Below are 72,089 nucleotides of genomic sequence, written 5' to 3' on the forward strand. Positions count from 1 at the left end.
AAATGAGCCTTTCTTATGGACAACTGGGCGTTTTTAATCTTATTTCCAACTGGGCGTGTATTGTGTTCGTTACATCTGGGCGTGTTTACTTGTTTTACTAGCTGGGCGTTGTGAATGGAAGTGTATGATGCTGACGAATCAGCATCATCCACTTCTCATCGTTACCACCCAGCTTCTGGCAGTTCACAGACACACAGCGAACACAATACACGCCCAGTTGGAAATAAGATTAAAAACGCCCAGTTGTCCATAAGAAAGGCTCATTTGCATAAATATAAAAATGCTCATAACTTGGCCAAAAATGCTCGTTTTTGAAAAAGAAAAACGTTACTGTTATCTACATTGCAGCGCCGATCACCTGCAATAGGAGATAGGGGTTTGAAAATCTGGTGACAGAGCCTCTTTAAGAGGAATAATGTAGTAGTGGACAAAAATCCTGCAGATTTTAGCAGACAGTTATAACACTACAGGAGCAAGTTTGATTTGTTTAGAACTTATATAAAATCACTAGAAAACAAACAAAATATTTCAACTTTTTTATTTTTACAGCTCTGACTTATAAATTATTATTCCATTGTAATATGAACGCAATAGAGAGATCTTTCCATAGTGTCAAAAGTGAGGATGCCACAAATTGCACCAAATTTATCCAAACGGTGTCAAGGGGCCCGTAGAAGAGGATGGTGTGAACCCACTGTGTTGCCAACGAATTTGGCGTAGGACCATAACTAGGTTTTCAACCTTTAACCTCCATAGGGAGATGTGGACTTGGCTGCTAGCATCCCTAGGTCGCTACCCCCAAAGTAACAGCCAACATGGACAAGCGTGGTACAAAGACAGCAGACTAAATGCAAGGGCAGATCTGAAACATAAGTGACAGATGTTCATTTACGGTTATCAGAGCCAGAGATCAAGGCAGGTGTCAAACTGTGTTCCCTATAAGGTGCGCGGCTTGCGCACCTTTCACGATCCGCCCGCTCACTAAACTTTAAAGAGGCTCTGTCACCACATTATAAGTGCCCTATCTCCTACATAAGGAGATCGGCGCTATAATGTAGGTGACAGTAATGCTTTTTATTTAGAAAAATGATCTATTTTAAACCACTTTATTAGCGATTTTTAGCTTTATGCTGATGAGTTTCTTAATGCCCAAGTGGGCGTGTTTTTACTTTCGACCAAGTGGGCGTTGTACAGAGGAGTGTATGACGCTGACCAATCAGCGTCATGCACTCCTCTCCATTCATTTACACAGCAGCATCGCGTTCTTACTAGAATGCGATGTGCAGCCACATACACAGACATTAACGTTAATCAAGTGTCCTGATAATGAATATACATGACTTCCAGCCTGTACGTCATGTGTATTCAGAATCCTGACACTTCTGAATCTTTTCTGTGAGATTTCCAGCAAGGGAAACAAAATCTCGTTTACATCGTAATCTCATGAGATTACGTGTGGCTTGCTGGAATCTCACAGAAAAGATTCAGAAGTGTCAGGATTCTGAATACACATCACGTCCAGGCTGGAGGTAATGTATATTCATTATCAGGACACTTGATTAACGTTAATGTCTGTGTATGTGGCTGCACATCGTGTTCTAGTAAGAACGCGATGCTGCTGTTTAAATGAATTGAGAGGAGTGCATGATGCTGATTGGTCAGCGTCATACACTCCTCTGTACAACTCCCACTTGGCCGAAAGTAAAAACACGCCCACTTGGGCATTAAGAAACTCATTAGCATAAAGCTAAAAATCGCTAATAAAGTGGTTTAAAATAGATAGTTTTTCTAAGTAAAAAGCATTACTGTCACCTACATTATAGCGCCGACCTCCTTATATAGGAGATAGGGCACTTATAATGTGGTGACAGAGCCTCTTTAAAGCCCGCGCACGGTCACGGGCGGTGGGCAGATGCAGTGGCATCGCTAGCATCGGAGGGGGCTCCGGTGCTAGAGACAGCCACATTCACTTGTATGTGTGTCCTCAGGACGCACATACAAATGAATACTGTAGGTTGCAGGTCACGTTAGGTCTGCAGCCTATAAGGCGCTGGGAGCCGCACAGTCTGCGCATGCGTCCTGCCGGAGAGGCAGTGTAGCGCTCCGTCTGTCGTGCGAACGGGGTAAGGTAAGTACAATCTTACTTTATTTTTCAAGGAACTGTGTGGCAGTATATACAGCGGGAGGGGGGCTGTGTAGCGCTATATACAAGGGTAGGAGGGGGCTGTGTAGCGATATATAGAAGGGGAGGAGGGGTCTGTGTAGCGCTATATACACGGGGAATGGCGCTGTGTAGCACTATAAACAAAGGGAGGAGGGGGGCTGCGTTGCACTATATACAAGGGGCGAGGGGGCTGTGTAGCACTATATACAAGGGGAGGAGGGGGGCTTTGCAGCGCTATATACAAGGGGAGAGGGGGCTGAGTAGGACTATATACAAGGGGAGGAGGGGGCTCTGTAGCGCTATATACAAGGGGAGAGGGGGGCTGTGTAGCGCTATATAAAAGGGGAGATGGGGGGCTGTGTAGCGCTATATAAAAGGGGAGACGGGTGCTGTGTAGCGCTATATACAAGGTGAGGAAGGGGGCTGTGTATCACTATATGCAGGGCGAGGGGGGCTGTGTAGTGCTATATACAGGGGATGGGCGCTGTGTAGCACTATATACAAGGGGAGGAGGGGCTGTGTAGCGCTATATACAAGGGGAGAGGGGGGCTGTGTAGCGCTATATTCTAGGGGAGGAGGATGGCTGTGTAGCGCTATATACAAGGGGAGAGGTGGGCTGTGTAGCACTATATACAAGGGGAGGAGGAGGGCTGTGTAGCGCTATAAACAAGGGGAGAGGGGGGGCTTTATAGCGATATGTACAAGGGGAGGAGGGGGCCTGTGTAGCGCTATATACAGGGGGAGGGGGCTGTGTAGCGCTATATACAAGGGGAGGAGGGGGCTGTGTAGCGCTATATACAAGGGGAGGGGGGCTGTGTAGTGCTATATACAAGGGGAGATGGGAGGCTATGTAGCGCTATATACAAGGGGAGAGGGGGCTGTGTAGCGCTATATACAGGGCGGGAATTGCTGTGCAGTGCTATATATAAGGGGCAGGGGGCTGTGTAGCACTATACTGTATACACAAGGGGAAGAGGGGGCTGTATAGACTATATACAAGGGGAGGGGGCTGTGTAGCACTATATACACAAGGGAAAGAGGGGGCTGTGTAGTGCTATATACAAGGGGAGAGGGGGCTGTGTAGCACTATATACAGGTGGGAATTGCTGTAGCATTATATACAGGGGGGCTGTGTGGCAGTATCTACAGGGGTCTGTGTGGCACTATCTACAGGGGGGACTGTGTGGCACTATCTACAGGGGTCTGTGTGGCACTTTCTATAGGGTGGCTGTGTGGCAGTATCTACAGGGGGGTCTGCGTGTGGCGCTATCTGCAGGGGCTGCATGTGGCGCTATCTGCAGGGGGCTGTGTGTGATGCTATCTACAGGGGGTGACGCTATCTACAGGGGGATGTGTGTGACGCTATCTATAGGGGGGGGTTGTGTGTGTCGCTATCTACAGGAGCTGTCTACAGGGGGATGTGTGTGGCGCTATCTACAGCGGCTGTGTGGCACTATCTACAGGGAGGGGGTGTGGTGCTCTCTACATGGGTCTGTGGCACTATCTACAGGGTGTGTGTGCGTCGCTATCCACAGGGGGTCTGTGTGGCGCTATCTATAAGGACAGTGGTGTAATGAGGGATTCTCTCATTGATGCCTATAATTGGTGTTTATAACTGTCTATTCTACTGCTGGACTTGTAATATTATAGTATTTAAAAAAGTAATTTAAAACTAATTTAAAATAAGTTTTCTTATTTTCTTATTAGCATATGGTCAGGGGTGGGGCAGACGGGGATGGTCAAGTACAGGCAGAGTCAATTACAGAGTGTCCAAATAGATAATACAAGAATGACTGCTAGTAAGCTCGATTAAGAACCGAATTGCTCAGACATGTATGAGGTGCCTTCCATTTTTATACAAGGAAAGCTGGGTGGAATAGGAGCAGCAGCAGGAGAACCAGGTAATCGCCACAAGTGTCTGAGATCAGCCACATTTACTGGAGGAGCGATGCTGGTAAGTATATGGCGGTGGGAGTTTGCGTCAGCCATTACAAATGGTAAATGTTGTTCAACTCATGAGGCATGTTAAACACATTTCTCTACCTTATACCACCTTATGGATAGCGTACATGTACACCAATAATTGTGTAAAAAACATGGCACAAATCTTTAATAAATCTGGCGCATTTTATTTTTCCTCAACAATTTTATTTAAACTTTGCATTTCCAAATTAGATTCATTTCTTCCTCAGGTCCATACAATCATTGACATTGCACAAACAATATATGCATAATGCTAAGCATCTTTTTACGATCTGCCATTTCTCTGTTGGTTCTAGATGCTTGTTTATTTTTGACCTGGTCTGCCTAAGAGGACGCCACTTCTCTGGCAATAAAAGAGTTTTTATTTTAATTGTTCTTTTTGTGATATTTATTATTAATATATCTGTACATATATCTGCATCTTCAATCCCGGTTTGCCGGTTAACGCCGAGATATCTGCAGCCGTTGTGTACATACCTTGGAAGCCCTTATTAGAGTCATGCCTAAACTAGCAGAACCTAAATGGGGGAGTTTATTTCATATATTCCCCACCCCTCCATTTTTGGGGAATTTCACCCTATAGTGCACTCTGTGGACCTTCTTTTTTTCCGAGAACTAAGTAAGATTTTATAGAATATTTGATGTTTTGATTTTGTAATTTAAGCTTACTTGGATTTTGTCATAGTTCTCTACGAAATTGGATTCTACCTAAAGTGCAAAAACTAATACTCAGGAAACCCAGCTTGATGAAAGTTCCCCTTCTGTGAGCACAACCTGCTCTGTGTTTCATCTCATTTATCACCATTGATATTTTGTAAACCTGGCCAGTATCCAGTGTGTTCCATCCCAATGCACATTTTCTCCTTGGTGAAGCTGCCAAGACCATCGTGTAGAAGTATCTAGTAAATGAAGGCCAAACCAAACTCTTTACGGCTGTCACCCTATAGACGAGCAAAGATTAGACCAAAGACAAGTGACCCATGCATTGTCAAACTTTATTTCGTTCATGCCAAAAATACAAAATGGAATGCATTCAATCCCTCACCTCCTCCCCTACATTTCTGTATATATATTCCTAATAACATGCCCTTGTCTTTTGGCAAGAGGGAGTCAGTGTGGGATTCCTGCATGCTACTGTTTGTCGATTGAGTGATATAAGACTCTAGAAAGGACCTCATAATCCAGGGAAGGTCAGCTGTGTATGCTAGAGGAGAATTGTGGGGGTGTTATGCAAATGCTTAATGGCCATGCCACTTCTTAGCGAGGGTTGGAGCACAGCCACGCAGCTTCTAGTCTCATGGCATTATGCCCTACCTGCATTGCACCTCATTTCATCATAAATACTTTCCTGCTTTGTCTACATTAAATGTCTCATCTAATCAGCAAGAAAAAGTTGCTGATCACAGAGATCATAGGAGTTACTGAAGGCGGAATTGCATCTACAGTCCACTAACAACAGGAGTGACTGACATGTATGTTGTATTCCGTTTGTCTGAGATCCTGCTTATTCACTATAGAACTGTTCATTGGATAATCTGATACACATTACTTGTAGAGCTGTTGAAACAAAAATATCATACAAGTTTTTTGGCAAAATATTGCGTCACCATCGACATCACAAAATACTTATGAAACACCATCAGAGCAGGCAGCCTTCAGCAGTACAGCAATGTAACTGTGGTTACATGAACACTGATCTATCAGATATCTAATGTAGATCTTTTGTGATATGAAAGTCCCAAATTAATTTGTACTATGGTTATTTTTATAATAAACACCAATACTTTTCCATATAAATCATGCATTTTATCCAGGCTCATCTCTTCTCTGAATAATAATAGTACCACTGAGTGTGATAGAGCCGAGCTTCAAAGAGGAAAATAGTCATCCAGCGCTGAATGATAACCTCCAAATCCGACCACCAGGGGCAGGATGAGGGATAGGCAAAAGAAGGCATCGCCTAGGGCGCCATTAAGGGGGAGGGGCGCAATTTATGGATTTAAAAAAAAGAGAAGCAATGTTCTGCCTTTGCATTTTTTACCAATCACTGTTTCATTTTATTACTGAGAACACTAGGAATTGATAGGGAAAGCTACAACAAGGGACAATTAAATGAGTGACTATTTTTCCAACTGTCATGACGAACTTCAGGGACCACCTTGAGCATCAACAGAGCTTATACCGCCCCTGCTGACCACCCAACATGGTTGTGAATTATTATCACATTTTTGCACTTTTGCTGAAGATTGCCTACTTAGTCTTGACATTTCTGAATTCTGCATAGTTAACACACACATAACTAAATCATACAATAAAATACTGGAAAACATTAATGGCGACAGTGATGAAGTTATTTGGCAATCGTTAGCACCATGGCTTATCGAAAAAAGTTAACACATGATAACATAATCCTGACCTGAGTTCCAAATAGATGTCACTAATGTCACGTGTCAATCACCATTGTTGTACCTGTTCACCGAGTACAGAACAGAATCCAGCAATGTACATGTTTGACATCATTTTTTTTAATACATATTATTAAAAATAATTTTTACTTTTTGAGATACAGCCGCTTTGTATACTGTATACAGAGCAGCTGTATCTTGCACTGAATCTTGGATCTGTCAGTTACGTGGGACTGACGGGTTCAGTGTCAGCAGGTCCTGTGTGTCTCTGACAAGCAGGATCGAGCCGTTAACAATCACATCTAAGTTTATAACTTAGATGTGATAGATTACAGGTGGATCCTGCGTGTCGGTCCCAACGGATTCAGGTCTCGGCGCACAATACAGCTGCTCTGCATACAGAATACAAAGCAGCTGTATCTCAAAAAGTTTAAATAATTTTTAATAAAATGTATTTAGAAAGTTGCACCAACCACACTGATGCACAATTTTTATATATATATATATATATATATATATATATATATATAACGATGCCAAAGGTGTACACAGCCTTTAAAAAAGTCATGTAAAAAGAATATCAGAGTGACTCAGCTCTAATTACTTTGTGGGTTAGCTAGCAAATTGGATTATAGTATTAGGCGTACATTATTTTTTTAGGACTTACAGTGTTTAGCGTTGTCTGGGCTGTGTGAGCTTTTAAGTGTTTTTTTCTGCACAGAGTATGTTACTATGAATTATGCATCCTGTAGATTTTACACCGAGAGAATGACTAAAATACGAGTAAAACCGAGTGGAGAGGACAAAAATGGTGATTAACTGAAGACTCGTTCATGACTATTGCTCATGTTGATTTGACTGAATATGGTACCTCATACAAAAATTCTTAATATTTAAACATGGAAGAGTTTTGGTTCCTAAAAGACAATTTTTTAATTCTTCATATATAATATAAAGACCACTTAATTGATTATTGAATTACGTCCATACTAAAGTGGGTGAAGTGGCTTCACAACTTCAGAATTATACGTTCTACCCAATATATCAACACTGACACTTTTATGTGTCATTATCTGCAAAACCACTGCAAGATACATTAGAAATCTAAATGATAGTTTATTAAAATATTTAGAACTTTTAAAGGTTATTGTTTAGTGCTAAATGTATTTTGAATGACTGTTTTGCTCATTAAAAAGTAATAAAAGAGAACTTAAAGCTTACACTTGGCAATGATGATATTCAGATGTAATTGTTAGTCCAACATAAGAGTAGCAACACAATACAAAGTGTATTACAAACATTTCCATCTCCAAATTATGAAAAGAGCCTTGTGTGTAAATATGTAGGTGACATGATATATAATAGATCAGTATATTGCACTTTTTTGAGCAGTAATATTTAGCAACTAACATTACTTTCCCAAGTTGGACAAACCAGGCTACTAAGATAATAGGTAAGGACACTGGCCAATGAACAGAAGGCTCTTGGGATGTCTCTTAGTTGCTTAGAGGATCTAATGTCAACTCACCTATACATTATTGCCTATGGACTATCAGATGTTGAATTGTACATGATTAGCATTGATTAACCATGACGGATACTACACTTGGTTTCAAGATCTTTGGACACTATTATTTGCAATTGACAGGTTAAAATAAATGGTGGACTGGTCAGCTTCCTCTTTCTTATATCAAATCTTGGGGTCCTTTCTCACATGATTGACTTGAGTATTGTAATAAAATGAACAGGCTTGAAAGCTGTAAAACTTGTGGACTTTTAAATTCTGTATCTTGTATTCTGTATGATCATATGTGATCATGTTCCTATCTGCTGAGATGTGTCTCTCAGTGCCTGGCATTTGAGTGGCTGTGACCTTAACCAAACTTTTAAAGAAAGAATAAATGGCAGCATTAGCTATATATAGCTAAGCATATATCTAGGTCATTTCCTACAAATGCTAAGTATGCGCTTTGTAGAAACCAAGTCGTGTCAATAACCCCCTGACTTGTATGAATGTCACAGCGCCAGTCTGCTGCAAGCAAAGGAGAAGAGGTGCTTTGATCAAGGAGAACAAGCAACCATGCAAATGGTTAGTCTGAGTTTTTTGTATATGTTGTATTTTTAAACAACCCATGAAAAATGCTAAAAAAGACATTAAAAGTCCTGATCCATTTTGTCAGCGAGGAAGCAGCATCATCCAAAACAGGGGGAGGTCACACAGCACGATGCAGTGTCAAGTTCTTTCCTAATCGCAACCCTATATATGGCAGTTTTCAGCTTTATTATTTAATACAGACAATAGCTTTCATTCCTTTGATACAAAAGCTGGAAATAAAAAAGGAGTTGTGCTATCACCTGTTTGCCAGTCCCCAGATGCTCCTCCATAAATTGTTCATCTGTAGGTTTTTATGATAGGAGGGCAACCTCAAGGCATCTCTCTGTTTCCCGTTTTGCAAGTCCCTCTCATTTTGTGCTGTTCTCCTGCATCTCTCTCTCAATTCCCAAGGGCGTGTAAAGTGCTGCATGCAATCCCTTGGACCTTGGGAAGAGCTGGGCCTACTCTTTCCTCCAGCCAGCCTCCAAAATAGAAGGACCTTTTTGCAATGAGGAGATTAAAAACTGAAGGAAACGATAAGGCCGGCCATTTCTGGATCTCCGTCTGAGCCCCAGGTTATCAGCAAATCTTACTTGAAAACTAGAAGAGAATAAGCAATGGTAATTAGAGCATAGAAATGAATGAACAAAGCAATAAGCTAAATGCATTATTTTCACGTGTAAAGGATTTGAAGACACTATTGACAACTTATTTTGTATTTTTTTTACTTTGGCATTCGCAATGATGTATTCTGAAAAATGGTTTTCATGGACTCGGGAGTAGAGATGAGCGAATTTCCCAAAATTAATTTCGGGTCTAATTCTATCAAACCGGCCATCAGATTCAATTTGTCTTAATGAATTCTTTGCGAATCAAAAGTGCTCTGAAAAGTTGTGTATGACACTCTGAGGTCTTCTAGGACTGTCTCAAACCCCTTTAAAGCTCTTTAATGCCAAGACAGCATTAGTAATGTCAAAGTGACAGCAACATATATGGCTATGTGTAAACGGATATTAGCCGGTGGTAATAAACAGCCTGTTCAAAATCACACTGCACTGTCAGATTTTTTAGGCTTTTTAAACTTTAAAAATGGTCCAAAAAGTAGCCCTTTTTGGTGGTAATAAGATTTATGCAAAACAATGCGTGACATCACGTCTGTGGCGTCTTATCAGCAAGCAGTGGCACGATAGCACCAGGATCTAAATATAAATAAAAATCTTTTTGCTTGAAAAAAATTGTCACTTGGACACAAACGCATAAGTAAATCGGTGCTGTATAAATAATTGATACAGAACAATAAGCCAATTTTTGGTGGCACCATTAGATATATCTAAAACAATGAGTGACGTCTCGTCTGTAATGTCTGTTTCAGAAGGCAACAACACGCAATCAGCACCAGGATTAATATTATTAAAGATTTGTGAATGATGTAATGAAGATTGGTGATTCACAAATTAATAGAAGAATTGTATAGCTGCAGCAGCACTCACTCACAGCAATGACAGCCTGTGCCTGCCTTACTAACACATTGACACTAACTGACTCCTATCACTCTCTAAAATCTATCTCTATCAATTATAGTAAATCTAACTATCTATTCTCTTCTGCTCAATATGAAACGCTCACTGACACTAATCCACTATCTATCTGCAGCAGCATTTCCTGGTTTGCCAGATTATAGTGGCTATAGTGAACCAGAGTTTGAGGTTGCTGTATAAAGCTTCCATTGTCCTCTTAAAGGGAATGGGTCATCAGAAAATGACATATAGTGTAAATCAAGTTTTTATGTTAAACATCTTGTTTTTTAAGATTTTTTTTTTCATTTACCATGTCTTTATATTAAAAAAAGAATCCTAAAATCTTGCCATTTTCACTCTGACCACTCTTCCTGTTTTGTAGGGAACACTTCTTAGCAGTCCTCTCATTATCATCACAGACAGGATTACAATGAAAGGTAACACCTGTATATAGATAACACAGGATCCACCATTGACAATAGGTAATTAATACACCTCCCCTCCTACCTCTTCCTGCACAATGATTTCTGCACAGGGCACAGAGCATGCCCAGAAAACTCTCCCATAGAGGTCAATGGGTCGCCTCCCGTTCGCAGATCTCTAAGTGGTGTTAACAGCAGCTCATGCAAGATGGCTGCCCCCATAAGCATTTATAGAAAATAGAATTCTAAGAGTCAAACAATAAAAACAGATTAGAAAAAAAGATTAAATTTCACTATCTGGTTTAAATAAGGAAAAAATATATTTGATACATTCCCTTTAAGGCTTCGTTCACATCTGCGCTAGGGCTACGTTCCGTCTGAGGTTTCCGTCGGAACGGAGCCCTGACAGACACAAACTGAAACCATAGGTTTCCGTTTCCATCACCATTGATTTCAATGGTGACAGATCCGGTGCAAATGGTTTCTGTTTGTCTCCGTTGTGAAAGTGTCGACTACGCTATTGATTCCGTCAAAACAACGGAACCCTTGCACAACGGAGTCAAACTGAAACCATTGGCACCGGATCCGTCAACATTGAAATCAATGGTGATGGAAATGGAAACCTACAGTTTCTGTTTGTGTCTGTCAGGACTCCGTTCCGACGGAAAGCTCAGACGGAATGTCGGAACGGAGCCCTAGCGCAGATGTGAACGAAGCCTAAATCAGACAGCCGAGGAGCCTGAGGAGAGCCTTTTAGTTGATGATAATTGCAGGAGAGCCGCTGACTGATGGGACTCTCAGGATTTGTTGCCAGTTCAGCATGACGGCGGCAGCTGTTACAGCACCCCCAACTCTCATTCATGGGACTGTACCTCTTATGGCATCCCATAAATGCCCTCGTTTAAAGTGTACAGCCCCCTATTAGATCTAAATGCCCTAAGATGGTATATAACAAAGTGCGGTCTAAAGCTAAAAAAAACTTTTAAAATGCCAATGTCAGGGAGTGAATAGTTATATTCAGCTCTGATATTTTATTTCTGTGCAAATTGTGCAACCGGCTAATAGCTTCATGACTCCATGAGTTTATACTACGCTTTCGTCACATGGGACATAGGTGAAAGTGGTAGTCTAAACCAGAAAAATCACTTGAAGCTCCTGGGCCTAAATGTAAATGTGCCGTTTGCAATAATGGTATCTTGCAATGTTGCAGATGGGCTTTTGGGCACCCTCAGACCTAGACCCTAGGACCAGGGTGTGACTGCTACCTCTACACCCCTGATCTAAACAACCTCCACAACTGTGCTGATATATTAAGTATAGTCTAGAGACTGATGTGAGAGGACAGAGAAATGTGATCCAACCGACTGTGCTTGGAGGAAGAGAAGAACTGGGCAGGTAGATCTGATGCTTTAAAATGTAGGTATGCACATTTATTTTATGTGGGGCCTTGTTTTGCACATTAAATACAGAACAAATGCAAACTCCAATTAAAAAAATTAAAACTCTGCTTTGAGTATAAAAATAACAAACTGATTCAATTCAAAATATAATAACCATATCAAATAATACCTGTTTTATTCATACTGTTATGAATGAAAGAGGTTTTCTAATCCTTAACATTGATGTCATGAATTTTAGACTGTTGGACACCTGGATCAGAAAGAAGGGGTCGCAGTGCTATATCTCTGACAGTACCACCCTCACTTGAAGATGGCTGAGCTGCCTGCACAACCACATACAACGTCTAGGCAACAGTGGCTAGGAAATTGCAAAGAGGCCATGACATCAGTGAGTGCCGCAACCCTTTGTTCTCTTGATCAGTGGGGGTTGAGGTGGTAAAAGTCCTAGCGATCACACATTGATGGCATATCATAGGGATATGTCATAAATGTTGGAAAACCTTTTTAATTATAAAACCATAAAAGAAGTAAATGAGAGATGCATGCACTTGCATCTTTATAGAAACAGATTGATGTATTTTTTTGTGTTTTAACATTAATATTAGACATTAAAATGAACTGATATAAACACATGAAGTTAGAGGCTTGTTACTCTGACTACGATGTGTGTTAATAAAGAACATTAAAGCGGCTCTGTCACCAGATTATAAGTGCTTTATCTCCTACATAATCTGATCGGCGCTGTAAGGCTGGGTTCACACGACCTATTTTCAGGCGTAAACGAGGCGTATTATGCCTCGTTTTACGCCTGAAAATACGGCTACAATACGTCGGCAAACATCTGCCCATTCATTTGAATGGGTTTGCCGACGTACTGTGCCGACGACCTGTCATTTATGCGTCGTCGTTTGACAGCTTGACAGCTGTCAAACGACGACGCGTAATTTGACTGCCTCGGCAAAGAAGTGCAGGGCACTTCTTTGCAACGTAATTTGAGCCGTTCTTCATTGAAGTCAATGAAGAGCAGCTCAAGATTACGGGAGTCAAAGACGCCTCGCATAATGCGAGGAGGAGCTTTTACGTCTGAAACGACGCAGCTGTTTTCTCCTGAAAACAGTCTGTCTTTTCAGACGTAAAAGACAGTTCTCGTGTGCACATACCCTTATGTAGATAAGAGCAGTGGTTTTTATTTTGAAAAACTATCATTTTTTAGCAAGTTATGAGCAATTTTAGATTTATGCTAATTAGTTTCTTAATAGACAACTGGGCGTGTTTTTACTTTTGACCAACTGGGCGTTGTACAGAGGAGTGTATGATGCTGACCAATCAGTGACCAATCAGTGTCATACACTTCTCATTGTTCCAGCCCATTGTTACAGCGTGATTGCAGTGAAAGAAGCTGGGCTGGAACAATGAGAAGTGTATGACGCTGATTGGTCACTGATTGGTCAGCGTCATACACTTCTCTGTACAATGCCCAGTTGGTAAAAAGTAAAACTCACGCCCAGTTGTCTATTAAGAAACGAATTAGCATAAATCTAAAATTGCTCATAACTTGCTCAAAAATTATCGTTTTTCAAAATAAAAACCACTGTTGTTCTCTAAATTACAGCACTGATCAGATTATGTAGGAGATAGGGCGCTTATAATGTGGTGACAGAGCCTCTTTAAATGCTCCATTATATCAACATGATAGCTTCCTTTGTATATATGGAAGAGTCTTATTGTTGTCATTTAATATAATTTCAAAATGATAAAGATATTAGTATTTATTTAGCATGTTAATATTTTTAATTGTCTGTATCAATGTACCGAGCCTATAACACTCAAAACACTCAAAAAGTCCCAAGGGCACACAGATGATCTCAATTTGACTAATTATGTGACTTCTGAAAGTGCTTTCACACGTGTCAGAAAGCAACGCCTTTTCTCTGCACAGCAAATTACTGATGTCTTACCGCGAATTAGAGTCATTTCTTTGACCTGTAGTAGCCTGTGGGGCCAAAAAAATATAATATGGTGTTCCAATGATGAGGTTGGGGCTAAGCACAGACATCTGTGATTTGACAGGTTCAATAGCCGCAGTCATGTAACTTACAAGGAACTTGCATGAGACTTTTTCACCCAATGTCTTTCTTCTTGATACTTTGTTGATTGACAGTTACATGAAAGTTGCATGTACATATGACTGTTACACAACTCAATGAATTCCTATAGGCTGAGGCACTAGGCTGCGGACAAATTGCAGTTGATTGAAACTTGACTGTAACATAACAGCCAAGATCACCTGAATCAATAACACTATGGCAGATCAGGGAGATACCTCCCTGCTCTGCCATTTACTAGGCTACAGGCTGTTCGGCCTGCAACCTATCAGGCGCAGGAACAGGATCCATGCGCAGGCCAGCGTGAGGATGTCACTGGATCATGCTGACCTACGCAAGGATCCTGTCAGTGTTGGGGAGCAGCTCCGTTCGTCGCAGAAACGGGTCCTAGGTGAGTACAATTTTTTTGTTTTATTTGTTTAGGAGGCACTGTCCACATGGCGGAGGTGGGGGCTGTATGGCATTGTCTACAAGTGGGAGGTGGGGGGCTGTATAGCACTGTCTAAAAGTGGGAGGTGGGGGCTGTATGGCACTATCTACAAGGGGAGGTGGGGGCACTGTCTACAAGGAGTCGGTGGGGGGCACTGTCTACAAGGGAGAGGTGGGGGGCTGTATGGCACTATCTCCAATGGGGAGGTGGGGGCGGTATAGCACAATCTACAGGGGGGCTGTATGCCATAATCTATGCACTATCTACAAGGGCGGGGCTGTGTGTGGCACCCAGGGGAAGGAGGGGAGACATTATACTGTGGGGGGGGAGCCACTAAGGGGACATTATACTGTGTGGGGCCCGCTAAGGGGACATTATACTGTGTTGGTGCATTACAGCGGGCAATATACTGTGTGTGGCCCTTAGGGGGCATTATACTGTGTGGGCACACTTAGAGGACAAAATACTGTGTCCTTAAAGGGGTTATAATATATTATTATACAGTATGGGGCAGCTATGGGGGCATTATACTGTATGGGGGTACTAAAGGGGCATTAGACTGCATGGGGGCACTAAAGGGGCATTATACTGTGTGTGGGGCAATATACTGTGTGGGGGAACTTAAGGGACATTATACTGTGTGGGGGCACTAAAGGGGGCATTATACTTTGTGAGGGCACTATAAAGGGCATTATACTGTGTGGGGGCACTAAAACAGGCATTATACCATGGGGGGCATTATACTTATTTATGGGGCAAATATTTATGATGGGTTTGGGCGCCGAAAGAAAATTTTGCACGGGGTGCAGGCCTTGGTCCTGCTGCATGGAAGGGTTACCTGTTGCCGTTTGGGCAAATATCATCCAGACTTCTGTGCTACAGGCAACAACATGTTGCATAAGTCTTGTAAATATTGATGGAGTATGATTTTTCTGATAGGATTAAATGAAAATAAGACGTCTCTGACAAATGCTGAGAAACGTGAAAATACTTTGCTTCTTACCTGTTAAACTGAGGATACAGAGGATGATGATGACAATCCCAAGCAAGATAGATACAACACTCAGTAGTCTGGCCAAGCGTCCCAATCTTCGGGCTCCATCCATATCTCCCTGCTGCAAGCTATTCCGTGACTAGTGACATGTGAAAAAAACACCAGTAAGGAAACTAACATTACTAAATATCAATTGGTATAAGTCATATTAAATAGTTCACTACATACAGACAGTTCCCTCTTCCTATGTCTATTGTGTAGTTATATATATTATAACTTCTAGACATGGTCAGTATTTTGTTCTTCAAATGTTTTTTTGCAACTTTCTCTGTCGTTTTAAAGGACTTTGTATCTCTATTCAATTACATTTTTGTTTTAGAAACAGCAAGGGGCTAAAAAACAACAAAGCAAACCTGAATATAGGAGAATCACACGACTTGACAGAATCGTCAAATTATAGGATATTGACATTGATTCGATCCATCCTGCCTTGTCTACCACTGCTGTTCAACCAATATCATGTAGCTGTGATTATTGAGCCTTCTGTGTCCTTCAGTATATTTAAAAATTACCTTATATTATCTAAGCAGGTTTATGTTTCCTTCTGCACAAAACCAATAGTTACCCATTATAAAATACAGAGTCTAGCTGTGCTCTTTTCAAAAACAACAAAACTGTTTAGCTGAAACATTTGAGGGCCATCTACAACAAAAATGAAAATAAATGTAGGCGTTGTTGGACCATTATAATTGAACTAAAAATTATTATATATATATATATATTATTTTTTTTTTTTTAAAAGGTGAACTGAAATAATCCAGGGGCACCAATTTTTGTAAGAAAGAAATATGGTGTGATCGGGATTACAAGAACAAAGTTCCATGTGGAAGATGTGGTTGACTTTTTGAAGCCATTGAACAGCGGTAAAGGGAATCGGTTGATACCATTTTAGTGGTATCGAAGCTTAGCTGGCACACACTCTTGTCATCAGGGTGTATCCCTACCAGTCTGAAACTGTCAGCAATGATTTGACAGTGTTAGGCTGGGTAGGGACATGCCTTTTTTGACAAGAAGAATGGTAACACCCAGTTGTCAATTTATACATACATTTCCAGTAGGAATAACAGAGAAATGGTACAACACAGAGTTCTAAGAAAAGATTTTTCCGACTTATTTTATATTTTTTAAAACAGACATGCAAGTAAATCTGACCACATGACCAGCAGCACTCATTCTAATACTACATGTCCCAGGCTCTCTTTGTGCTGCTGTGCACACCTCCGAGGCTGTGTATTATTAACATAGTCTACAGCCAGGAAGACGACACAGAGCAGTGGTACATATAAATGGAGCAGTGAGTATTGTTTTTTTTGTTTTTTTTAATAATATATCCTGCCATCAGATTAATTTCTAATATAGTCAGACAACCCCTTTACGTCATAGCTTATGTGACGCTACCCCCGTCCAAAGTCACTGCATTCAACTGCATGTTTAGAACCAACTTATAAAGAAGGCAGTAGAAATGCTCTTTAAGAAATCATAACCTTTCATTTGGTCTCATCCTCAGAAGTAAAGACCTATGAGACAACACAGATAAATAAATTCTAAAGTTTTAATACATTACATGTAGAACCAGAAAATATCAATATTGCTAATGAATATTTCAGGACTTTCTTCATAAGTGAAACAGAAAGCGTGTTCTTTGAAGTACAGTTGATATTACCGTTACAAGTCTTTAGACCATGAAATAATTGATATTGACAACACCGTGTAGTAAAATTACAGTACAAAGTACCATATTCATTGATTCAATGGACTATGTTTAATGGGAAACCTTGTACTCAGAGGCGTAACTACCGCTGTAGCAACCGGAGCAGCTTCCACGGGGCCCACGGCATGAGGGGGCCTATACCGCCCGCTGACATGGCCCCCCATGCCCGGTGGCGCGGCTAGCAGCCGTTATGGCTGCTACAGCGGTGGCAACGCCACTACGGGGGGCCCGCACCGCCCGGCGTCTAACATTTATGGGCCGCGAGGCATGGGCCCTCTCATGCCCGGTGGCATTGCTAGCGACAGCCACCCCCTCTTGCAGTAATTGTACCTGCGTCAATAGCACACAGGTACAAATACATTCATTAGCGCTGAATGCCACCCGACCATTCAGCGCCATACAGTGATGCTGATTGGCGGGGCAAAATGTTTTGCCCCGCCAATCAGCGCCTTTAACGACGCTAACGGCGCGATGATGTCATCGCACTGCTTCAGTTGTTGAAAGGCGCTGATTGACGGGGCAAGTCATTCTGCCCTGCAAATCAGCGCCTTTCAATGACATTAGTGGAATGATGACGTCATCGCGCAACTTGTGTCGTTTAGCCACAGCAGACCTGCTCAGAAGAGAGCAGGTCTGCATTGCCACCAGACGGCGCGGGAACGGGATCATGTGAGTATATAAAGTTTTTGGTTTTTTTTATAATAAATCTGTGAGTGGTATTATCTACAGGGAGGCTCTATCTACAGGGGGGGGGGTCTATATGTGGGGATGTGGAGCAGTATATACAGGGGGAGCTATATCAGGGACACTATATACAGGGGTGGGCTATATGTGGAGCACTATTTATAGGGGGAGCTATTTGTAAGGCACTATCTATAGGGGTGGGCTATATGTGTGACACTATATCCATGGGTGAGTTACCTGTGGGGCACTATCTATAGGGGTGGGCTATATGTGTGACACTATATACATGGGTGAGTTACCTGTGGGGCACTATCTACAGGGAGCTATATGTAGGGCACTGTCTACAAGGGTGGGCTATATGTGGGACACTATATACAGGGGGAGCTATCTGCCAAGGTAGCCTATATGTGGAGTACTATATATAGGGGAAGCTATATGTAGGGCAGCATGATGGCTCAGTGGTTAGCACTATTGCCTTGCAGCTCTAGAGTCCATATGTGGGCACTATCAACAGGGGGCTGCATGTGGGGCACTATCTACTAGGGCTTCAAATGTAGGACTCTCTCTACAGAGGCTCTATGAGGGTCACTATCTACAGGTGGGGGGGCTATGGGGGCACTATCTACAGGGGGCATGGTGTGTGTGTGTGTGTGTGTGTGTGTGTGTGTGTGTGTGACACGCAGTGTATGGTACTATTATAATCAGGGACACAGTGTATGGCGCTATTACAGTTAGAGGTGCAGTGTATAGCCCTATTATATTTAGAGGTGTTGAGAATTTTATCTTCGTTTATAGGTGCAGAAATGTTTTAAAAGTGAGAAGCTGAAGACATCTGAGCGGAAAACTGCAGAAATGGGTCGTGGCCGGGATATGAACAGTGATGTCAGGAGCAGAGCAGTGTCCCAGGCAGAGTGCTAGTAGCGCTCTGAGTGGGACTTTGATTCTGGGGTTGCCCCTGACATCACTATCCATATATGGACAGTGATGTCAGGGGCTTCCCCAGAGACAGAGTACCGGAGCAGAGCCTTTACTAGCTCTGACTGGGACTTCAGCTCTGCTCCGGACATCACTTTCCATATTTGGACAGTGATGTCAGGAGCAGAACAGGAGTCCCAGGCAGAGTGCTAGTAGTGCTCTGCCCGGGACTATGGCTCTGGGGTTGCCCCTGACAAAACTGTCCATATGTGGACCGTGATGTCAGGGGCTTCTCCTGAAGCGGAATCCCCAGCTAGAGCGTCGGCAATGCTCTGGCTGGGGATTCCACTCCTAGAGGGTGCCCCAAATGTGCTACCTACAGGGAGGGGGCTGTGTGGCACTTCCAGGAAGAGGGGCTGTGTGGCACTACCTGGGATGGGGGGCTGTGTGGCACTACCTGGGAGGAGGGGGCTGTGTGGCCCTACCTGGGAGGGGGGCTGTGTGTCACTACCTGGGAGGGGGGCTGTGTGGCACTACCAGGAAGGGGGGCTGTGTGGCACTACCTGGGAGGAGTGGTTGTGTGGCACTACCTGGGAGCGGGGGCTGTGTAGCACTACCTGGGAGGGCGGCTGTGTGGCACTATATACAGAGGGCACAAATTTATGGGGGTATGAACTGGGGCCCTAACTTCTATATGGGGGCACAAAGTGATGTTTTCTGCCATTTTACTGCCGGTGTGAGTTACCCCGCAGAGGGGCCTACTAACTTTGTGTTGCCCAAGGGCCAACATAAACCTGGAGCCTGCCCTGCACCCTAATAGGAGATTATGACCTTGGGAGGAATATCCATTTGTACCATGGTGCCAGAAAAAAAAACATTTCATGTAGATAAGTAAGACAACAATTTCTTAATTGTGTATTTTAATATTTCTTCATTTTAATGATAACTATCGGCAATTTCTGCTTCAGGAGACAAGTCTTTAATATTGCATAGACAATCAATTAGTTTAACTAGAAGTCTATTAGAATAACTTTTTTCAATCTTTTAATGGGGGTTATACCCTCCCCCCTTCTATGAGAGGGGCTTTTATAGTGCTCATCCCCAAGCCCCATAAAGATCCTAAAGATTGTGGCTCATGCCGGCCTATTTCACTTCTCAATTGTGATATTAAAATATTAGCCAAAATACTCGCAATGCGTTTGCAAAAAATCATCTCTCATCTTATTCATCCAGACAAATCTGGTCTCATGGCAGGAAAGGCCACAGATGTTAACCTTCGAAGGCTCTTCACTAACATATCATCTACTATAGGATCGAGTGGCTCCAGATTTGTTGCTTCTTTGGACCTTGAGGAGGCCTTTGATTCGGCAGAGTGGTCTTATCTGTGGTCTGTGCTAGGTAAATTTGTATTTGGACCTAGGTTTATCCAATGGGTGCAGTTATTATACTCCCAACCTATAACAAGTGTTAAAATCAATTGTCAAATCTCCCTCCCTCAATAACACTTGCCCGAGGGACTAGACAGGGTTGCCCACTATCCCCTTCCCTTTTTGCATTGGCTATTGAGCCATTAGCACTAGCTATAAGAGCCTCTCCTGATATAAATGGTTTTGAGATGGGTCAAAAGGAAGAACGTGTCTCTCTCTACGCAGATGATACGCTACTATTCCTGAATGATCCAGATCCATCTCTACAGACGAAGTTATCTCTGTTTGATTTATTTACGTCCTCCTCTGGCCTTCGTGTGAATTGGTCAAAATCTTTGGTGATGGCAAAAGACGATGCAGCTAGAGAAACTGTGCTTCCTTCTCCACTACAATGGGAGGATAAAATTACTTATCTAGGTATAGTGATTACCCCAGATATTTGCACTTTTATAATTGATAATGTCACTCCTTTGGTACGATGTCTTCAAGTGGACTTTGAAAGATGGAAACACCTCCCCCTCACAGTTACAGGCAGAATTAATTTGTTTAAAATGAAGTCACTGTCTAGATTCTTGTACCTCTTTCATAATTCTCCAGTATGGTTGCTGTATCCCTGTACTCTAATATTGATAAAGATCCTTGATCTTTTATTTGGGCAGGGGGTACTCCTAGAATCTCTTTGGGCACACTATAATTACCCACTGGGCTTGCCCTCCAGAATTTATACCTCTACTTCCTTGCTAGTCAACTGGTTTATGTGTGGTGGTGCTTTACCCATAGATACTTTAAAGGGAATGTGTCATGAATTTTTTATTTTTTATCATATTGCTTTTAATATGATATTAACATTAATTTTATTTATTTGTGTTCTTGTGTTCTACTTTTTACTTTGTTCTTACATTTACTTCTCTATGGGGACTGCCATTTTTTTTTCATCTCTGTATGTGTCGATTAACGACACATACAGAGATGGAATACGGCACATACAACCCCATAGAGAATGCAAACGGGAGCCGTTCCATTCTTTGCAGCGTATGCCGTCTGTATGGGAACGGCGCATGTGCCGCTCCCACACAGACCAAAACAAAGCTCGTTCGCAAAGCGAAATCCGGCGCCATTTTCATGTGGACCGGAAGCCGCGGCCGGACAGTAAGATGACGACTTCCGACCGCGGCTTCCGGCCATATGTTCAAGGAAGCGAAGGTGCAAGGAATAGGAGCGGAGGCGGCAGCGGCGGCTGGAGCAGGTAATTTATGTTCGTGTATGTGATGTGTGTATTATATTCGTGTATGTTCGTGTTATACTGTCTGCTGAGCACTGTATCTAATCCTCCTACACTGTGCAGTCGCTCAGAAAATGGCGGCACACAGTGTAGGAGGTTTGAAGATTCAAACCCCTCCTTCTCCTGGCACTAGCCAGAATAAGGGAGGGGGGGGGGGTTGTGTGAGGACACTAGCGAGAGTGTGTCTACCCCAAATTTGCAGCATAAAGCAATGAGGTTGCTTTACCACATTGACCATGCTGCAATTTTGGGAACTGCTCCCTCTAGTGGCCAGCACATGGAAATGTTATAAATTAGAATCTAATTTATAATATTTCCTGACTTGTGAAAAAATGCTCAAAACTAAAACAATGTGTAATCCCATAAATAATAATTGTTTAACTAAAAAAAAATATAAATAAATTCTAGCGACACATTCCCTTTAATCCCTGTACTGAGCTGGAAGCTTCCCTTCTTGGTTCCTATAAAGCCCTGGTGAACTCTATCTATAGAAAGGCCCCCCTCCGGGACACGCACTCACAATCCCAATGAAAACCACTCTGAATGTCTGGCAAAGATCAATGCTGCTTTTTAACTCAGACAAGGTGTAATGGTCACCTAGGACACCACTCTGGTATAACCCGCATTTGCGGCAGTTAAGAGACCTCCCTAACCCTGGTGAGTGGGCAACCCTGGGTATATTGACCTTAGAGGATGTGGTAGTAGAAGACAAAACAGCTATATTTGTACATCTTAGGTCCAAACACCAGATCTCGACCCATCTCATATTCCGTTATTTTCAGCTTAGACATGCCCTCTAGTCGCAATTTGCAGGATATAATGTCAGACTATGTACATCCCCTGTGGAGGATTGGGTAACGTAGGAAACGTTGGTTAAACCATTATACAGGCTTTATAGGCAGTTGTTGACTCTATCATCTAATAAACTTGATAGGGCCTTAGATCATTGGTCTCACACTCTTTCCTCTGTCTCTACAGATGATCATATGGAAATGCTATCCGCTCTAACAGGTCCATTGATATCTACAAGAGACCGACTTATTCAGTTAAAATGTTTCCACCAAATTTACTACACCCCTTCCAAATTATTTAGAATGGGACGTATACCTACTCCTGTCTGTCCACCGTGCCACGGAGCTGAGGTCTCCTACATACACATGTTCTGGGAATGCCCGATTATTAATAATTTCTGGGCGGAGGTAATGGAATTTCATGAGCTTAAAGTAGGACTCGCTCGTATACTTTTTTTTTTTTTGAAATTCTTTATTTTCGTGGCTAACAGCCAAATTTTCACAGTAAAAAAGAATACAGATACATATGGGAGGATGAAATACATGTACAAGGTTAGAGATGCATTCAATTGAATGGCATATCAAAAACTTATCCACATAAAGCAACCTATGTCAACTCTAGAATATACTGATAGATACTCCCCGCCTATGCGAGAGAGAGAGGATACAAGACAGAATGAGGGAGGAAGAGATGGGAGTGGGCAGGGGGGGGGGAGGATAGCGTCTCCCTCCGGGGAGGTCCCCGCTCCCCCAGACTGCGTCCACTATGAACTATTCACCAATGACCGTATGTCCAAGAATGTCTTTATAGGAGTCAGTGTCCTGGAACATGATCCAAGGTGACCATGTGAGGCAGAATCTGGCGTGATTGTCATGAATGCTAGAGGTCAGGTCCTCCATGTGCATGAGATTGTTGACCTTTGAAACCCAGAGGGACTGAGTGGGAGGAGAGGGGTTCTTCCATCGCAAGGGAATACAGTGCCGCGCAGCCATCACTAAAAAGTGAAGCAAGGAGCACTTATAAATGTTTGCTGGGATGTCACAGTGATGGAGGAGGAAGAAAGCCGCATCCATAGTAAAGCTGGTATCAGTTACCTCGCATATCACCTTCTTAACCCCATCCCAAAATTCTGCAAGTAGCAGGCAAGACCAGAAAGTGTGGAGTAGGGTACCATTGTCCAATCCGCATCTTCAACATAGAGGTGACACGGTCGGGAAAATACGATGCAGACGGACCGGGGTCCTATACCATCGTGAGAGCAATTTAAAACTGGCCTCCTGATAATGCGAGCTAATTGAGGTTTTATGGGCAAGAGTAAGAATGCGAGAGCATTTGCTTGTGGTAAGGGTGATCCCTAGTTCCGACTCCCACTCAGAGATATAACCAGGTGCTGGGAGATCCGGCGGGTTCAGAAGGAGGTGGTAGATCGTGGACAATGTATGGCGAGCTGGCTCAGAGCCAACACACAAGTCCTCCAGTGGAGACCTAGGAGCTTTGAATAGCTCCGAAGGTGGTAAAGAGGAGTAGAAATGGCAGAGTTGAAATATGCGCCAGTAACCCAAAGGAGGGAGTTCAGGCATCTGTGTCAACTCCTCAAGGGAGAGCCACTCCGAGTTCTTCAGAAAGTGCTCTGCCCTAAATACACCCGACGCCGCCCAAGACTTGAACACCGAGTCACTCAACCCCGATGGAAAAGATGGGTTCCCCAGGATCGGAGACATGGGGGAGCAAAGAGGCAGGAGATGTGAACGGACCGTAATAAGGGCACAACATCGGAGCGTGGGACAGATCGTGGGGTGGTGGTGTAGAGATGTGAGAAGTCCAAGTTTCAACCATGGAGATACTTCGAGAGGGACCGACGAAAAGCTTTGCTCAATACCCACCCATGCCTTGAAAGGGGCGTGTCTACACCAGTCCACTACGCGCACCAGATGAGCTGCAATGTAATATGAGCGAATGTCAGGAAGTGCCAATCCCCCTGTCTTCCGGGATCGACACAGGAGCGTACGGCTAAGGCGTGGGTGTTTGCCATTCCAGACAAAGGAGATTTGTATGGAGTTGATCGCTTTAAAGAATGATGGTGGAACTGCTATAGGAAGGGCCTGGAATAAGTAGAGTATTCGAGGTAAAATATTCATTTTAAAAATAGTACAGCGTCCCAACCACGTAAATGTGCCTCCCGACCATCGAGCACAATCCGCTTTAATCTCGGTAAGAAACCTTGGAAAATTCAAGTTAAAAATTCCCTTCAGATCCGTCGGAATATACACTCCCAGGTATTTGAGGGCCACCGAGTTCCATTTGAAACTAAAGGATTGTTCCAGCGTAGATAGCAGGGAGGCGGGGAGGGAAACATTCATGGCCTCTGATTTGGCAAAGTTTATTTTAAAATTGGAGAGGCTGGAAAAGCGACGAAACTCCTGCATCAGGTTCGGGAGGGAAGTGGTTGTGTTGGTCAGGAAAAACAACAGGTCATCTGCATACGCCGCCACCTTATTGGCATGAGAGCCCTCCCCTAGGCCCCGAATATCCTGGTTAGCTCGAACATGTCTTAGAAATGGTTCCAATGTCAGGATAAAAATCAGAGGGGAAAGGGGGCAGCCCTGGCGGGTCCCATTATGGATGACAAATTCTTCAGAGAGAATGCCATTCACCCGGACACTTGCAGAGGGGCAAGAGTACAAAGACATGATCCAACTCATCACCTGAGGACCCAGGCCAAGTCGGAGTAGTGTTTCCTCCATGTATGTCCAATTGACTCTGTCAAAAGCCTTTTTCGGCGTCGGTAGACAAGAGCATAAGTGGTACACGGGACAACTTAGCCCTGTGTATAAGATTGATCGCTTTCATGGTGTTGTCTCGGGCCTCCCTGCCCACCATGAACCCCGCCTGGTCAAGATGAATGACCCCACTGAGCAACGGGGCCAAACGCATTGCCAAGATCTTCGCGAAGAGTTTAATATCTGTATTGAGGAGCGAAATCGGCCTGTAACTTGCACACTGGGAGGGGTCTTTCCCTGGCTTGGGGATCACTGCAATGTGAGCCCTGAGTGCGTCTGGTGGAACGCGAGCAGAGGAGGAAAAGGAGTTCAAGGATGTTAGAAAATGCGGGCTTAGGATAGCGGTGAATTTTTTATAATAGGGAAGCGTGAACCCGTCAGGCCCCGGGGCCTTGCCATTGGCGGAGTTCTTGAGCGCATCAGCAAGTTCTGGCGCAGTGATTGGAGCCTCCAATGCGGTGAGGACCTCCTCTGTCAAGGTGGGCAAACCTGAGTCTGCAATGTAGGTTTTGATACGTGTGCGGAAGTTGCTCGCCAGCGTGGCCGGATTGGTGGAGTCTATGTTGTATAGGGAGGCATAAAAGTCGCAGAACTGTGAGGCTATGTCTAATGGCAAATTAGCTCAAGTGGTGGGGAATGTTGCAATAAAGGGTACGTAGGTGCGCGCTTGCTGGAGTCTCAGTGCTCTAGCCAGTGACCTGCTGCATTTGTTCCCATATTCGTAGAAATGGCGCTTGCATTTCGAAAGGGTGGCTTTAGCCTTAGATAATAATAGGCTACAGAGCTCTTCTCGTTTCTGAATTAATGCGATTTTACATGCTAGTTCCTGGGAACGTTTGTGCGTTAACTCTAAAGCCTTAATTTCCGATAGGAGCCGAGCAGTGGTCACCGCACGCTCCCTTTTTAATCGAACCTCGCTCGTATACTTGATCCCAGAACTTGTATTTTATTATTGGTAGAGGAAATTATACCTACTATAGCTGTTAAGATCTCTTGTGACACTCCTATTATTCTTTATGAAATGGAGTGCCATCTGCATATAATTGCCTGTAAAACTGCTCAAAAGTGTGCATTATTTGTGATGGCTCAGTGTGAACTGTGCCATTGCTATTTTTAATTTTGGATATATGGGAGGAGGGTCTATGCCCCCTAGCCAGATTAGCTAGTAACCTGCCAGATTTGTTACCGAATTTAAACAACTCCGCCTCCATCATTTAACGATGAATACGCTCTCTGCGGTCAAGCCATAACTCAAATTTCGTTCTGGTGAGTTTCCATTCCTGCAACGTGGTCGAGGAAGGTTGTAGAATATATTTATTGTAAGCCGCCCTAAGGGCATCACTACTATCTTGATAATGTTTCTGGGTGATTTTTTTGAGTTTAGAAACGTGCGCTATCAATCTACCTCGAAGTACAGCTTTCGCTGTCTCCCAGTATAAGGAGGGATTGTCGCTATGTCCCTTATTAAAAGAGTCATATTCCAACCACCAACCACTCAAAAGCTCTGTGAAGGATTCATCTTTTATCAAAAAAGAAGGAAAACGCCAAATAAAATCATTTCCACGTATGTGCATGTCCGCTACCTCCAAGCAGACTGGTGCATGATCCGAGATTAATAGTTGTTCTATAGTTGGATTAGTCATGCGAGGTAAAAGCGAAGTCCCTGCCAAGATGTAATCAATCCTTGACCAAGACCCATGAGCATTAGAGTAGTGTGTGTATTCCCTCCCATCTGGATTAAAAGATCGCCATACATTCACCAGTTGCAGATCTGAGAGGAAAGATTGTAAGATTTTATCAGATGCTCTCACTGTCACTGGAGATGTTCTCGTGCCCTTCCTATCTTCCATGTGCGACAATACAGTATTCAAATCTCCTGCAACAATTTTGTTGCGGGCATTATCAAGTGAAATTTGGATCTGTAAGTCCGCGTAGAATTGCTTGTTATCCCCGTTCGGTCCATAAATGTTATAAATGCTAAGTTCCCCCGCTGGAGTATCTAAAAGGGTATGGAGAAGCCTGCCTTCCAAGTCTGCATGTTGGGACTTTACCTGAAAAGCTAATGATTTACTCAAAAGCGTAAGAACTCCACCTTTTCTATCAGCAGAGGCTGATCCTAGTACTTCTCCCACCCAGAATTTTTTCATCCGAAAAAAATCCCTTTCACGTAAATGAGTCTCCTGGAGGAGGGCTATGTCAGCTCCCAGACGCTTCAGGTGCCGGAGTACCATAGAGCGTTTATGAGGGGACAATAGTCCCTTGACATTCCATGTCACAATCTTCATGGGGGGAATAGAGTAATACACGATTTAATGTCTCGGAGTTCAGTCCACACCCAGCATAACATAAGATATAGGCAATAATATAAGAATTTACAGTCCTGACCAATTTGTCTATGCACATATATAACCAATTGAACAACGAAATAACAAACATTAACCATAGCAGTAAATCTGCAAATCTCCTGTGGGAGAAAAATCATCATAAATGGACTTCGCTTTTTTCCGACATGCGGAGTGCCCGTGCGGCCATTTGTAAAGAGAAGGAGGTCGTACCAACCATTGGTGAACATAACCCGACATATCGACTCCATCAATTGCCCTTTACACATTGAATATCACAGAACTAAAACATAGCAATATGCATTTTGTATATCAACCATACTCACGTAGCCCCATATCCTGTCATACTACAGAGTAGGAGGATGGTCATCTATTGCAAATATGAGCATAATGCATGAAAGCATGACCTGCCTAGGTAGAGTCGTGTGTTAACCTTAAACCATACTATCCCCCACCCCCATTTAGTAACGACACATGACACCGAGGTTGGATGTGAAATGGCCACAGCAGCCGTTTATTAATTTCACAGTTTTATAAAAACAATTTAAATCCGAAACATTCGGATAACTAGTTAGGAATCCACCAGAGAATTCCTCCTAGTAATTCACATGACCCAACATGGGTCAGAATCATAAATAACAATTAAACGTTAACATTAACCCGAGCAGAGGAAGTCCTTGAAGCCCCTTCAGATGTTCCTTTCAAGAACACACCGAATTAGCCATCTGCAAACCACTAATTACCTCCAGCCGTAAACCAGCTCGGAAGCACCGTTCACCTCTGCAGATGGCTCCAACCACTAGAAGTCCACTTCAAGGGGATAACACCCGATGAAGCCCTCAAGTGATATACCGACCACTAGAAGTCCACTTCAAAGGGATAACACCCGATGAAGCCTTCAAGTGACATACCTTCTACCAGAAGACCACTTCAAAGGGATAACACCCGATGAAGTCTTCAACCATGTACCTTTTTTGGGGGACGCATACCCCCGATGCGACCCCCCCACCATTTTGTACTGACTGGCCTCAAGGACTCCCCCCGCCAGCTGCCATGACAACAGAACCTACTCCGGAAAAAAGAAAAACATGTTAAATAAGCACACAAAATAAAACACAACGCTCATAGACAGACGTACATAAGACCTAAGGAGTAACAAAACAAGGGTGGGAGGGTGGGAGCTTTGCTTACTGTGTGTTACTCCTCCCGCTGCTTCCGGCTCAATGCCGAGAAACAGCGGGAAGCGCAGTAACGGCCCCCCCCGCCCCCCTTAACTCCTCCCCGTCCCTCCTTCAGCTCCTTCAACTTTCCCTCACCTCGTAACATTAACCCTTTCCCTACCAGGACGGTCATGTCGGCTTCCCTTAAGCCTGCAGCTGCGTCCAGCCTCTTCTTGACCTGCCTAGGTAGAGTCGTGTGTTAACCTTAAACCATACTATCCCCCACCCCCATTTAGTAACGACACATGACACCGAGGTTGGATGTGAAATGGCCACAGCAGCCGTTTATTAATTTCACAGTTTTATAAAAACAATTTAAATCCGAAACATTCGGATAACTAGTTAGGAATCCACCAGAGAATTCCTCCTAATAATTCACATGACCCAACATGGGTCAGAATCATAAATAACAATTAAACGTTAACATTAACCCGAGCAGAGGAAGTCCTTGAAGCCCCTTCAGATGTTCCTTTCAAGAACACACCGAATTAGCCATCTGCAAACCACTAATTACCTCCAGCCGTAAACCAGCTCGGAAGCACCGTTCACCTCTGCAGATGGCTCCAACCACTAGAAGTCCACTTCAAGGGGATAACACCCGATGAAGCCCTCAAGTGATATACCGACCACTAGAAGTCCACTTCAAAGGGATAACACCCGATGAAGCCTTCAAGTGACATACCTTCTACCAGAAGACCACTTCAAAGGGATAACACCCGATGAAGTCTTCAACCATGTACCTTTTTTGGGGGACGCATACCCCCGATGCGACCCCCCCACCATTTTGTACTGACTGGCCTCAAGGACTCCCCCCGCCACCGCGAAACAGGCCTTGACCACCTTAAGCCTGTGAGTTCCTCCACACCACCACCGCCCTTTCTATGCCTTCTGCTATAGCCAAGCTCCAAATATCAATGCCAACCTCGGTCAGATGAACCCCGTCACTCCTCCAGAAATTCCCCAATCCTGACTCCAAATCCCTATGCCTCACGCAAATGCCCCCGTTCTTCGCCACAAAACGGGACACCGCCCGGTTAACTTTTATCCGAGCCTTATTGACTCTCTCCACCGATCTAGCTAACCGCCAATGCTTCCTTGGGACTATGTCCGACCACACTACCACCAACTTGGGATAAGATACCCACAAACACAACAAATCATGTTTGATATCCCGCACCAACTCACGAAAAGGGCGGACTCCTAAGTCATTCCCACCCACGTGCAACACTAAAACCTCCGGAACCCTATCAAGCCGCACATATGTCTGGAATTCCGCCAACACCCTGTTCCACGACATACCTCTAAACCCCAGCCAATGCACAACCGCATCCTGTCGCGGAATGCGCAACTGGCGACCATCCGGGCGGACGTCCGCCCTCAAAGCCCCCCAGTGCACGTACGAATGACCCATCAACCACACCAGACAAGGAGGCGAATCTGAAACGGAAAACACAGTTAGGCACCACCATATAACATTTGCAAGCATAAACAACAAAATTACAACATATGGGGGCGGACATAGGACTTAAACCTTTTAGACTCCCAACGACCAATACGCCTCACCCCCTCATCATCCAACCCCCAGCGCCCTGCTTCCGTTGCTGCGCCAATCCGGAAGGAATGAGATGAATATGAGCCTGCCGCAACCCCAACCGCCGTCAAACATTTTTTAAAAACAGCTCCAAACTGAAACCTGGACAAGAACGACCCGTCCACATGACGTAACAAAGGCAAATCTGGAGACCCCCTGTTTTTTGTAAAACCCCGCATGCACTCTACTGGGCACATGACCGACCCCGGGAGAGCGAACAAAACTATCAGTTTTCCCTTCCCTAATTGGTCAGTTTTTGATCTACGCAACCATACCTCCAACCGATCTGCAAAAAGGCTCACCTCCCCAGATCTCAGCCCCCCTGCCTGTTTAGTACTTGGCGACACCAACTCACCTATTCTAAATGCTCCGAAGAACGCCAACGAGAAAGCCAACCGAAACAAATCCATTTCATCTGAAGAACGACATACCGATGCCAATGAACCGCCCAACAAGCCCAGCAAAGCAAACGACACCGGCCTTCTACTATCCGCCTCCACCCTACCTCTGCGCAACCCCTTCAAAGCCTGCGATACCAGAAATTCCTTCGATACATCCCGCAAGCCCCGCAACTTAAGCCCAAACGCCACCGCGGATATAAACCGGTTCACCTTCGCTACTGAAAACCCCCCCTCCCAGGCATCCCCTAACCAATACAAAAGTGCCACCAACCTGTCTCTATCCGTATTGACATCACCCAACTCTCTTACCCACTCCTCCCACTGCCTCCAACAAGCAGCATAAGCCCTCCACGTCGTGCGCGCCAAAGACCTTTGTAACAGCTGCTCTACGGGACCGATACCAGATCCCATAGATGATCCGGACAAGCCAAACCGAGACGTTCCGCTCCCGGGGCCAATTGCCGAAACCGGTCCCACTGCGAGCGAGAAAGAGCATCAGCAACACAATTCCGTACACCCGGGACATGCACCGCCACCACCCACGCGTTCAACGACAAACACACCAACACTAAATGTCGCAACAATTGAACTACCGGAGGAGAGGACGCCGTGATGTTATTAATGGCAAGCACCACCCCCATGTTGTCGCAGTAAAAACGGACCTTCTTATCCCTGAGCCTGTCCCCCCAAATGGTAGCCGCCACCACGATGGGAAACAGCTCGAGCAGGGCCAGATTCCGCGTCAATCCACTGGACACCCAGCCATTGACCTGCGCACCACGGACCTCCCCCGTAAGCTCCAAAGCCACCCGCCCCAGCCGCATCCGTGAAAATATTCAGATCACTCGTATCCTGCGCTGGGGCCATCCATAGCGAGCGACCATTGTACTGGCCCAAGAAGTCATCCCAAACCTGAAGATCAGCTCGGTGCTCCTCCTTGAGCCTCACAAAATGATGCGGCGCCCGCACTCCCGCCGTTGCCGCCGCCAACCTTCTACCAAACACCCTCCCCATCGGCATAATCCGGCAGGCGAAATTCAACTTCCCCAGCAGCGACTGAAGCTCCCTCAGCGACATTTTCTTCCTTCTACAAGCCCGTCGCACCTCCAGCCTCAAAGCACCCAACTTATCCGCCGGGAGCCGACACTCCATTGCCACCGAGTCAATTTCGATTCCCAAGAAACAAATCGTCGCTACCGGGCCCTCCGTTTTTTCCGGCGCCAAAGGGATCCCAAAATCCCTCGCCACCTTCTGCAGGGCATGAAGCAAGTTACCGCAAACCGGCGAACCCCCCGGGCCAACGCACAAAAAATCATCTAAGTAATGGATCAACGAATCGACCCCGGATACTCCCCTCGTTACCCCCTCCACGAAGCTACTAAACGCCTCGAAGTATGCACAAGAAAGAGAACACCCCATCGGAAGGCACCGATCCACGTAAAAGGCCCCATTCCAAAAACAACCCAACAGCCGTTGGCTTTCTGGATGCACCGGCAACAACCTGAACGCCGCCTCGATGTCGGTTTTTGCTAGCAGCGCCCCCGGACCCGCAGCCCGCACTAACCCCACCGCCTTATCGAATGAGGTATAAACTACGGAACACAACTCGTGATCAATCCCGTCATTTACCGACGAACCTTTGGGATACGATAAATGTTGAATCAAACGAAACTTTCCGGGCTCGCGTTTAGGGACAATACCCAAAGGGGACACAACTAAATCTTTCACCGGCGACTCCACAAATGGCCCCGACATGCGCCCCAACGAAACTTCTTTTAACAACTTTTCCGACACGACTTCCGCATGCAAGTAAGCCGATTTTAAATTTCTCCGCGTAACCGGAACCTCATAAGGAGGTGGAGGAATAACAAAACCAACACTAAACCCTTCATAAAGCAACTTAGCTGCCGCCCTATCCGGATACTCATTTAGATAAGGGGCCATCCTTTCCACCCTCACCGGCGACACCCCCTTGACCAGCCCCCTGCTGGTTCCCGGACCTCTTTTTTCGCAGACATTTTGCCGCCCCGTGTGATGCACCATTACACTCGGAGCACACGTGCTTGAACTTGCACGTGGCCCCAAACTTGCACTGGCCTTCATTGAATTGCCAGCAAAACCCCGCCTTTCCCCCGCCGCTTGGTCCACTCTGACTAGACTGGCCTCCCTGGCCACCGCTCCCGGGAAAGGGCTGCCTAACCGGAGCCGTAACCCGTAACCAGAGAGCAATATCCTTCTGGTCCCACCGAATCGCCGGCCGAACCGCCTTCCGCTGACGGAATTGCTCATCATATCGCAGCCACGCCTGACCCCCATACGCCCTATGAGCCTCCCCAATAGCATCAAAATAACAAAATAACGCCGAACAATTTTCCGGCGCCTTTTCCCCTATCACACTAGCCAATATGGCGAACGCCTGCGACCAATTAACGAACGTCTGCGGGATAAGCCTATACCGCCGCCGTTCCTCCTCGTCCTTTTTACTCTCATCCCGCTTGCTCTTATCCAAATTGAATTTAGCCAGCGGCAAGAGAGAAAAAATGTCAACATATTCATCTTTCCAGATCCGATCACGCACCTCCTGCTTTAAATGCGCCCCCAACGGACCCTCAAAACAAACATACACCTCCCCCCGAGCACGATCGTCCATGCGCACTCGATCGCCGTCCTTCTGTGCCTCAGTCTGCACCGACACCGCGACCGCCTCTCTAACCGCCACCACAGGACGCGCCTGCAACGATCCCACGTCCCTGGGGCCTTCCCAAACTACCGCAGGGGACACTTCCGTTACTACCGGCGCCGCGGCCCTATCCAGGCGCCCCACCAGCTCCCGTAAGCAACCCACTAACTCTGCCATACCCGCTCCGTCGCGTCCGCCCGCGCCACTACCGGCCCCCGATGCTATGCTAGCAGCCCCCCCGCCGACACCCGACATAAAAATCGCTGGATAAGACAATAATGGAGTTATACACTCACCGGGCTGCACAGGCGCTGTGTTCCCGTCAGCCGGACCATCCTGACCTCGACGATAGACGTCCAGTTCACCTTCCTCCAGTTCTTCTCTCGCCGACGACTGTCCCTCCCAACGACATCTTCGAAAAGGGGATGAGGACGCGCTGACCGATGGGCCGGCAACCTGCCGCCCGACCGCCGGGACCCAGACTTCCGACCGGACCTGTTGCCTCGACGTCGCTGCAGATCTAGTCGTCCGTCTAGACGATCCTGACGAAGCCTGCCCCCTGGCCGGAACATCACCATGCGGGGCGGCCGTACCTTGCTCTCGACATCTTCCATCTGATGGGGGAGGGGTGACAGGGAGCCCAGCCTGCGACTCCCTGCTTACCGCCGGACCCCGTCGCGGCCTGGGATTCCTGCCAGGACGCAGGGCCTGGGAAGGGGCGGTCCTCCCAGCTGCCTGGCCTGCAGCGTCCGGGATCGGGCTCCCTCTGCGACGCCGTGTCCGCGGGACTACCTCCGGACTAAGGCGCTCTGGAGGTCGGGACCGCCGAGAGGGACGGGTCGACACAGCCTGCATCGCCGTCACCCCTGCCACCGCTCTCTGCCTGCCCAGCGCAGGAGCGGTTGTTGCCGACTCCCCCCCCGCCGCCATAGCCATGCTCGTAGGGGGGCCGGGGGAGGGGAGCCTGTCCCTTGCAACAGACCCCGAACGCCGTGCCCGACGTGGCGAAACGGCGTCCGGGATCCGCGTTAATGCAGCCACGGTCTCCTCCAGCCATCCGGGACCGTGGTGCACAGCAGCGGCGCGCAGCCGCTCTAAAATCAGGGCCTCTGCCATCACTAAAAAACCGGGCAACGGGGAGCTTTGCTTACTGTGTGTTACTCCTCCCGCTGCTTCCGGCTCAATGCCGAGAAACAGCGGGAAGCGCAGTAACGGCCCCCCCCGCCCCCCTTAACTCCTCCCCGTCCCTCCTTCAGCTCCTTCAACTTTCCCTCACCTCGTAACATTAACCCTTTCCCTACCAGGACGGTCATGTCGGCTTCCCTTAAGCCTGCAGCTGCGTCCAGCCTCTTCTATCAAATCAGTCCTTCAGATATTAAAGGAAAAAATAGTGGTTAAGACAGTGGAAGAGACCCTATAGTCCCGATGTCAGCGATGTTTCAGAGGCGTCTTCGCCGCCCCAATGGCGGCTGTTGAGGACCGCGTTCTGCTTGCTGCCGCCGTTGCATATGTTCCAGATGATGAGGCGGCCAAAAGATCAGACAGTACTGTCTCCGCTTCTTCAGGATCCATGTAGATCTCATTGGTGCCATCTGGCCTGGTAAGGCGTAGTGTCGCTGGATATTGAAGCTGAAATCGCCATTTATTGTGATGGAGCGCTGTACAAATCTTGCTAAACGCTCTGCGCCTGCGGGTGAGCTCAACAGAACAGTCTCCAAACAATAGCACATTTACCCCTTCAATGCGTAAGGGCTGGGCCTTTCTTTTATAAGCTCTCAAAATGGCCTCTTTTTCTGAGTAGTCGAGATACTTGGCTATAACTTGTCGAGGCCGATCAGGCTGACTCCTAGTCTGTGGCATGGTAGTGCGCTGCATATTGTCAGGGCCCAGACGGTGTGCTCGCTCAACTTTAAACGGACCCTCCAAATCGAGAAGGAGAGGTATTTGCACCGCACATATGTGAAACAGTGCACTGGCAGGCACAGATTCCGGGAGACCCACCAACCTTAAATTACTGCGTCTGGACCGATTTTCTAGGTCATAAATTTTTTCCAAAATACGGCCTTTTTCCCTCAGCAGATCTCTAATATGCGTGTGTGCTTTCGCCATATCATCCTCAGCAGCTGAAATGCGATGCTCCGCTTCATCTAGTCTGGCGGTATGCGCAGCAACTTCCGATTGTAGAATCTGAAGAGAGTCAGTGATAGTTTTAGCCAATGTAGATTGTAAATCCGGTGAAATCCGTTTAGCGACTTTAATAGCCAGTTTTTTATAATCAATGTGAAGAGGCTGTGCATTAGATTTGGAGTCCTCAGACTCTGCCTCAGATGAAAGATCTTCCACTTCCTCTTTGCTAGCAGACGAGCGGCTCGCCGCCATCTTATCTGTGCGAGACGTCGGAGACATGTCTCCCTCAAGATGTATAGATGCAATCACTCCTCCGGTAAGTAAACGTGTCTTCCTCTGTAGGGTTAAGAAAACAACCCTGAAGGTTTTCTCTGCGTTGTAAATCACAGGAGCTTATGATTTAGGGAGGCCACTACGGAGCACTCGTCTCCTGCTTCTTCACATGTCGGCGCCGGAACCGGAAGTCACACTCCTATTATTCTATGCAAAAAAAAAACTATACTCCTACATTGGAAGCATCCAAAGGTTCCTACATTGTCAGCATGGATTACTTTGGTCAATTCTACGTTGCCACTTTTTAAACTTACATAGGAAGCACATAGGTGCACTGATACATTTATGAAAGTGTGGAGCTCTTGTATAGCATGTATAGCAAATCCTCATACTTGCTCATAACGTGACATTGCTTGGGCCTGGAATTTGCTGACGTCTCTCTGCTGCCCCCCGTTCCTCCACTAAACTCTGCCATTGACTGGTCCTCACCAGATTTTATTTTATATTTTCTTCTGATAAGGAAAGTCTGTTTTGTTCAGGGTTTTTTTCCCCCTCTTACTATATAAACCTATTGATGTATGAAGAAATATATCTTATATGTTCTTGTTAATAATTAACCTTGTACACTTGGTACTGCTGTATTGTTTGCTGTTTGCAACATTATGATGTACTTTTGCATTTTGTACCGCTGTTTGATATGAGGCCTTAATAAAATTACATTTAAAAAAAAAAAGTCTATTAAAATGTTTGTATCTCCCCATTACATGGAAAAATCTAAAGTAGACTTGGTGCCACAGTGAATCAATTGTTTATCCTACCATAACTTGCTGAGAATTTGTCATTTAGAATTTACATAGGTCCAAAAATCATACCCTCCCCATATTAATGTGCCACCCACAGGAAGCCTCATCAGTAACAGCCACAGAAGCCTCCATGAATTCACTAGTCAGGTGCCTACTTGTATGACTTTGGTGCCAGTTTGGACACTGAGCTCTGCACTTGGACGTTCCTGATGTGACATTTCAGTTTCTGCTAAAGTTGACAAATAGGACACGACTGCAACTGCCCACAGATGATACTATAAAGAATATCACTGTGAAGATGCAGTAGCCTGCTTCCTCGGATATTACTGGGTTTGTACAAGGAGCCATATACTTTGCAACACCTTCTATAAACAAGTATTTGTATTAATGACACAGGAAAATGTATGTACTTAGAAGGTCAGACATATCCATTTTCTGGTAACTCGGGGGAAAACATAATTTTGCTTATGGCACTAAACATATATCTAAAAGCTTATTAAAGAGCAGCTTATAAAAATCAAATTTATATATATATATATATATATATATATATATATATATATATATAAAAATATATATAGCACTCAAGAATATTTATTTATATTTTGTGGTTTAGGTGGCATTAGTGTTCGCAGTGTGCAGTCACCATTTTCTTGTGTGCTGTATTAATTTGCAGTTACAGGCGTTCTTGCACCTGTATACACGTTTTGTTTTATTTTGCTGGAATGTGCTGTTCAAACATTTATGTTTCTTATGTGTTTCTTATGTATTGCATATATGTGGGGTTAGTGACAGCCTCCATTTTTTGATCCTGCACTCCTCCCATTTTGCTTTGGGTGATTTAATTAGTTTAATGCTGGTTCCTACCATCCCCAGATATATGTAGGCTTAGTCCCAGTTCTGGGTGTATGTGCAGCATAGGTTTCCACCTTATAGATGACGCCTTGTCGTGGCAGGTGGGCTCACACAATTTGATCAAAATGTGCGCTAAGAACCTCCCTATTGTAAGTAGATTTAGCAGTAATGCATATTTATTTATATTTAGTGGTTTAGGTGGCATTGCAGTGTGGTGTCGCCATTTTATTGTGTCTTGAATAAATTTGCTGTCATTTTGCTGAAATGTGCTGTTCAAACTTTTGTATTTCTTATTTATATATATCTATTTATATCTATATCTCGATATATATCTAGATAGATAGATAGATAGATAGATAGATAGATAGATAGATAGATAGATAGAAATGTGTCTGGGATTTATCAGAATTGGAGAAGTAGTGATCATGTGGACTTTTCCGGACTGTCAGTAATCCTATCATAAACGTTATAGTCAGCCATCCTGAAGTCCACAATGTTCATGTTTCCATGTGTCTGTCATCTTAATTTACAGGTGCATTGGATATTTATACAGAGGCTTATGGCCCTGGTCAGCTCTCAAGTGTACAAGACTGGGGAAAGCCAATTAGATTGGCTGGGTCTCACAAACCCTAGGCTTAATGGCCAGTGCAACATATATATACTTATGGAGAGGGGCATATTAAAATGTTGTGATCTGCTCATTAACAAAATACTGATGCCCATGGAGATGGTTGTCCCTACTCAGGTTAGCCCAATCCCTCTTTTGCAACGGTTGTGTGAACCTCTGAAGGGCTTCTCCCTACAGCAGCCACGAGGTTAGCAAATAAGGCTCCTGTCATCTGTCATGTAAAAAGAAGCATGAGGTTAACAAGTGCCAGGCATTTCAAGTATAGATGGTGCAATGTTGTGAATGAACAATCAAAAATAGGGACGTCCCATTTTTATTTTGACTGTCTTCTTTATGGGCACATTAATGATGGACCAATAAGACCCCTTTATAAAGCTGTCTCTTCCTGAAGTGCTTATTCTAGGCTAGTCAGGAGCACCGACCTTACATGATAAGCCCCAGGATTGCAGCTGCCCTACTTTAAAGATGTCTGCAACAGTGACAATTCCTCCTTGAAGTCTCCATGTATACTTACCATGAAGGTGTACACTAAAGTGAGATCAGTTATATTGACGTCAGGGGCGTAGCTAGGGAGCTATCGGGGCATGTGACCCGGGTGTTTGGTGACAGGGGTGTGCCAAAAAGACTCTCCCAGGATATTAAGATACAGGGATGGGGGCAGCAAACTGGACCTTTGCCCCAGTTTGCTGCCCCCTTATTTTACCTTTATTAGCATTTATTATAAACATGAAATCTCAGCTAAATGAAAGTAATCTTTATGACAATGTTAATGTCGAATGTCGAGTCCTGGCTATGAATAAAATACAAATTAGTTGTAGAGCACATAAATAAGCGGACTTGTAAATCTCAGCATACTTTTGCCAGTTACTTGCAGACACGGGAACCGCTGCCAATACACCAGCAGTTTTCTACTGCATTAATTTGCAAAGAACACCGGCTGGCTTCAGCAAGCAATGTTCTTTATAGCCAGCTACTTACTGTCTAAGGGAGTTTTATGGTGTTTCATAACGTATACAATATCAAAAGGAAAACTATATGAATAGTAATATCTTAAAAGCAAAGGTTTACTAAAATAAAACCTTAAAGTCCTAAACGCTCGGGAATATCGTGTCATTGATACAATTACTTCCCTTGCATACTTAGTCAGTTTTACAGATGTGAACTTCATGTCCTATATAGAAGGTTTATTATTCACCCTGTGGCTACAGGGTGAGGAGTGTGGTGCAGCATTTGTTTAGACGAGATGCATGTAAATTGTAAGTATACAGTGAAATTTCCCCAATTAACCACCACTTTAAGAAGACCAGCCCTGATCTAGACCATATTTTAAATATGCTTATTTATGTATATTTGCCCTCTTCTTCGACAGGACCACCCCTCTAGAAGACCACCCTTATCTAAACCGACATTTTCTGCAAAAGATTTTAATCCCCTTATATTATATATATCTATATCTATAGTTCTATATTGTTTTATATTGTTTGAGGGGAGCACCCCTTTAGAAAACCATATTACACTTGCATTTGTAACTAGGTGTGAAAAAGACAATTAGACAGCCAATGAGAGTTGAGGGAGCTCCACCCGCAACGGTCTTGCCTTTATGTACTGCGTGTTCTGCATCCAATATAACAGCATTGGTTTAGGCTTAGATAGATGGCTAAATTACTGTATATTATGCTTGTGCACAAGTGTAATAGCTATAGACAATTGGTGGCCTGATACAGGGGCGTAACTAGGAAAGACTGGGCCCCATAGCAAACTTTTGACTGGGACCCCCCCTCCCCTGAGTGTCACACAACCCCCCCCCCTTGTAGATAGTGCCTTTTTTACAGCCCCCCCTGTAGATAACGCCATACAGCCCCCTGTAGATAACGCCACACAGCCCCCTGTAGATAACGCCATACAGCCTCCCCTGTAGATAAGGCCATACAGCCCCCTGTAGGTAACGCCATACAGCCCCCCTTGTAGATAACGCCATACAGCCCCCCTGTAGATAACGCCATACAGCCCCCCCTGTAGATAGCGCCATACAGCCCCCCTGTAGATAACGCCATACAGCCCCCCTGTAGGTAACGCTATACAGCCCCCCGCTGTAGATAGTGCCATACAGCCCCTCCTGTGGGTAACGCCATACAGCCCCCCTGTAGGTAACGCCATACAGCCCCCCTGTAGGTAGCGCTATACAGCCCCTGTAGATAACGCTATACAGCACCCCCTGTAGATAACGCTATACAGCACCTCCCTGTAGGTAACGCTATACAGCCCCCCTGTAGGTAACGCCATACAGCCCCCTGTAGGTAACGCTATACAGCCCCCCTTGTAGGTAACGCTATACAGCCCCCTGTAGATAACGCCATACAGCCCCCCTGTAGGTAACGCCATACAGCCCCCCTGTAGGTAACGCTATACAGCCCCCCTGTAGGTAACGCCATACAGCCCCAACCCCCAAAAAGTATCCGACCTATAGTGTGTCCTACAAAGACATGTATCCCCTATCCACAGGATAGGGGATACATGTGTGATCGCTGGCAGCGATAGGGAGAACGGGGGACTGAAAGTCCCCCGAAGTTCTCCATGACTAACCTCTGACTTCCGGCGTTTGCGCAGCTCAATAAAAAGGAAAGGAGCGCTGGACACGCATTCGCACAAGCGCGACCGGCGCTCCATTCATTTCTACGGAGCTGCCGACACAGACCCCGGAAGTCCGAGGTTTGGAATGGAGAACTTCAGGGGACTTTCAGTCCCCCGTTCTCCCTATCACTGCCAGCGATCACACATGTATCCACTATCCTGTGGATAGGGGATACATGTCTTATGTAGGAACAACCCCTTCAATGGCAGAGCGGGGAGATACCTCCCTGCTCGGCCATAGTGTTTAGTGGCGTCGCGCTGTAGTAGCCATAGCGGCAGCTAGCGGAGCATCCGGCCATGGTGGGGGCCCGTGCCGGCAGGCGACACGGGCCCCCTCATACCGCGGGCCCCGTAGCAGACGCTACAGCTGCTACAGCGGTAGTTACGCCACTGGCCTGATAAAAACCTTTCCATTTCTGTAAGATAGCCCCTGCAGAGAAGATGGTTTTGGTAGGGACGACATTTAAAACATGCAATATGCAAATAAGATACCCCACCTGTCAATGGGTAGTCTCGGCCAGTTATTGGTTAGCGGTATCGAGATTGCTCACATATAAGCATGTCCCTCCCCATTAGACTCATTAGAAGCAGAGCCAAAATGGCTCTTTGGGCTCACAGACAGGCTACACTATTTGCATATAATGAATACTATGTAGCAGATGCAATTGTTACATACAGACTACTTTTAATTCTATTATTTTTAAAATCGAATTTATTGCAGTGACTGGATCTCTCACAAGTCAACACTGAATATTGTGGGACCATTAGCTATTCTAGTTTTGCCAATACTATGATAAATATACACATGTTAAATAGAACCTGTCACAAGTTTGTAGGCGCCTAAACTGCCACCATGCTGTTATACTAAACGGTAGGAGTATCATAAGATGCCCCTGTATAAGCTGTCCAATGCTGTATTATATGGTATATCAACTTATAACATAGTGTGAGCTGTATGTAAATTACCAAGTGTCATCTGGGCGGTGCTGCTATCCTGAAGTGTCATGCAGAGTCATGCCCTTCCTGGCTTGATTGATGTCTCACAGGAGCTGGCTTGTAATGACGTATCAAGCCCTGAGGAACGTCAATCAGGCCTGAAAGGGTGTGTTTAGGGACCGGACTTCATGGCTCACATAACACTCAGATGTTTCAATTAGTATTTTGAATAACTTGGATAATATAAGCAGATCGTCATCTGTATTTGTTGCATAAATAATTTCCTTATAAGGGTATGTGCACACACACTAATTACGTCCGTAATTGACGCACGTATTTCGGCCGCAAGTCCCGGACCGAACTCAGTGCAGGGAGCCGGGCTCCTAGCATCATAGTTATGTACGATGCTAGGAGTCCCTGCCTCTCCGTGGAACTACTGTCCCGTACTGAAAACATGATTACAGTACGGGACAGTTGTCCTGCAGAGAGGCAGGGACTCCTAGCATCGTACATAACTATGATGCTAGGAGCCCGGCTCCCTGCACTGTGTTCGGTCCGGGACTTGCGGCCGAAATACGTCCGTCAATTACGGACGTAATTAGTGTGTGTGCACATACCCTTATAAGTTAACTACGCCTCAAGGGATATGGAGAACACTGCCATGAACTGTCTACATAAGGATATATTTCACAAATTAGGATTATGATTTATTCATGTCCAAATTTCCTTAAAGGATTAAGTACAACTACATTAAAGGGAAAATCCCCCTATATTAACCATAACCAATTCCTAAAACCAACCCTTTGGTGACACCCTTGTATTGCAAACATTGGGTGTCCCTGCTGTAGTCATGTCACATATTGTCAGTATGTGACATGACTGCAGTGAGGACACACTCATTGTGCAATGTACAGGTGTCCAGTACATCACACTGACAGTGAGAGAGGGATCTGAGCACGCTGTAATGTGTACATGCGAGGGTGCCCAGATCAGCAGGGGCTGTAGGGTGGGAGGAAATATTTTTTATAACATCTATTGGGAAAGCCCTCTGATTCTTCACGAATAACGTTCTGTTCACACATAAAATTAAAAAAAACGGATGAAAATTACGGCGCTGTTTTCAAGGGAAAACAGCCTTTCATTTTCAGGCGTTTTTGAAGCTGAAAATGATTTTGAAGCGTTTTTGAGGCATTCTTTTTTAGGCTTTTTTTGCTGGCCTTTTTCATAGTGTCAATGGAAAAACAGCTCCAAAAACGCCTCAAGAAGTGACATGCTCCTTCATTTTACGCGGCGTCTTTTAATGTGCCGCTTTTTAAAACAGTGATGTCAAAATATGTTGAGTCTGGACTAAACGGCGTGTTTCCTATTGATTTCAATAGGAACCTATTTGTAGGCGTTTCGCTAGTATTTTTCAAGGCGTATTTCGAGGCGTTTACGCTCCGAAATACACCTGAAAACAGTGTGTGTGAACATACCCTCAGAGGGCTAGGTAGAAATGACAAATACTCGAAAAATCCCTTTAAAGTTCAGATGAGTGGAGTTAAGGATCACAGACTATTAAAGGCAGACTGTTATCACATTTTCTCCTTGCAAACCGCTAATGCTGCTATATAGGGTAGAAACATACCTGTGTTGCACAAGCAGGGGCGAACAGAGACAGCTAGGGGCCCCTTGTTTTCCAATATCCTATCATAGATCACCCCCTTATGTCTCTCTAACAATCCATCGGTAATTGTTAGCCATAAAGTGTATTACATGTACTTTAATAGATAGAAGAAGGCTGCTTTAAAGTGACAGTGGGCCCCCTTATCCACTGGGCAGCTGTGCAGTTGCACAGGTTGCACCAATGGTATGTCCGCCCCTGTGACTAGGTCAGCCCATCGTGAACCATTCAAAGTGCCTTTATTCCAACTGGTGCCATATGCAAATGAGCACTTAAGAGTCCTGCAATCCAGAAAGTGTCCTGCATTCTATGTGGTTTCTGCTTAGAATGCAGGACACTCTCTGCATTGCAGGACTCTTCAGTGATCATTTGCATATGATGCCTGGCGGAATAAATGCGCTTTTTTATGGATCCGATGGGCTGATTTGGGCAACATTGAAATGTTTGAAAAACTATCATCCTTCCCTATATAGCGGTATTAGCAGTTTGGGAGGCGAAAATTTGGTCACAGACTCCATTTAAAGGGCATGTCAGGTTTAGATAACCCATTTTCAAATACCCTATTAGAAAAGTCAGAGTTAACAAAGGGTGTCACCTAATTGGGACCCTCATCTATAAGCCCAGAGCAGAGAGAAGCGACAAAGAATGTATTTTGCTCTCAAGGACCCAAAACCTCCCTGCATTATATGGATAGCCCATTAACTTTTATGGGTACTGTGTAAAGCTTAATTTTTCCTGTGGTGGCACTGCAGGGGAATTAAACACTTGCGGCTGCATTTCCCCATAGATTACAGTTAATAGCTGGATGTCCCAGCAGCAGGATACCTTGTGATCACCTTATCGTTGTGGGGCCCTTCTAACAAAAAAGGATTGGCCAAAGCAGACAAGGCTTTTAATTATGTACTTTTGTTTTTCTTCTAAACCTGTTCTTTTTTTTCCACTTTTATTTTTTTACCACTTTTATTTAAAAAAATTTAGAGGATGTAGGGATTCTGTGTAGACAACTCATACAAGGACATACAATTGGTTCTACTGAAATAATTGCAGTTTTGTCAAGAAGTAGAAGGTCCTATAAGTCAGTTAAGGGGCAGTCATAGATCCCATGACCTTCTTCAAAAAAATAAATGTATATGTTCTACCTGTTTAGTGAGTTACTGTGGAAGAGTTATTCGTGTTACTTCTGGTAGGATTTTCTAGGCAACTTGGAAGATTTTCTTGGAAATAGCACGGATTTGAGCTGGCCGGCCATACACTAGAGATTTTAGATGGCGAAAAGGCCTATTTAGACTATTTTCTGACGACTGTCGGTGCCTTTTCATGACACTAACGCCGACCGAAGACAGATATCTCTAGAAAAGTTGATCTGCCATTTTGGATTTTTGCTGTATTTTGTAGGGTACAATCGTTGGAAAGTTATTCATGCCAGATCTTCTTCCCATCAATAGAAGTGCAGACCAAGCCACAGCTTTAAGCAAAGATCAATCAGTGATTTGACGATTTAACTTAAGGAATTGTCATAAGGAATTGTCATTCAGAACGATATCCTTCACAGACCAACCGTGAACGTATAATATGGAAGATGCACGGCCAGCTTTAGTTTTGCTGGTGTCTTTCACTGCGAGGTGATATACATGTTGGGACCCAGCCATTGCTATCACTGGTGGTCATCAATACCACCAGCTACAGATCATACTAGATGTGCATATACATACTAATATAAAAAAAAAAACAAAGCTATAATCTAAGCAATAATATACTATTACTTTTATGATACAATAAATACTTGAGGCATTAACAGATAGACTACAGTCCTTCAAGTGGTCCCTCAAGTTGCAACCCTAAATGTAGTAAGTTTAAAAAAATTGAATGGTCAAATACATTGTCAGGTGCGTGGGTAAATATATGCAAAAACATTGCAAATGCGTCATTGAATATTTCATGACCATTTATGTCATTCTCTATAGGGTTCAAAGTGGACAGCGAACCACAAATGAACTCCATACTAGCAGGTTTTTTTTTATAAACTGGGATATGTTTGATGGTTATTTGCAAGAACATATCAGGAAACAATGTAAAGAGTTGATGTTATATGAGCTAGTTTGCAGTGAGTAGCTGTAATTGACTATAATAGTTTGTAATAGCATAAGAAGGAGAATAAACAGTTAATATGTAAAGTTCCCATTGCATGGCAAGTCAATTAGTGCCATTTAGTTCCTGCACCTCATAATACAAGACTCTCTGCAGGACCATGGAGAGCTCCTGACTGGGAATGCCCTATCATCACTCCATAGAATCTATATACACACTCATCTACTATAAATCTATGTGAAGGATACTGCAGTCTCCTCATAATTAAACTCCCTCTCTATATTACTACTGTTTCAGAGCTAGAGACAAAGAGAAGACTCATGCCAGCCTGCCACACATTTATTATATGCGATGCTGCAGTCTAAATTGACATGATATATGCCTTTAACAGCTTTAGCGCTTGGTATGTGGCCAAGTTTAATCTTTGTTTCTACACAGCTGAGTTAAAGATGAATGAATGTAAAAAATTGAAGTCAACCAAGTCTGCAGGTCTGATATAAATTCCAGAGCTGAGTATTGATCCACATCTATCTGGGAATCAATGGCAGTGTTTTATTAAGACATAAAAGGGCCCCTCCCATGCAGGCGCTGGACTGACCCTTCACATTTATTAAACAGTCAATTCCGTGTGACCCATGCAGCCCCATATTACAAAGAATACATTCCAACCCTTTCTACAGAGCCCTTTAGATAATGGGTGATGAACTAACAATACATCCGGACATCAATATATTGTTCATCATTTGCAAATATTCTAATATTTACTACATTATAATAACCTATCCACATATATATAATATATTAAATGAATTATATCATCTTCAACTGTGTTGTAACTATAAAGATCTTTGCCTACTTAAAGGAAAACTCCACCCCTGGACCCACTTTAACTAATATATAAGGAACTGCATTATGAGCGAATCCCTTACATACATCTATTACCTAAATCGCTTCTTTTACAAGTGAAATGAATTCGGGTAATAGGGGAGAGTAAAGAGATTTCGCTGCAGCTGTTTTCCTTTCTTACTTGAATAGCTAAAGAGGCTCTAAAGGTGGAGCTACACTTTATGTCTGCATTATATTAATGGTGTGGAGACGTTATTAGCATTGGTCTAAGGACAGTTCACGACTTGAAGTGTGTGCAGTGGGGTAGTCAATATCTATTGTGTGCCATATACCCTGGGGTGTATTTCAGGCAGCTGACACAATCATCCATTACTAAAACAATAGCAGTTGAAAGTACAATGACTCTGGTATCATTATTAACAATGGATGGGTAATCCCGACATTTGACGAAACAATATTGGAAGTTCTTTCTCATGTGACATAAGCAAGGGTTAAATGCTAAAAATCATATACCAATAACACATAAATCTTCGCCGGCTTGTCATGCACCCCCTCCCCCTTCTCAGTCTGATTAAAAGAACAGGCTCAATCTCCAAGTGCTGAGATGGTCAGAAGTATATTGAATGCGGGAAGAAGCAGGGAGGAGTCTGTATCTTGTTATGTCCCATTAACAGAGATGGCATTTGTAATATGGTACAGTAAGCAGCACATGGAGGGCACGCTGCCAAACCCAACCTATGCCAGGAAAACACAGCTATATATTATAAAAGAAAATGTAGAGTGGTACCACATATACCATCATGCAGTTGGTTACACTCTGTGTATATCAGATAGCATTGTTGACATGTCTGTGTGTGTCGGATGGGTTGCTCCTGTTAAAAAGAATTACATTTTTTTCATTTCCATTCACTGTTGGGTGGGGCTGTACATGCATTTGGATGCAGCAACTACTGTTTGATAAAATGTTTCTGATTTTTAATATTGTATCAAACACAAAATAATAAAAAATATAAATAGTATGTCCATAAAACAGTCCATGCAGCGCACCCTGTCGCATGCTACTAACAATTCCCAGCTGGGACTGTACTCACCATGATGGAGAAGACCAAAGCCACTATGTTGACTGGCCAAACAGGACAAAAACAGGATAAGATGGCCAAGACCAGATAGTCAGTGGGCCTGTTTGGCTCCTGGGCGGTGGTGGTGGCTGTAGAAGAAGCCCTGGCAAGGCTCCCTCTGGAAGGTGAGAGGGGAGCAGACTCCAGTTGTCCTGCAGAAACTGACTTGTAGGGCAGACTGTGCCCATTCTGGTCCAGGTCTCCTATGGACTTTTCGCTGGACATGGTAACTGAGAAAGACTTCTTCATCCCATTCTCTTCTTTTGCCTCAGAGGCAAATGTGAGGAGTTTCTCAGTTTCCTGAGCATCTCCAGGTACAGGGTTACCTGATCCACTCAGTGTCTTCTCGTACTGGGCATCTGTGTTAATGGCCATGACAGTGATAGACGTCTCCTCAACAATGTCTATTGCAGTATTTACAAAAGTGATAAACTTCTATTTCAGAGCTGCTAAAATCCCATGGAGACAGTAAGACAGAGGCTAATGCAAAGTAGCAATTGTGATGTATGTGATAGAAGAGAGATAGATCTTAGGGAATTACAGAAAAATTGAGCTGAATGGAGAGTTGGGTGGTGTAGGATCCTATGTGAAGCTCTAGCTCTTTGGTAGATTTGCTGCAGACTGCTGCTGCCCTGCCCCAGCCTCTGCTAAAGGCTTCTCAAGTGGAATCGTCCTCTCAGGACGAACCATCTGAGATGCTGAGCTGATGACACAAGCAGATTATTGCAGTTTTCATAGTGAACCGCATCACAGGATTCTCCTGGGTGTTAACAATGGAATTCCTCGGCTCTTCTCTCCAGCAATAAAAGCTTTTACTCTTCACTGATTTTATACAGATATTTTAACCTCTTATGATCTTTGTATTATGTCTTGTGCTCTTACATTTACATTATGCTGTTGATTTTATTGTCAAAAGCAAAAGAATTCCAGTAATTTGCTGTTATTTACAGAACATAGTAATATCTCTTTAACCGCATCTCTGTTTCGCGTTCATTTCCAGAATGCATTCACACTTTCCACTTAAGCAGGAATTTTATTAAAAATATATTGCTAAATATGATAATGGTTGTAAAAAAAGACAGCAGCAAAAGGAGAATTTAATAATCCTTTTGTGGCTAGTTAACCAGAATTAGGGCATCGTAATTGGACACATGGGAGACATTTCAGTATGGCATCTTTGCCATCTACCCCAAAAACCTATTAATGAGTGTCACGATCTGTGGGTATGTTAACCCACTAGGCCGCACCGCCGTAGTGGAGTAGCAGCTGGCCAAACAACAGTCTATAATGTCTATGCAAAGTTCTTTGTACAAGAGTACCTGTAAGACTCCAGAGAGTAGCAGAGGCTTAGGCATGGATGGAACTTAATGTGGCAGATGATGCCAGGCATGGCAGATGACACCAGACGTGGTGTATTACAACAACGCTCAGGCAAGGAGTGGAAGGGCCCTTTTTATAGTCCATGGGGATATGGGGATGATTTGGTAATTGTTTGCATGTCTGCGCGCTGGCTCTTTAAGGCCGCAAACGAGCGCACGCACCCTAGCAGACATTGCAGAGCAGAGCGAATGCTGGCATCTCCTAGGAGGGAGACGCTGGCCAGAAAACAGAGGTCTGCGGCCGCGGCCGTTGAGGGGTGAGTGAAGACGGCGGTCCGAGACTGCAGCCAAAACAATGAGATAATTTAAATGGGGATCCTAGAACATTTGCTCTGCATTAAAGTCTGATGAAGATATAAAAACAGTGTGAGCACTTAGCTGACCCTTTATCTCACAACTTTAAAGGGTTATTCCCATCCCAGAAATTTATGGCATATTGACAGGATCTGCCATAAATTTCTGAAAAAATGCTGGTACCAGCTCTGGGATCTGCCCCCATAGTTAAGAACAGAGGTCATCACACCCCTATCATGCCATTTTTTTCCATATCCCCCATATAACAGAATGGAAAGCGTTGCATGCATGTGGGACCACCTCTCCACTACGTCCCTGTCTGGAATCGGTGGCCAGCAACCGTGACAGTGACCAGGGACCCCTGTTCTCAATTTGGGCGCGGGACCTAGAGCATGGATCTGCATCTTTCAGATATTTATGGCATATTCTGTGTATATGCTATAAATGTCAAAGATTGGAATAATCCTTTAATGGAGAAGGGCTGTGCATGCGTACCCACTTCCCCTCGAATATGGAGAACAGGCACCACTGTTCTCGTGATCAGTGGGCATCCCAGCACTTTCACTCTCTATTAAAGTCTATAGTTGTAAAGGATTTGCCAGACATAGGTTCTGTGTCGACGCCCGTGGGCAATCAGTCTGCACCTGCTCCTATGTCTGTGAGACTGACTCCATCTTCCACCACTCAGGATGGCAGGCTTAGGAGTGGGAGAGCCTATCACAGCCTGGCCAGACGGAGCTAGTTCCCGCCCACTGTCTATTTATACCTGCCTTTCCTGTTCCTCCTTTGCCTGTGATTCTTCTATGCTTGTTTCCTGGCTTGCTGCTGCTGCTTGTACTACTGATCCTCTGCTTGTTATTGACCTTGGCTTTCTGACCACTCTCTTGCTCAGCGTTTTGTACCTCGCTCACTCCTGGTTTGACTCGGCTCGTTCACCACTCTTGTTGCTCACGGTGTCTCCATGGGCAGCTGCCCCATTTCCCTAGCTTCTGTGTACCCCTGTCTGTTTTGTCTGTCTTGCACTTACTGAGCGTAGGGACCGTCGCCCAGTTGTACCCTGTCGCTTAGGACGGGTCATTGCAAGTAGGCAGGGACTGAGTGGCGGGTAGATTAGGACTCACCTGTCTGTCTCCCTACCTTGTCATTACAATAGTACTTATAGGCAAAGCTGAGTAAGTGCACTTGACTGTTCTTAAATCTCCCACAGACTTTAATGGGGTTGTCCACCTTGAAAAGCCCCATTTTGTTAGAAGGGTCCCCCCGAAAATAAGGTCATTACAAGGTATCTTACTGCTGAGAGGCAATGAGTAATCTCTGGGTTAACCTAACAAAAGGTATTTAATTCTCTTGCAGTGCCACCATTGGGAAAATGAATCAATAATACATGATGTCTACTGAAATCAATGGGCCGTCCGTGTAATGTATGGAATGCCCTATTGGAATATTTGAGAGTGAATTTGCTAAACCAAACAACCCACATAAAGTAAATTTGTCAGCAGTTTTAAGGCCTCAAAACGGCTGACAGAGCAATATAGGGGATTGTACACACACACACACACACACACACACACACACACACACACTGTGTAAACATTGTAAACACTTTAAACAAATTGCATGACCGAGAAACTGATGTTTAATTCCCCCGGAGAAGCGGTTGCAAGTGCCACTCTCTACGCTGAGTGACGGCTCTAGCTGCCAATCAAGAGACTGCTAGAGTCGTCACTCAGGACAGAAGGGCGGGGCTGCCAGCATTCAGTGCAGGAGCACTTGCACATCAAGTACCTGCTTTAGTGGTACTTGTGACTGCGGTCCCAGGGGAATTAAACGGTATATATACAATACCCTACTCCTCCCCTTTATCGCTTTGTCAGCAGTTTTGAGGCCTCTGCATATTTCAGATCGTAAAGATACTAATTATTTAAATTTTTTAATGTTTACATTATTTTACAAAAAAAATGTGAAAAGGGGGTGTTTTGCACTTTAAATGCTTTTTTTATGAAAGCCATGACTAAGGACGCAGATCACGTCTGAAACGCGTAGGCACCTGCCTATTCTCCTCAACTACCCATTGACTTTGAGAAACACGGATTGTCTATTTTAATCACCTTTTCTTGTACAAACAAAATAAAACTTGGAAGAAGTTTCCGTTTTTAACTGACACACCTGGTCTCAGCGCTGGATCCATTCTCCTATTTTTTCTGTCTATCCAACACGTGTACCGGCACGAGGACCCGAGCGCTACAGGCAATGTGAACATCAATTCAGGTGAGCTGGAGGATCCCTCCTATTCTTTTTTTATGTATAATCTTAAATACTTTATTCAATATAATTTTTCAATTCTTTTAGTTCCATTAAACTTGAACATCATTTGATCACTTGTACAATACACTGCAATACGTTGATGTGGATTTGCTGTTGAATTGCTGTAGATTTAACCTTTTGCATTACAAAGGGTGAAATCCACAGCAGTCTGTGGCAAATCCACACTCAAATCTGCATCAAAATCTGCATGTAAAACATAAATCTACGTGTAAATGCAGCCTAAATCTGTGATTTAATATTGCGTGCCGAGTTTAGCTATACCATTCATAAATTATAATCTTGTTTGAATGCAGTTTTATCCACACAAAGACAGACACTGCAATAGAAAGTTTTAGTGTCCTATCACCAACAGAGAAATGTGCCACCATGTGCTTACCAACTGCCCTGTTTTTTTTTAGATTTTATGAGGGTCAGTTTTTCATTAAATAGGGTGGTGGTTGGATTTTTTAGAAAAAAATGATGTAATGTTTTATAGTATCAATAAATGGGAAGAAGGAAGGACATATAACTAAATCCTTACCTTATGCTCAATTTTTACGTTTAAGACGAATTAATAGTAGTGATTTGACATTTTATGAGCAGGCAGATGAGATGAGTCAAAAATTGGAAGCAAGAGGGTATCCAGTACAATTGGTAAAAGAAGCTTTAAATAGAGCTAGTAAGATTAAACAGACATCATTATTTCATCATAAAAAACAGAGTCGAAAATCTCTCATCAAAAAAGATCAGAGATTTATTCTATCCTTCGGTTATAGCCCAATGAGTGATGTTATCCGAACGAGTATTCGAAAAAATTGGCACCTAATTGAGAATGACCCATTACTTATGGAGGTCGCAATTAGGAAACCAATAGTATCCTTTCGTAGATGTAAAAATGTAAAAGATATATTGGTCAGGGTCCGCTTTTCCCAAAAAGAAAAGTGCAAAGAGAATTGGCTGACAGCTAATAGTCCAAAGGGTAACCATAAATGTGGACAATGTAATTATTGCAATTCCATAATACGTACAAGGAACCTGAATTTAGGGGGCATTACGTTTGAAATTAATGGATTAATAACCTGTAGGACCCAATATGTTGTATATGCAGTGATCTGTAATTGTGGTAGATTTTATATAGGAAAAACTATACGACCTATGTATATAAGATTTCGTGAACATATACGATCACTAATTACATGCGAGGGATGCCCTAGGTTGATACAACACATGCAGGAGAAACATGAAAATAACGCTCGATGTATGCGATTTGTGGGCATAGTTCACATTAAGCCATCGGCGTTAGGAGGAGATAGACACAAATCTCTATTGCAAAGAGAGGCAGAGATAATTTCTCAGACAGGTGCGCTAGGACCGCTCGGTCTCAATGACCGGAACGATCTTAGTTCGTTCTTAACATGAACCTTATTGTTTTTAGATAATTCAATACTGAAGTATTGACATTTTAAGATTAAAATGTATCAGATGCATGAATCACTAAAGTATACTGTGCATTTTCCTGTCTTTTTTAACTTTTATTTGTTATGTAACAATGTGCACTAATTTGTAAATAAAAGGGCAGGTGAAGGAAGTGACGCTAGGGCCTTGAGAAAGCGTGTACGCACGTGAAACGGCCGTAGGCAATTCCACATCCTGACCGAGATCTTTTTGTAATAAAGAAATTGTTTTGCCAGCTTCGGTGAGTGCCTCGATTATTCCTCTACAATATATTTTATAGTATCAATCTTATAGTATCTGTCCAATATTTTTTAAGATCCCCACTAATTAACCCAATTTTTTTTACTCTGATGCCAGCCGCCTTTCAGCATATTAATAGAGCATACCTCCGAAAGTCTCGGATCCAGCGGGACAGTCCTGGATTCTGAACGAGCACCCGCTGTCCCGGGAGGCTGGCGGCATGTCCCGATTTCAACTGTATCTGCATCCTCAGGACACAGATACAGTTGAATACAATGGTGGACCAGTGAGCCGTGAGCTCCCTGCACCACCACTTACTATGTGACACCTGCCACTAGCGGCTTGGTGTAGATGGGCGTCATCACGACTGCCTGCACTGAGCCATAGACTGTAGGAGACCTGCAGAAGGATCTACACCACTTGACGTGGGAACGGGGCTAGGTGAGTATTTATTTGATTACTTTTTGGAGGCATTATAGGGAGTGTAGGGCACTGTGGGGTATAATACTCTGTGTTTGGAGCACTATGTGGCATTATACTATGCGGGAGAGCTATGGGCACATTTATAATGTGTGGGGCACTATGGGGCATTATACTGTGTGTGGAGCATTATGGGGCATTGTACGGTGTGTGGGCACTATGGGGGTATTATTCTGTGTGGGAACACTATGGGGGCATTATATTTTGTGGATGACACTATGGGGCATTATACAGTGGGGAAGGCACTATGGGGCATTATACATTGTGAGGAGGCACTATGGGGTATTATACTGAGTGGGGGCACTATGGGGCATTATACTGCGTGGGGGCACTATAGAGGAATTATATTTTGTGGGGGCATTATGGGGGTGTGATATTGTGTGGGGGCACTCTGGGGGCATGATACTGCGTGGGGCACAAAGGGAAAGGGAACTGGTTATGTATAGACGGGATTGGACGGGGTTAGAGGTATGGCCTAATTTTAAAGTATAGTTGTCCCTCTTTCCGATCTTAAAGTTGGGAGGTATAAATAGAGTAGGCTGAAGATTTCCAAACAATCTATAATTAAAGGGTTATTCCTACAATTCATTGTATTGTTTTTAACAAAGACCTGTACCATCATAACATGATGAAATAAACTTACTTTGTCCTGACTTTCCATGTATATAGCTCTCCTTTTTCCAATATGTGCTGCCTTCTTCTAAATACTTTCCTACAACAGCCCTACTGCCAGGTTTAAACACTGTTAAAAATTGCTGGTTACAATATATCTTCAATGGCGCACGCGTTGTCAGATGGCCAAGTGGCGCTTAGTGGATGCAGACGAGAGAAGTAAAACTGAGAGCCACTGAGGTTTTCTGTGCGCATGATCACCAAGGCTGAAGAAAGGGAAGCCACGCATGCATAGTTTCCCTGCATAGGGGAGCAACGGAGATCCAATAGAAAACAGGAGAACTACTGCGTATGCTCATCCAACAAGAACTGCTGGAGGACGACTCCAATAGCAACGGAAGGAAAAGAATAGAGGTGCCATGGATTGGTGGGTGGGAGAATGTATACCAGGGCGTTTTAGAATAAAATGTATTTGGTAAGTTTCATTAATTAGTGATCTCGGGAATACCCCTTTAAAATGAGCAACTAAACTGGTGTGTATACAACTTGCAAGGTTAACCCTCAATCTTTTCAACTGCATTATTTGCAAAAGTATTTGGTGTGGTGTTTTTACTGTTTTGTTGCAGCCTTGAATTAAAATAGATTTTTGGGGGGTTTGTACTCTTACACGACACGTCTACCACTTTGATGGTGCAAAATATGAAATATGTTTTACTGTGACACAAACAATAATTAAAGTGTAGCTAAACGTTTGACAAACTTCTGACATGTCATAGTGACATGTCAGAAGTTTGGATTGGTGGGGGTCCGCACACTGAGACCCCCACCAATCGCTAGAACGAAGCAGCTGAAGCGCTTGTGTGAGCGTTCAGCACCTTCGTGTCTGTTCGGCTTTTTCCGGAAATAAATGTATCGGTGTATGGACTCAATAGAAAGTCTATGAGCCCGTGCTCCAATACATCGGCTTTCCGGAAAAAGCCGAACAGACACGAAGCTGCTGAGTGTTCACACGAGCGCTTCGGCTGCTTTGTTCTAGAGATTGATGGGAGCCTCATTGCTCGGACCCCCACCAATCCACACTTCTGACATGTCATTATGACATGTCAGAAGTTTGTCAAATGTTTAGCTACACTTTAACAGAGTACTTATTTAGGGACCTTATTAAACTAATTATGACTTCTGATGCAAATTGATTTGACTAGACCTACTGTACTAAGGGGTTTCAAAGCAAAGGCGGTAAATACACATGCACTCATAACTTCAGTTTTTAGTTATTTTTTTTTATTATTTTAATCAAAGATTTTAAACTAACTATTCTAATTATATTGCACTGAGCTGTACAATGATAATAATCACCTAAATCAATTCCTGTCCTCAGTTAGTGTCCCTTTACACCGGACAATTTTGGCCGTAACAACAAGCGTCTATCAACGAGATCAGCGCTCACTTGCTCCTTTTACAAATAGCTACAGTGAAGGAAATAAGTATTTGATCCCTTGCTGATTTTGTAAGTTTGCACACTGTCAAAGACACGAACAGTCTAGAATTTTTAGGCTAGGTTAATTTTACCAGTGAGAGATAGATTATAGAAAAAAAAAAAAAGAAAATCACATAGTCAAAATTATATATATTTATTTGCATTGTGCACTGAGAAATAAGTATTTGATCCCCTACCAACCATTAAGAGTTCAGCCTCCTCCAGACCAGTTACACGCTCCAAATCAACTTGGTGCCTGCATTAAAGACAGCTGTCTTAAATGGTCACCTGTATAAAAGACTCCTGTCCACAGACTCAATTAATCAGTCTGACTCTAACCTCTACAACATGGGCAAGACCAAAAAGTTTTCTAAGGATGTCAGGGACAAGATCATAGACCTGCACAAGGCTGGAATGGGCTACAAAACCATAAGTAAGACGCTGGGTGAGAAGGAGACAACTGTTGGTGCAATAGTAAGAAAATGGAAGACATACAAAACGACTGTCAATCGACATAGATCTGGGGCTCCATGCAAAATCTCACCTCGTGGGGTATCCTTGATCCTGAGGAAGGTGAGAGCTCAGCCGAAAACTACACGGGGGGAACTTGTTAATGATCTCAAGGCAGCTGGGACCACAGTCACCAAGAAAACCATTGATAACACATTACGCCATAATGGATTAAAATCCTGCAGTGCCCGCAAGGTCCCCCTGCTCAAGAAGGCACATGTACAGGCCCGTCTGAAGTTTGCAAATCTGGATGATTCTGAGAGTGATTGGGAGAAGGTGCTGTGGTCAGATGAGACTAAAATTGAGCTCTTTGGCATTAACTCAACTCGCCGTGTTTGGAGGAAGAGAAATGCTGCCTATGACCCAAAGAACACCGTCCCCACTGTCAAGCATGGAGGTGGAAACATTATGTTTTGGGGGTGTTTCTCTGCTAAGGGCACAGGACTACTTCACCGCATCAATGGGAGAATGGATGGAGCCATGTACCATCAAATCCTGAGTTACAACCTCCTTCCCTCCACCAGGACATTAAAAATGGCTCGTGGCTGGGTCTTCCAGCACGACAATGACCCGAAACATACAGCAGAGGCAAAAAAGGAGTGGCTCAAAAAGAAGCACATTAAGGTCATGGAGTGGCCTAGCCAGTCTCCAGACCTTAATCCCATCGAAAACTTATGGAGGGAGCTAAAGAACCGAGTTGCCAAGCGACAGCCTCGAAATTGTAATGATTTAGAGATGATCTGCAAAGAGGAGTGGGCCAAAATTACATCTAACATGTGTGCAAAACTCATCATCAACTACAAAAAACGTCTGACTGCTGTGCTTGCCAACAAGGGTTTTGCCACCAAGTATTAAGTCTTGTTTGACAAAGGGATCAAATACTTATTTCTCTGTGCAAAATGCAAATAAATATATATAATTTTGACAATGTGATTTTCTGTTTTTTTTTTTAAATATAATCTATCTCTCACTGGTAAAATTAACCTAGCCTAAAAATTCTAGACTGTTCATGTCTTTGACAGTGGGCAAACTTACAAAATCAGCAAGGGATCAAATACTTATTTCCTTCACTTGTATGATCAGTAATGTATTGGGACAAGTGATCGTTACTACGATTGCTCATCCTCCAGCATTCCCATCATGTCGGCAGCACATCTTACACAGGGAGATCTGCTGCCGACAGCGATAATGTTTATTGCTGCATAAATGACACGATCAGACGATGAACAGGCGTTTGCTCGTTCATTGGCTGATCGTTGCCCTGTTAACACAGGGCAATGATCCGAAATGAGCCTTCATATGAAAACTCGTTTGCCAGATCTGTGGTCTGTGTAAAAGGACCTTTAGTCTCATGATCTAATATAGTCTAACACACACACGCACGCACGCACGCACGCACACACAAATTCTAGGGTCATTTCCCTAGAAGTCAATTGAAAAACAGCACAGAGAGAACATGAGGACTTCATGTATATGTTTCCCTGGCTGGATTCAGGATCCCAGTGATGTAAAGCAACAGTGCTAATCTAAACCTCTGTGCCGACAATGGACTCGCACACTTTCATGCCGAGAAGAAAAAGAGGTGGATAAATCCGAAAATGACCGTAATCAGGGCACCAACAAGTAACAACCACCCTGAGGACAACGGGAAACATGTCATTACATCTAAATACAAGTTCTCTTTTTCTTCAATACTATTTCAATTCTAGAAGTGTACGCTTCAGTAGCCCTGATTCTCAGTCTCGACTTTTGAATGTCAGTAAACATTTGCATCTGAGAATTTAGTGTGTTAGGATAATAAAAGATAGCTATAGGCTACGTGGATCTGCCACAGTATAGTACTGGAAAAGAGTTAAAAAACAAGAGGGCAATCCATAAGTGACTGTATAGAGAAGGGATAAGTCCAATCCCAGAACGCGTTGCATACAGTGAAGGAAATAAGAATTTGATCCCTTGCTGATTTTGTAAGTTTGCTCACTGTCAAAGACATGAACAGTCTAGAATTTTTAGGCTAGGTTAATTTTACCAGTGAGAGATAGATTATATTAAAAAAAAAAAGAAAATCACATTGTCAAAATTATATATATTTATTTGCATTGTGCACAGAGAAATAAGTATTTGATCCCTTTGGCAAACAAGACTTAATACTTGGTGGCAAAACCCTTGTTGGCAAGCACAGCAGTCAGACGTTTTTTGTAGTTGATGATGAGGTTTGCACACATGTTAGATGGAATTTTGGCCCACTCCTCTTTGCAGATCATCTGTAAATCATTAAAATTTCGAGGCTGTCGCTTGGCAACTCGGATCTTCAGCTCCCTCCATAAGTTTTCGATGGGATTAAGGTCTGGAGACTGGCTAGGCCACTCCATGACCTTAATGTGCTTCTTTTTGAGCCACTCCTTTGTTGCCTTGGCTGTATGTTTCGGGTCATTGTCGTGCTGGAAGACCCAGCCACGAGCCATTTTTAATGTCCTGGTGGAGGGAAGGAGGTTGTCACTCAGAATTTGACGGTACATGGCTCCATCCATTCTCCCATTGATGCGGTGAAGTAGTCCTGTGCCCTTAGCAGAGAAACACCCCCAAAACATAATGTTTCCACCTCCATGCTTGACAGTGGGGACGGTGTTCTTTGGGTCATAGGCAGCATTTCTCTTCCTCCAAACACGGCGAGTTGAGTTAATGCCAAAGAGCTCAATTTTAGTCTTATCTGACCACAGCACCTTCTCCCAATCACTCTCAGAATCATCCAGATGTTCATTTGCAAACTTCAGACGGGCCTGTACATGTGCCTTCTTGAGCAGGGGGACCTTGCGGGCACTGCAGGATTTTAATCCATTACGGCGCAATGTGTTACCAATGGTTTTCTTGGTGACTGTGGTCCCAGCTACCTTGAGATCATTAACAAGTTCCCCCCATGTAGTTTTCGGCTGAGCTCTCACCTTCCTCAGGATCAAGGATACCCCACGAGGTGAGATTTTGCATGGAGCCCCAGATCGATGTCAATTGACAGTCATTTTGTATGTTTTCCATTTTCTTACTATTGCACCAACAGTTGTCTCCTTCTCACCCAGCGTCTTACTTATGGTTTTGTAGCCCATTCCAGCCTTGTGCAGGTCTATGATCTTGTCCCTGACATCCTTAGAAAGCTCTTTGGTCTTGCTCATGTTGTAGAGGTTAGAGTCAGACTGATGAATTGAGTCTGTGGACAGAAGTCTTTTATACAGGTGACCATTTAAGACAGCTGTCTTTAATGCAGGCACCAAGTTGATTTGGAGCGTGTAACTGGTCTGGAGGAGGCTGAACTCTTAATGGTTGGTAGGGGATCAAATACTTATTTCTCTGTGCACAATGCAAATAAATATATAAAATTTTGACAATGTGATTTTCATTTTTTTTTTTTTTATATAATCTATCTCTCACTGGTAAAATTAACCTAGCCTAAAAATTCTAGACTTTGACAGTGGGCAAACTTACAAAATCAGCAAGGGATCAAATACTTATTTCCTTCACTGTATGTCTTACTTGTCTTACTTGTCTTACTATTGCAATAAATTAGTTTACTTGTTACTGAAAAATTTCGGGGCCTCATACAGTGAGATTGGTCACAGCCCCTGGGGGTTTACCGTTTGACCTGTAAAGGAAGGGAAGGGAGCAGAATGGTCAGCGGGACACATAGTAAGCGGTAACCACTGAGGAAGGTTGTCAAAGGTTTTTTTGAGATATTAAAATTAGTTTAATGGAACTTTAGGTTGAAAATAGATCAAATTGTAATGTACTTATCTTAGTAATTCGGTGCCATTCCCGCACCGCAGGTACCCGCCTGTCCCTATCTCTGTTTACCTTTCTTACACAATGACGTGATGTGTTCATGTCACGTGATTGTGGCAGCCAGTCTCCGCCGTTCTAAGTAAGGGCACTAGAGGTGTGGGATCGACACAGTATTTACCGTAAACACTAATACAATTCCGTTTATTTTTAAAGTTCTAGCCCTATTGAACCTAATTGAAATGGAATCTGTCACCGGGTTTATGTTGCCCTATCCTAGGGCAACATAAAGTAATCCCGGAAACCCTGACTTCATTGATGTGTCACTTGTCAATTTGGTGTAGTTTTCATAAAGTCACAGTTTATCAGATTCCACGCAATTGCAGACAGGAGTCATCCTAATGATGTGCACGTGCTAAGGCCCCATGCACACGACCACAGAATTTGTCCGTTATTGCGCACCGTAATTACAGTCCGCAATTACTGACCGATTCACTTAGATTGACTACGGACTCCTTCCCTTATATTTGCGGGAAGGTGCCCGGGCCATGGAGAGCCTCCACAAAAGATAGGACATGTTCTATCTTTTGCTTATTACGGACTGTGCTCCCACATTTTGTATCGGAGCACAGGCCGAAAATGCATGTGGCTGTCCGCAGCCGCGCCCGTAATCGCAAACCGTCATTACGGGCACGGCAGTGTGCATGAGGCCTAAGGCGTCCGCGGACAGCCGCTTGCATTCTCGCCCCGTGCTCCCATACAAAGTAACATGTCGTATCTTTTGCGGTAAACTTCTACAGACCGGACACCTTCCTGTAGATAAATGGGAAGGTGTCCGTAATTGCGGACCGTAATTACGAAATTGCAATTACCGACGATTTTTGCCCCATGCACACGACCGTATTTTCATCCATCCGTAAATTTGGATCTGTAGTCATCTGCAACTTATCCGCATATACGGAACAGTATCCACAAATACGGTCCATAGTGTGTCCGTATATAAGGATCACTTCTATAATTACGGACAGCTGCAGGTGCACATCCGTAGCCATCCGTAATTACGGAAGCGCCCATAGACTTCTGTGGGGAGTCTGTGCCATGATTACGGACAAGAATAGGACATGTTCTATATTTTATGTATCATTTCCACGGAATGGACACCCATCAGTAAAAATACAGAAAGGTGTCCGTAGCCCATAGAAATGAATGGGTCCGTAATTACAGTCCGTAATTACGGATGAAAAATATGGTCGTGTGCATGGGACCTAATTCTGGAGTCCTCCATATTTATTATAAGCGGGATAATGCCACCCACCAACGCTGATTGACAGCTTTCTTCTCTATGCACAGTAATAGGGAGAAAGCTGTCAATCAGCAGCAGGGGTAGCCCCCTGCGCTCAGCTTGCACTGCAACTGGTCAGCAGTAATTTTATGAAAACTGCACCATATTGAGAAGCGACAGAGCCCTGAAATCAGGTTGTCTGTGAATACTTTATGCTTCCCTGGCATAGAGAAGCATAAATCTAGTGACAGATTCCCTTTAATCATAAAGAACAACATCAACCACCTCTCACCTACCCCTTCTCATATACAGTGTGTGACTAAATGTATATATACAGTGTGTATATATATATATACATTAATGCCGGTTATCACTTACCAATCGACCAGTCCACAATATCTTGCTATTGGGAGCAGAATGAATTGGCTCCCCTTGCCGGCTTTCTCTTCTTCCATGCAAGTGCAGCACACAGCAAACGTATTTTAAAAGTGTGGCGGGCCCTGTAAACTTGTATTACATAGTGATGCAACATTGGCATCACATTACATCGCTAGTTCACCATGGAGATGGAGGCAGCGGCTGGAGCCTGGGTGCAGAGTCGTAGCTAATGGTTCATGAGCCCCGATGCAAAAGTCCTTCTTGGACCCCCTCCCTCTTCTCCTAAGTGACCCAACGATGCAGCACTAGCAGGCAGGGGCCTCACTAAGGTCTTAAAACGTCAGGGGAGACAGCATATCTAAGACTAAGACCCTATAGCTGTGGATAGGCTTAGATATAGGTCCAGCTTACTGACATTGCGGCTCCAGCACTGGACCCAGGAAAGGTAAGTATAATAATTGCTTTGCTTTTTTTGTGTGTGTGTTTGAGTTTTTTTTATAGGTTCAGATGTTGGAGTGCTTTGGCTATAAGTGTCAGGGATCATTACCATGTATATTGTTTGAAAAATATTATCCTTACATATATATATATATTCAGTATATTACACAAAAAGATTGGATTCATGGAGCACAAAGAGCAAGCATAACACGCCTATGGAAGACCAGCTGAGGAGCCAATGGGACTTAAGCAAGTCCCACATCTCTAGAGAGGGGGCATGTGTCTTTTTCTGTGTTTCTCTGTTCTGAATAAAGTGCAGTTCTCTTCCTGTCTGATCTGGGGAAAGCTGTGTACCAACATCTCTGGCTGGTTTACTTCTTTCCAGGCATGCCTTCAGCTTTCAATTTGCAGAGGTGGTTATTCGGTGTGAAAGAACAGGGAGAAGGAAGATACCCTGAAATACGGACCTGACATTTTTGGCACCCGAACGGGGACCTCACTCGAGGAAATATCAAAATCCGGATAACCGACAATCACAGGGTGAAACAGAGGACCCAGGATTGCCCACTGATAAGGAATTTGATCACCTCCACAATAACACGGTAAGCGAGTTGATTTTATGAATCTTCGTCTTATCTGTGTTTGCGGACGGTCTTGTGGCGATCTGTAGAACCCTTTTGTTGATTTCCTGGATTATCTCAGGTGACAGAGGTGATATTTTCCGCTGTGAGGTCGAAAACCTGTGAGACCTTAGTCGCGCCCGACTAACCATCCTCTGGGTAATTAAGGACTAGATAAAGATTATATAACAGACCAGAGAGCTGTAGACTGCGAAATTTTAATATTTCCAGCGAGGCCGGAGAGTCTAGATAAAGATTATATAACAGACCGGAGAGCTGTAGACTGCGAAATGTTAATATTTCCAGCGAGGCCGGAGAGTCTAGATAAAGATTGTTATATTCCAGCGAGATGTACAGGGATACATTGTAGACTGCGAAATTTTAATATTTCGGCGGACCGGAGAGCTGTAGACTGAGAAATTTTAATATTTCCGGCGAGGCCTGGGAGTCGTTGACCGAAAATTGTTATATAAATTACGTGCATAATATAGACTGTTAGAATGGATAGTTTGCGGTCCATATTCAAATCTCCAGGATCGTCCATATCCGTACGGTCCTATTCGTATGATTTAGTGAAGCGAAGGGAAGGGAAGCAGTATGTGAGTAAAATGAAGAAATTGATGGATGTGTGTGGGATCCATAGAGGAGGTAGGCTCCAAGCCGCAGATTGGGCAAAAGGTATTTGTGAGAACAAAGGGAAGTTAGAAGATAGTAAGTTGATGGAAAGTGCTTTAGCATGGCAGCGAACAGCCATAGCGGTCAGCAAAGAAGGATTTGAAGAAGAAGAAGTTAGGAATAAGAAAGGCATTATATTATGTTATATGTATTATACAACAAAGGAGCAGCCCCCTCCTTATAATGGCCGACATCCCTCATTTTGGGTGTGCCCTTATTGTGGCCAGCAAAACCCCCTTACAATTGAACAATGTGTTTCCTGTGGGAGAGGCCGCCCCTCACCCCCTGATGAGCTCACGTCTGGCTCAACCAAATCAGCCTTCCCAAGCCCAACCCCTAGCCCAACCCCTTCCGCACCCACCGACACGCCCAGTACACCCGGAACTGACATCAGTACGTCACAGGAAGTTCCCACCCCTGGCGGCCATCTTACTACTCCACATGAAGCTACCATAGAGTCACCATTACCACTATACCCAGTCCTTACACCAGATGGTGCCTATTATGTCCCGAAAGATTTTGTGCCCCTTTTCCCTATTGTCCCCCCAGCCATGACTGGGCGCTTCCCGTCCATAGATGACTTTCTTAATAACCCGGCCTTCAACGTGAAATGGCGAAGAGAAGGAGTCAGTTTGAACCGGATGAAGACAAGAAATCCCAGCATGAGTTACATGCTGTGAAAGAGGATTGTATGCTCCCCCTCCCGGTCAGTCAGATCCCGGGCCGTGTTACATTTCACATACCAGAGTCCCCACCAGTGGAAGAGAGGGATACTTTCTCTGATGTAGGACACCCACAGTACTGGGAACCATTAGCAAAAAGACTGGTGTGGCCTACTGACACTTTGTTGATAGCAGGAATGGGCAAAATTGTCACCCAGCGAGTGGATGCAATTGTCAATCCAGCTAATAGTAAGCTCCGCCATATGCGAGGGGTGGCCAGAGCAATAGTACACGCCGGAGGTGTCGGAATCCAACGTGACAGCGATCTCATAGTTCAGGAACAGGGCCCACTTAGTGTGACAGATCTGGTATCTACAGGCCCAGGAAATCTCCCCTGCACCCTGATAGTACATGCAGTAGGCCCTGTGTATGAGGCCGAGAATCACGAGCACTGTGTTCAACAGCTTCAAACAACTGTCCGCAGGATTCTGGATTTCGCCAATTATAAACGTCTCACAACCACAACACTCCCAGCTATTAGTGCAGGAATTTTCGGGTTCCCACCTCAAGCATGCGCACAGGCAATTGTTCAGGCCATACGGCATCACCCAGCAGTGCCGTCCCTGGAGGAAATCAGATTAATTAGCAATGATGATGTTACTGTCCAAGCACTGAAGCAGGCCGTGCAGAACATGTCCAAGCAAGTTATCCCCTCACCTTTATTTAAGGAGATGTTCCCTGAAGATCTGGATGAACTGCTACCTGGCCTACCCCGCCCACCGGTCTACCCACCCCCTCCTACAGCCTTACCTCTAGTTCCCATATCCACACCCATCGTGGTACTCCCCGATGCGGCACTGCCTCAGGAGATCGGGATTACCACAGCCGTTTCCTCCGCCATCCCCTGCTCTCCTCCAGTCCCTGACCCACCTACGACCACGTCCCCAGGTGACGCACCCAACAGATATGTGGCCTTCAATCCGACGCAAGTGAACCAGATTGTGAGCCAACTCCCGGACCCGGACAAGAATCCTATGCCGTTCTACAGGAGACTCAGACAAATTCAACAGACATACTCAGCAGCATGGAAGGATTTGCAACTCATCACTAGCATCAAGGCGGGGGATAGTTTCTGGCCCATAATCCAGTCTGCCTTAGATGATACACAAGTACCAAATCAGGTAACTTATGAATCAGGAGATGTGTTTTGCCGTCAAATGCAAGGATGGGCCAGGGATAGGCTAACGGAATCTTCCACGAGTATTTCAGACTGCACCCAAGACACCACGGAGTCAGTGGAGAAGTTCTATGCCCGGATACAATCCCTTTTCCAAGACCAGGGGTTTGATGTTAAAGTCAAAATGCAACAGGTGTTGTTAGTGTCCTCCTTTGTTAATGGTCTCAAGGAGCATATCAAGAAGAAGTTGGTGGAGGGCAGGCCGGAATATGTTGACATGGATCCCAGGAAGGTCCTCCTCATAGCTAAAGCTATTGAAAAGCAACCAGCCCCCACCCCACAGGAGTCTACAAAGGTAGCTGTGTGCCAGGATATCAATACAATTATGTACGCCGGACCAGCAGAGCGACGCCTCCCTCTCTACCCGCAGCAGGCTTACCGTCCTCCTCACCGATCTTACGGGCCCAGACCCGTACAAGCGAGATTTACAAGGAAATCTCCTGACACCCAGGGTCCGGGACGGGCCAAGGAAGTCCTCCTCTGTTATAGATGTGGGGAACCAGGACACTTCCAGCAAAACTGCAAGACTCGTATGGACGATCGACCAGATCCACGACCTCAAGGCGATTACCGTCATCGCTCTCTGGAACGCCCTTACCGACCATAGGGAACCGGCAAGCCCGTGCCCACCATGTCCTCTGTTACTGCACATTCTGGACCTATTTCTTCTGTTAGGATCCTGGTTGGAGGCCACTCTTTGCCTTTTCTAGTGGACACGGGTGCAGCCAGATCAGCTATAAGAACTAAGGATCTACCTGCTGACAGTTTCATATCTGAAGATTATATCTCCTGCGTTGGTGTAGACGGCAAGCCATCTTCTTCTAGGCTCACCTACCCCGTACCTGTTGGGGCCCAACAAAAGATTCTCTCCAGATTTGTGGTATCCAATACCTGTCCTCTCAACCTGTTGGGAGTGGACTTATTACAAAAACTTCACGCAATTATCCGCTACGAAGACTCTGGAATGTACCTCGATTTGGATACTCCTCTGTCCCAGGAAGAGACCTGTCAGATCAGGGCTATCCCTTTGCTTCTGCACCAACCCCCTCCCACCCCCATTCCGGAATATTTCTACAATCAGATCCCCGATTCTTTGTGGTCCACAGGCCCGGAAGATATAAGGAGATTACCCGTTCCACCTGTTCAAGTGTTCCTCAAAGAAGGTGTGCACATACCACGGCTCCCACAATATCCTTTGAAGGCTATACAAGAAGCTTCCTTGGGAGCTCAGATTCAGGGACTACTACGGAATGGCGCCCTTATCCACTGCATATCTCCAGCCAATACCCCCCTCTTCCCTGTGAAGAAGAAAACTCCGAAAGGTGAGCCCGATAAATTTCGCTTGGTCCAGGATCTGAGAGCAGTTAACGCTGACACGGTACTAGAAACTCCAGTGGTCCCCAACCCGCATACTCTGCTGAGTAACATTCCGCCCGACTCTACATACTTCACGGTTATTGATTTGGCCAATGCTTTCTTCAGTGTCCCTCTACATCCTGATTGTCAGTATCTTTTTGCGTTCACCTACAGGGGAGCTCAGTACACTTGGACAGTTATGCCACAAGGAGCACAGCACTCACCCAATCACTTTTCTCAGGCCCTCTCCATGTGCCTGGATCCTTGGATACGAACTCACCCTGAAGCCACACTCCTCCAATACGTGGATGACCTACTCCTTTGTTGTCCGGACAAACAGACAAGTCATCATCTCTCTCTACGCCTGCTCTAGTTTCTTGCGAAAACTCATTGTAAGGTCTCTCTGAAGAAGCTCCAGTGGTGTGCCACCAAAGTTGTTTTCCTAGGACACTGCATTTCTCAGGGAGTGAAACACCTCACTGAAGACCGGAAGTTTGCTATTCGAGATATTCCCCTCCCAAGGAGTGCAACAACTCCAAGCGTTCCTGGGTATGGTCACCTACTGTAGACAGTGGATTCCCAATGCTTCTGCCCTTATGCAACCGCTGTATGCTGCCTTGAAGGATGTAGTCTGGAATACACATCTACCTGTGGAAGCCGTGGATGCGATACAAAGACTCAAAGACCTGATTGTCTCTGCGCCAGCCCTTGGCATCCCCGACTATCAGCGACCGTTTTTCCTCTTCGTGTCAGAATACCACGGCCATGCATCCGGAGTGTTAACCCAACACCATGGCGGGACACACCGTTCCATTGGATATTACTCTTGTAAATTGGACTGTCTCACAAGCGGCCCCTGTATGTCTCAAAGCTGTGCTGGCTGCCAAGGAATTGCTGGATAAAACGTCTGACATTCTTCTAGGACTTTCAGTTACGATATTGGCTCCACATGATCTCAAAGACATCCTTGATCAAAGCCAACAAAAGCATCTCTCTACATAGTGGCCTATGAGACTCCAATGTTCTCTTCTTCTCCCAGAAAATGTGACCCTACAGCGATGCACAATCCTGAATCCGGCCACACTGCTTCCTCTCTCGAGGGGGGATTATACAGATGGGTTTTCTTCTCACACTCCTAACCCCCCGCTTATGATGGATCATGATGATCCAGATGCCCACGAACACGACTGCCTCCAGGTAATGCACCATGAAACATCGCATTTGCCCACAGTGACTGAACAGATGATAGTCAATGCTGACCTTACCCTTTTCACTGATGAATCCAGATATACGGATGAATGGGGGTCTTTCCACACTGGATATGCTGTGGTGTCCTCTACCACGGTCATTACAGCCGGATCTCTTCCGCCGCACATGTCCGTGCAAGAGGCGGAGCTGATAGCCCTAGCTGAAGCCTGCAGACATGCAGAAGGACGAACCGTCAATATCTATACTGACTCTAGATATGCATTCGGGGTGGCGCATGATTTTGGTCAGCTATGGGCCATACGGGGCTACAAGACAGCCACCGGATCTCCTATCAAGAATGCAGAGGCGGTGGAAAATTTACTGGAGGCCCTCCAGCTCCCCCTGCAAGTGGCAGTAATCAAAGTTAAAGCACATGGGAAAACCCATACGGCAGAGGCCCAAGGAAATCAGTTTGCGGATCAAGAGGCTAAGCAAGCAGCCATAGGGCCTCGAGAGGAGGCAGGTGTGTACGTAATGACAAGGAGGGGTAAAAGGAAAGAAGAAGAGCAGGAGGGCGAGAAAATGGATAATCCAGGAGTCAGGACCCTCCAGGAATTTCAAAAACAAGCCCCGACCCACGAGAGAGAAGAATGGCTCAGAACAGGGGCGATACAATCGTTGCAGGATGAACTCTGGAGGAAAGGGAACAGAATATGTCTACCCAGAGCACTTTACCCATCTACAGTACAATGGGCCCACGGAATAGTACACAGAGGGAAGAATCAGATGATTGCTGCCATAAACAAACTATACGTAGCACCCGGCATTTCCACACCAGTTAGGCAATATACCCAAAGCTGTGAAATCTGCAATACCTGCAATCCAGGAAGAACTGAACCCACTCCAAAGAAACACACAAGACCATTGTATCCGTTTCAAAGGATACAGATAGACCATATGCAATTACCAAAGAGTGGAAGGTATGAATATGTCCTGGTGGTGGTGGACATGTTCTCAGGATGGCCTGAAGCTTACCCAGTGTCCAACATGACAGCAAGAACCACGGTGAAGCGACTGCTGACAGAGTTAGTCTGCAGATTCGGCATCCCTGAAGTCATAGAAAGTGATCAGGGGCCAGCATTTATTGCAGATGTGACCAGAGACATTTGGAAGATGGTGGGTGCAGATCTCGGACTACACACCCCGTACCACCCTCAAAGCAGTGGCAAAGTGGAAAGAATGAATGGTGCTCTGAAAAGTAAAATTCTTAAAGCCACTAAAGAACTGTCCCTGCCATGGCCAGAAGTATTGGCCATTGCTTTGTACTCGGTTAGAAATACCCCCAAACAGCCAACAGGACTCACCCCATATGAAGTCCTGTTTGGGGGTCCTCCCAGAATGGGATGTTACTACCCACAACAGCTTAGTCTAGGAAATGATAGTCTTGTTAATTTTGTTATTTCCCTCAGTAAGGAGTTGACAGTAACACATGCTCGAGTGTTTTCTTCCATCCCAGATCCAGATTCTATCTCAGGGGTGCACAAGCTACAACCAGGAGACTGTGTACTGGTGAAAAGACACGTCAGAGGGGCCTTAGAAGCCAGATTCGAGGGTCCATACCAGGTCCTCCTGATCTCACCCACTGCAATTAAGCTGGAAGGAAGGCCGACATGGATCCACGCCGCGCACTGCAAGTGGGTCTCTTCCAAAGAATGACTATCACCATGTACATCCTTATCCTTTTCCGTGTTATTGCACAGAGTGCTGAGGGGGGACATGTAGGAATCTCCCAGGCTGATGGGGTGACCACTTTTTGGTATAATTCTTCTAGTACACATGTAGCTACATACCAGTTTTAATTTGAGTCTGTAACATCCTTCAGAAACAAACATAGTTGTGTCAAACAAACATGCAGATATTGGAATGCTTATCACCTGTGTGATCGAGGCACTCAATATACCAGGGTTCAGTGCTGGGACCACTATTATTCAACTTATTTATTAATGATATAGAGGATGGGATTAATAGCACTATTTCTATTTTTGCAGATGACACCAAGCTATGCAATATAGTTCAGACTATGGAAGATGTTTGTGAATTGCAGGCAGATTTAAACAAACTAAGTGTTTGGGCGTCCACTTGGCAGATGAAGTTTAATGTAGATAAATGTAAAGTTATGCATCTGGGTACGAAAAACCTGCAAGCATCATATGTCCTAGGGGGAGCTATACTGGGGGAGTCAATTGTTGAGAAGGATCTGGGTGTACTTGTAAATCATAAACTAAATTTCAGCATGCAGTGTCAATCAGCTGCTTCAAAGGCCAGCAAAATATTGTCGTGTATCAAAAGAGGCATGGACTCGCGGGACAGGGATGTAATATTACCACTTTACAAAGCATTAGTGAGGCCTCATCTAGAATATGCAGTCCAGTTCTGGGCTCCAGTTCATAGAAAGGATGCCCTGGAGTTGGAAAAAATACAAAGAAGAGCAACGAAGCTAATAAGGGGCATGGAGAATCTAAGTTATGAGGAAAGATTAAAAGAACTAAACCTTTTTAGCCTTGAGAAAAGACGACTAAGGGGGGACATGATTAACTTATATAAATATATGAATGGCGCATACAAAAAATATGGTGAAATCCTGTTCCATGTAAAACCCCCTCAAAAAACAAGGGGGCACTCCCTCCGCCTGGAGAAAAAAAGGTTCAACCTGCAGAGGCGACAAGCCTTCTTTACTGTGAGAACTGTGAATCTATGGAATAGCCTACCGCAGGAGCTGGTCACAGCAGGGACAGTAGATGGCTTTAAAAAAGGCTTAGATAATTTCCTAGAACAAAAAAATATTAACTGCTATGTGTAGAAATTTTTTACTTCCCCTTTCCCATCCCACTTCCCCTTTCCCATCCCTTGGTTGAACTTGATGGACATGTGTCTTTTTTCAACCGTACAAACTATGTAATATATATGTGTAACAGACAATTATTACGGCAATCGTTGTACATCCTGGGGGGTGGTGGGCTGGAACACGGGGGACCATTGGGGATATCGTCCACAGAGTGCCTTAGAAAAGAAAGACATTAATGGGAAGTCACTTCTAACTAGAATGACGCTATCAAGGAAAGCCTGTGGTCTGTCAGGATTAAACTTGATCCTCACCATAGAAAACCCTAGTAAAACAGACCAAGACACATACATAATAGGGACCTATGGGGGAGTAAACAGAGAAATGGGAAAATTCAAACTAAAAGATATGGTAGACTCCCGAGAATGGAGAAAGTTGAACCCTGAGAGACTGATAAAAGTGTTGCTATCCCAAATACAGATGCATAAAAAAATGATGGCCATGGCTGACCCAGGATTGGAAGACACTATGGCCGTAGAAACCGGATTTGGGGACCATAATGTCCGGTTAGAGTGGGTACAATACACGACACGGAAAGTGAATAAGTCCAATTGCTATGTGGTGTGCAGGAGCCCGTCCACACCTAGGGATAGTGCCACTTAATATTCCTGACGATGCTGGAGAATGTTTCCTAAGCCTATACACCAATATAACATTAGACCACACAGTATGCGAGTCCTGGAAAAAGGAATACACCATAGTCACCACGATACCCAAACAAGCCCAGGGACTTACCATTTACAAAGGCAACTACACATGTTACACCAATACAGGAGGGAATGGCAGGTTCCTAGGGAACTTTCCGGAAGGGTACTGTTCAAAGTACAGCCCATTAAATGCATCTATCACTCAGAATCAGGTGCAGTTTTTGGGCGATATATACTGGATATGTGGGGATATGAAAATCAGAACCAGACTTGAGGGGCAATGGAAAGGAGAGTGTGCATTGGCTAAAGCAATTATGCCTTTCCACATTCTTGGTGAAGGTTCAGATGAAGACCCAATGAAAGGATCTTACCCCCGCAGAAAGAGGGAAGCATCCCCAAGGGGAAGCTTCGATCCACATGTGTATATAGATACGATTGGTATCCCGAGGGGGGTGTCAGACGAGTTCAAGGCCATAGATCAGGTGAAGGCAGGATTTGAGTCTCTTATCCCAATTATTACTGTTAATAAAAATGTAGACTGGATTAATTATATATATTACAACCAGCAGCAGTTTGTAAATTATACCCGAGATGCTTTACAAGGGTTAGCCGACCAACTAGGGCCTACCTCAACTATGACATTCCAGAATAGAATGGCTCTTGATATGATATTGGCTGAAAAAGGTGGGGTATGCCGAATGATAGGGACAACCTGCTGTACGTATATATCCCCGACAACACCGGGCCCAAAGGGAAAGTCACAATGGCCATACATAAGTTGGAGAGCTTATCTCAGGAGTTGAAAAGGAACTCCGGTATT

At 44.4% G+C, this 72,089-nt stretch overlaps 1 protein-coding gene across 1 annotated transcript; it reads right to left on the minus strand.

The window, feature by feature from the left end:
- Positions 1–5,125: 5,125 nt before the first annotated feature.
- Positions 5,126–48,043, minus strand: TRARG1 (trafficking regulator of GLUT4 (SLC2A4) 1). Its single transcript, XM_075854348.1, has 3 exons — positions 47,342–48,043; positions 15,525–15,654; positions 5,126–9,247 (listed from the first exon to the last, which is right to left on the minus strand). Exons 1-3 carry the CDS (start codon positions 47,741–47,743, stop codon positions 9,237–9,239), a joined length of 543 nt encoding a protein of 180 aa, XP_075710463.1. The 5' UTR covers positions 47,744–48,043; the 3' UTR covers positions 5,126–9,236.
- Between the last annotated feature and the right edge of the window lie 24,046 nt (positions 48,044–72,089).

The sequence above is a fragment of the Rhinoderma darwinii genome, chromosome 2, assembly GCF_050947455.1.
Source record: "Rhinoderma darwinii isolate aRhiDar2 chromosome 2, aRhiDar2.hap1, whole genome shotgun sequence".
Lineage (NCBI taxonomy): Eukaryota > Metazoa > Chordata > Amphibia > Anura > Rhinodermatidae > Rhinoderma > Rhinoderma darwinii.

Coding starts and splice junctions, on each gene's coding strand:
- TRARG1 (XM_075854348.1), bottom strand. CDS start 47,743: ATGGCCATTAACACAGATGCCCAGTACGAGAAGACACTGAGTGGATCA. Junction 15,655..47,341: donor CTTTGGTCTTCTCCATCATG/GTGAGTACAGTC, acceptor ACATGTCACTAG/TCACGGAATAGCTTGCAGCA.